The sequence below is a fragment of the Oryctolagus cuniculus genome, chromosome 1 (genome assembly GCF_051225735.1).
Source record: "Oryctolagus cuniculus isolate XC-2025 breed Fujian yellow rabbit chromosome 1, ASM5122573v1, whole genome shotgun sequence".
Lineage (NCBI taxonomy): Eukaryota > Metazoa > Chordata > Mammalia > Lagomorpha > Leporidae > Oryctolagus > Oryctolagus cuniculus.
In genome coordinates, this window is record NC_142867.1 from 3,560,264 (window position 1) to 3,621,211 (window position 60,948).

The 60,948-nt window shown below is 61.7% G+C and overlaps 1 protein-coding gene across 4 annotated transcripts; it reads left to right on the top strand.

Moving 5' to 3' along the window:
- Positions 1 to 4,019: 4,019 nt before the first annotated feature.
- Positions 4,020 to 60,308, top strand: LOC100350311 (carnitine O-palmitoyltransferase 1, liver isoform). 4 transcript variants are annotated; one of them, XM_070064757.2, is made up of 19 exons: positions 4,020 to 4,137; positions 17,411 to 17,564; positions 21,966 to 22,105; positions 26,546 to 26,717; positions 27,456 to 27,557; positions 29,212 to 29,349; positions 31,069 to 31,146; positions 33,309 to 33,416; positions 34,435 to 34,522; positions 40,464 to 40,659; positions 41,821 to 42,009; positions 42,383 to 42,488; positions 49,311 to 49,427; positions 50,448 to 50,612; positions 54,076 to 54,210; positions 56,271 to 56,423; positions 57,007 to 57,120; positions 57,331 to 57,423; positions 58,568 to 60,308. In XM_070064757.2, the coding sequence occupies exons 2-19, from the start codon at positions 17,424 to 17,426 to the stop codon at positions 58,652 to 58,654; spliced, it is 2,322 nt and encodes a 773-aa protein (XP_069920858.2). In that variant the 5' UTR covers positions 4,020 to 4,137; positions 17,411 to 17,423; the 3' UTR covers positions 58,655 to 60,308. The 4 variants fall into 4 exon arrangements, with proteins under 4 accessions (XP_069920858.2, XP_051683838.3, XP_051683836.3 ...); XM_051827878.3 differs by lacking the exon at positions 4,020 to 4,137 and adding an exon at positions 4,265 to 4,383; XM_051827876.3 differs by lacking the exon at positions 4,020 to 4,137 and adding an exon at positions 5,495 to 5,593.
- Positions 60,309 to 60,948: the final 640 nt, after the last annotated feature.

Consider the following 60,948-nt stretch of genomic DNA (forward strand, 5'->3'; position numbering starts at 1 on the left):
CCCCCAGAGGGAAAGGCGCTTTAGGAACTGGGCCCGGGGTTTCTGGGTGGCCCGTACCGGCCCGGGGGCTCACAGGCAGCCCCGGCCAGCCCTGCTGCAGAAATGCCTGCCCACGCCTGCTCCGGCCAGCACCTCTCCATGCGCGGGTCCTCTTGGGGGGGATGATCCCCCGTGATCTGTAACCCGAGCCCATTTCTGTGGGGCACCCCAGGTTCGCAGCTCACTTCCATGGCTCAGGTCGGAGTGCCGGTTCAAGTACGGCTGCTCCACTTCCGATGCAGCTCCCTGCTAATCACCTGGAAAAGCAGCCGAGGACAGCCCGAGTGCTTGGGCCCTGCACCCACGTGGGGGACCAGACGGAGCTCCTGGCTCCTGGCTTGAGCCTGGCCCAGCCCTGGCTGTTGTGGCCACTTGGGGAGTGAACCAGAGGATGGAAGATCTTTTTCTCTTTGTCTCCTGCCTCTCTCTCTTTCACTCTGTCTTTCAAATCAATAAATAACCTTTTTAAAAAAATTAGTTTCTTATTCTCATGGTTTTAACAAGTTACAAATGGGCCTCTCAATATGGTGGCTACAGAACTGGCAGGAAAATAAAACCCGAACTCCAAGGGACACCTCCTTCTCTCCGCCAGAACCCCCTGCATCCTCCCAGGTCCCGTGCGAATTCGCAGGCTCTTAGTCAAAGACACAGATTCCTGGAAAACTAGCCACTCCTTAGAGAGGCCTGTTCCCCAGACCCAGGGTGACGCTGGAACACCCGCGGTCTCCCCGCCACATTGTAGCTTTCTCTTAACCCCTGTGGGGCCGGAGCCTAGACACTGGTCCTGGAACCGCTGACTTCACGACAGATGCGTGTGCATTTTTCTAGTGAGAGGTTCGGGAGCTGTCACCAGGTTTCCAAAGGCCTAGTGACTCTGCTAAGTTTATTTCTTTTTTATTTTATTTTATTTTATTATTTTTTTTGACAGAGTGGACAGTGAGAGAGAGAGAGAGAAAGGTCTTCCTTTGCCGTTGGTTCACCCTCCAATGGCCGCCACGGCTGGCGCGCTGCAGCCAGTGCACCGCGCTGATCCAATGGCAGGAGCCAGGTACTTATCCTGGTCTCCCATGGGGTGCAGGGCCCAAGCACTTGGGCCATCCTCCACTGCACTCCCGGGCCACAGCAGAGAGCTGGCCTGGAAGAGGGGCAACCGGGACAGAATCTGGCGCCCCGACCGGGACTAGAACCCGGTGTGCCGGTGCTGCAAGGTGGAGGATTAGCCTAGTGAGCCGCAGCGCCGGCTTAAGTTTATTTCTTTTAAAAAAATTAAACATTTTATTTATTTCTCTTTTAAAAAGATTTTTACTTATTATTTGAGAAGTAGAGTTGTAGACAGTGAGAAGGAGAGACAGAGAGGTCTTCCATCCTCTGGTTCACTCCCCAAATGCCACAAAGGCTGGAGCTGCGCTGATCCAAAGCCAGGAGCCAGGAGCTTCCTCCAGGTCTCCCATGTGGGTGCAGGGCCCACAAGGATTTGGGCCATCTTTTGCTGCTTTCCCAGGCCACAGCAGAGAGCTGTATTGGAAGAGGAGCAGCTGGGACTCGAACTGGCACCCACATGGGATGCTGGCACACAGGCAGAGGATTAACCTACTACGTCACAGCACTGGCCCCCAAATTTATTTATTTCAAAGGCAAGTTACAGGGGTGGGAGGAGAGAGAGAGAGAGAAAGATGGATCTTCCATCTGCTAGTTCACTCCCCAGATGACTACTAAGGCCGGGCTGTAGCCTGCAACTCTACCCAGGTCTCCCCCGTGGGTGCAGGGCCCAGCACTTGGGCCATCTTCCACTGCTTTCCCAGGCCATCAGCAGGGAGCAGGATCAGAAGTGGAGCAGCCGGGATGTGGGATGCCAGCATCGCGGGCAGTGGTTTAAGCTGCTGCACCACGACACGTCCCTTTCCTAAGTCTGAAGACCAGCATGACTGCCAGTATGAGGGGCCCTCTCTAACTGCCCCCACCGCTGCCTCCAAAGAAGAGCCGTGTCTGGGCCGGCGCCGCGGCTCACTAGACTAATCCTCCGCCTAGCGGCGCCGGCACACCAGGTTCTAGTCCCGGTCGGGGCGCCAGATTCTGTCCTGGTTGCCCCTCTTCCAGGCCAGCTCTCTGCTGTGGCCCGGGAGTGCAGTGAAGGATGGCCCAGGTGCTTGGGCCCTGCACCCCATGGGAGACCAGGAAAAGCACCTGGCTCCTGGCTCCTGCCATCGGATCAGCGCGGTGCGCCGGCCACATCGCGCTGGCCGCGGCGGCCATTGGAGGGTGAACCAACGGCAAAGGAAGACCTTTCTCTCTGTCTCTCTCTCTCTCACTGTCCACTCTGCCTGTCAAAAAAATAAAAAAAATAAAAAAATAAAAAAAAAAAAGAAGAGCCGTGTCTGGACCAGGGTCTCCTTAGGGTGCTCACACACCTGCCCTGGCCCTGAGGTCCCCGGGTCTCAGCTGCAGGCGGGCAGGCAGGGGCAAGGCTGGCTGGCCCGGGGCACAGCACACAGGCCAATCAAGCAAAGTCACAGCCTTCCAACAGCAGCCACTAGGTCACTGCCCCGCTGGGCTCTGCTCCCTGCTCCGGCTGAATGCACACTCCACGGGGGGCTGGGCTTGGTGAGGGTACTTCCTGAGGACGAGTGAGGCCCAGGGAGGACACCAGCTCGCATGTCCGCTCCTGGCCCTGCCGCTCAGCCCTGGGTGCTTCGAGGTGTGAAGGAAACCAAGCAGAGCCTGCTCCCCACAGGGGACGAGTAAGGGCAGCCCAGAGGGCCCCGTGCTGGTAGCGGGCAGGGGATCACCAGGCCAGAGGGCAAGCCTGTTTGATTAGGAAGTCCTGGCACATCTGTGGCCGTGTCCAGCCTGCTTTCACCACATCACCTTGTTTGTCCTCGTCAACCCCCTGTGACGCTGGCTGAGCAAACACTCTGTCCTGACGTGGCACCGTCCCTGCCAGGGGCTCAGGGGTCAAGGTCAGAGAGCCACAGGCTTCGGCGAGCAGAAAGCCGTCCGGGATGTGGAGATCACAACAGCATTTCCTAGGGGACTGTTGCGCACTTTTGGATCGGAACTTACTGGAAACGAAGTGGGCGGCCAGAGGAGGACCGCACGGTGCTCCTGGTGGCCGGGGGCTTTCTGCCCCTTACCTCTCTCTGGAGGGTGGGGGGGACAACATCATTGTGCATGTGTGTGTGTGTGTGTGTGTGTGTATTTTAAGATGTATTTATTTGAGGGGCAGAGTTACAGAAAGAGGGAGAGATAGAAGTCTTCTATCCAGTGGTTCACTCCCCAAATGGCCACAATGTCTGGCTAATCGGAAGCCAGGAGCCAGGAGCTTCTTCCGGGTCTCCCATGTGGGTGCGGGGCCCAAGCACTTGGGTCATCTTCCACTGCTGTCCGGGGCCATAGCAGAGAGCTGGCTGGCAAGTGGAGCAGCCGGGACTCAAACTGGCGCCCAAGGCAGAGGCTTAACCTGCTGTGCCGCAGTGCTGGTCCCAGCGGTTGTATTTTTCAGAGAATCCATCTCTTTTACAGATACGCACTCAAGAATCTGTGGACAAAATGGTAGGGTTTCTGGATTTCCTTTGAAATAATCAGTAGGGGTGGGAGAAGAGGGAGAAAGACAAAGTCATACCCCTTGGCCCTTGGTTGAACCTGAGTTTTGTTTGTATAGGCCTTTAAGACACTATTCTTGTTAATTTTTAAAGGTTTGGTCTTTTTCATAAAGAGGTATTTTTAGAATAAAAATTCTGATAGTGATAAAAACATTATCTGCTTTTAAAGTCTTCTTATCTTTTTTTAAATAAAATGTTTCCTTGTTTTTAAAAACGTTGCCTGGGTGGCAGCTGCTACAGGATCTCCGATTAAAACTGGGAATGAATTTCGGCAAAACAAAACGAAACCAAAAACCGCAGCAACAGATCTGAGAAAGGTCGTTCCCGCCTCTGAGGCAGCCCAGGGAACTCCGGATGGGCCCGGTTCTCTCTCTCTCTCTCTCTTTTTTTTTTTTTTTTTTTAACAGCCGCCCGGAAACCCAGGGCACCGCAGTGCGGGGGCGGAGGCGCGGTGCGGACGCGCGGCTGCGGTCCCTCCCGCCGGTGCACCGGGGCACAGGTGAGCCTGGCGCCCGCGCGCTCCCCCGGCCGCGCTCCGCCCCTGCTCGCGCCCGCCCGGTCCGCAGGTGGCTCCGAGGCGGCCGCCGGGCCGACGCGCGCGGTCAAGGCCGCAGAGCCCCGGGGACGGGCGGGGCGCGGAGCCAATCCCAGCGTGGGGCGCCGCAGGGCACGGCGTGAGGGAGGAAGCGACCTTGGGCGGGGACTGCGGGGGCCTGGGGCTCCGGGCGGAGGAAGGGCATCTAAGGTGAGCGTGAGCGGCAGGTGCAGCGCAGGGGCGCGTCCTGCGGCCGAGCCCTGGCGCGGGGGCCGGGGGCCGGGGACTGCTGGGCGGCCAGGCAAGAACCCGCGGGGGGACGGGTGGGGGGACTAAAACCCCAACTTCTGAATTTACTAAAGGAAAAGCGACGCAGCCTCCCGCCCCGCCCCCGCCCGGGCACTGGCCGGGAGGAAAAGCATCCCTCTGCTGGGCGTTGGGTCCGCCTGGGCCGGCCAGGGTGGACGCCAGCCGGCACTTCCGGACAGCTGGGCAAGTGTCACCCAGAGCTCCCACGCGCCCGGTGGCCTCGCTTCTGGGAGAGGCGCCCGGGCGCCGCTGGCTCTCAGTTACACCTGCAGTGGCCAGCACTGCGGCCCTCGACGTCCACTGCGGGCCGGCTCCGGGGTCGGGGGCGTCGTCCGGGGCGGGAGGCTGCGCGGCGCCGGCCACCGCTGCCCGCTGGACAGCTGCGCCCACGAGCTCAGCGGGCCGCGCGCGGACGCGCCCCCATCCCGCCCCGGAAAGCTGGGGCCGCCCGCGCGCGGGGGCGGGATCCAGGGGTCACTTTCGTTTTCTCTTCTGAGGTCGTCCGCGCGGACGTGGAGGAAGACGGGGGCGAGCGCGAGTCCTCGGCGGCCGGCCGAGGACCCCCGGCGTCGACTCCCCGGGGGGGTCCCCTGCGCTGCCCCGCCCCCCGCCCCCTCTGCCAACTCTCTCTCTGGCCTGTTACGTCCCTGACGCGGGATTAATTATTTTGCTAAGGAAAGCATCTGCACGCGTGAGCCCCGCCGCCTCCCAAGGAACTGGTCGGGGGTCCGGGCCGTGCGGCGCCGGGCGCTTCGTCACCCCAGGGGTGGGAGATGAGTAGCCTCCGCCTACGGGCTGCCGCGTCGCGTGCGCTCTATTGGGCAATGCCTATAAAACGGCGGCCCGTGCGTTGGCCCATTTCACGGATGAGACGGCCAAGGCCCGCAGGCGCCGCCGCGCCCAGGCCGAGGGTAGCGCCCCGCGCCGCCGGCCTCAGTTTCCTCGCCCCGCCCCCCGCCGGCGCCCCGCCCACGGCGCCCCGCCCCCGCCGGCCTCAGCCAATCGGCGGGCGCCGGCGTCGGTGCGCTCGGCCTCGCCCGCGGCCCTCCCGCCCCGGCGCCCGCCGCCGCCCGCTCAGTCCGCCGCCGCCGCGCCGCCGTCCGCAGACTCGGTAAGGCCGTCCGTGCCGCGCGCCCCGGAGTCCCGTCTCGCCCGCGGACGGCGGGGTTCCAGGGGGGAGCCCGGGCCCGGAGCGTGGCGAGGGCCGCGACCGCCGGTGCTGGACCGGGTCGGGGCCGCTGGTGTCGGCCGCCGGACGGATGCTCGGCCCTCGGCCGGACGCCGGTTCTCCCCCGCCCCGGCCCGACAGTCACTGGGTCTGGGGTCCCTCTCCCCTTGGCGAGTGTCCGGCGACCGCGGGCGACGAGGATGCTCGGCCCCGGGGACTTGGCCGCACGCCCCTGGCCCGGGGCCAGGGAGGGTTGCCGGCCTCTTTCCCGCCGCGTCCTGCGCCCACCCCGCGAGTGGAGCGCGGCCGGGGCCGCCGGGGGTCGGCGGCAGGGGCGCCCCCACGATGGGCAGGCCGCCGCCAGCCCCGCTCCGCGCCCCGCACTGCAGCCTGCGGGACACGCCCTTGGCGCGGGGCGCAGCCGGTGCGCCCCTCGCTCGCTCTCCCGCGGGCACTGCGGGGCGGGGGCGTCACGCGTGGGGGCCTCGGCGGTCGCGGCCGGCTGCGTTCCCCGAGTGCCTGGCTTCTTTAAAGACGATGAAAGCCGATCTTCCCCTCTCTTCCCCCCAATAAAAGTTAAAAAATGCCAAGCACCTGTGTGGTCAGGCGCAGCGGCCGGCTCCCCTCGGAGGTCGCCTGCGGGGTTGCAGCAGGAAGCCGGGACCCCCGTGAGCTGCCCAGGACGTGGGAGTCAGTGTCACCTGCCCGGACGCGCGTGTCGTTCCACGGGCATTCCAGATGCGCCAGCCCGCCCGAGCCCTCGCGAGCCCCGCAGACGCGGCCGGCAGCCCCTCGCCAGCTGCTGGGGGCGCGGCTCGCGCCCTGTGGCCTTGACCCTGCACTTGAACTCCAGCCAGCACCTGCTGGAACCAGCTTGACCGGCAGGTCTGGGGCTGCACGTGCAGTACATCCGAGGGCCAGAGGCCGGCATCCGGCCCAGGCCGCCGGGCGCGGGGCTGCGGGGACTCGGCGCGGCCTGCCTGGCCCGCGTGCCCACTCAGGACCGCTCCGGCCTTCCTCCTCCTCCTCCTCCTCGAGCTGCGCTCCCGGGTGGGGGAGGGGGGCTGGGGGGCGCGGCGCCTGGCCCCTCCCTGCCCGGGTGGCCGCGGGGACCCCCGCAGGGGCAGCTCGGCCCTCGCGGGGACAGGGGCGTCGCGCGGGCGCGGCCGGCGGAACAGGATCCCGGCGCCCGGGGCGCGCCGGCCGGGGGCGGGGCCGCCGCCGACCTTTCCCCTACTTTCCTCCGCCGTCACGTGACGCCCGCTCGGGGGCGGGGCCGGGGCCGCCGTTGGCCGCGGGGCCCTCGCGAGCGCGCGCGCGGGGTGGGGGCGGCGGCGGGCGCCGAGGGCCGGCGCGGCCCGGGCGTCTGCGGGCTTCGGGAGCTGAGGGCGGCCGTGCCGACTGCGGCGTGGGGCGGCGGGCGGCGTCCGGCGGCGCGATGGCCGCCCGCGGGCCCGCGCGGTTCTCCTCGGGACGCGGTGCCCAAAATGCGCGGGGCCTGCGGAGGGCGCGGCGTGGGGTCCTCCTCGGTGGGCTCCCTCCGCGGACGGCGCCGCCGCTGACCGCTCCCCGGGTAATTCACGCGGAACCTGGGCCGCACCGAGTGTCTGGCAGAGCGAGCTGCGGCGGGCGGGGCGCTCCGCAGGCGCCCCCTCCGCGGCCGGCCCGGTGGAGGCCGGGGTCTCCCTGCGGCCCGGGCCACGGCCTCCTCGCCGCGCCCAGCGCCTGTCCCCCCCCCCCCCCCCCACCGGGGCATGTTTTGTTTTGTCTTTAACAACCTGTTACCTAACACAGGGAGATGTTCTGCCTGGTGATTTCAAATATTTGCTGCCTTCTGTAACCTTCAACCTTGACCCTGTGCAGATATATTCTTAGGTGGCTGTTGGGCCTCTGGGGCGCTGGGCCGTGGCCGCCTGCACTGTTTGGGTCACGTGGCGGCCTCGGTTAGGAGACCTGGTCACCTTTGCCTCTCTTGTCTTGCGTCCAGGAATGTCCTTGGAACTTAATAACGCAAGAAATGGTCCTGACGTCCTGTCCAGGGGACGGGGCAGGACAGTGCCACCCCTGGGCATAGGTGGCTCCCGCTCTTCCTCCTGGAGACACTGAGCTGGGGGGGGGGGGAGGTTCCGGGCTCTGACCGCGTGGTCTGGGGCACCCGGCCCAGGCACCTGGGGCTCGGCCTCGGACCGTCCCGTCCCTAATGATGCCTGCGTTGCTTGTGCAGCCAACCTTGCTCTTTTATTTTTTTAAGATTTATTTATTTATTTGAATGTCAGAGGAGGAGAGAGAGAGAGAGAGAGAGAGAGAGAGAGAGGTCTTCCATCTGCTGGTTCACTCCCCAAGTGGCAGCAACGGCTGGAGCTGAGCCGATCTGAAGCCAGGAGCTTCCTCCAGGTCTCCTACGCGGGTGCAGGGGCCCAAGCACTTGGGCCATCTTCCACTGCCTTCCCAGGCCACAGCAGAGAGCTGGATGGGAAGTGGAGCAGCCAGGACGCGAACCAGCATGGGATGCCGGTAGTGTGGGTGCCCGCTGCGCCACAGCGCCGCCCCGACTTGCTCCGAACCCCGCCTCCCTCGCTGTTTCCTGACCAGAGCAGGTGTCCAGGAAGGGCAGGATGGGCGGGGCACTCGGGGTCCTTTGGGGACGCCATCAGGTCTGTTTTCGACTTAGGGATTTCACGCGAGCGACACGAGAGCGGAGGAAGCCGTGGGGTCTCTGCCCGGTGTCCTTCCCTTCACGGGGTGCGGTGGCTCGGGGACTTGGGGGCGTGAGACGAGCACCCTCATCCCTCCCTCACGGGGAGGCCCCTCTGCCGGTCCTGTCCCCTGGGGGCCTCCCCGTGGGGGTGCTGATGGGTGCAGCTCTGCTGAGAACAGGGACCTTGGGCTGACCCTCTCCCCTGCCCCGCGTTTCTTAAGTGGTGTGTGTGTGTTTAGAGCAGGGTCCGTGTTGTGGTGCCGTGGGTGCGGCCACAGCGGGGTGCTGACTCGAGTCCTGGCTACCCTGCCTCTGACCCAGCTTCCTGTAGATGCACCAGGGGGGTAGGGGGTGATGGCTCCAAGTGCCGGAGCTCCTGGCCCCCTCGGAGGCCTGGACGGGGACCGAGCGCTGACTGTTGCAGCCGTCCGGGGGTGACCCAGCTAGCCAGGTCTCTGCCTCTGTCGGCCACTCTTTCAAATCAGCCAGTCAGTTAATCTTAAAAAGCACATTGAAGCCCGATGATCCTACTTCCGGGAAGTCGTGGCGCACTGTGTCTTGGGTTTGACCTGTGGGCACGGTGGATCAAAGCGTTTCCCGTCGGCGCCCGCAGCGCCGGGAGAAGGCCCTGCCACGCGGCGGATGCGTTTCTGTGCGCCCTGCCAGACGCCCTGTTCCGCAGCGCGAGGTCCCGTAAGGTGAAGATGAAGCAGCAAGCTCCACAAGTTGGAAAGGTGGGCTGAGGTCGTAGTCGCACTCAGACTTGGTGGGGGCGGGGGCAGCGTCCAGAGAGGAAGGCCAGAGGCCAGCAGATCCGCGTCCTGGGAGGATTCGGCTGGGGAGAGGGGCAGGAGCCTGTCCTGCGCGGAGGACCCCTCTCACCTTCAGTCTGCCGCGGGGGTGAGTGTCAGCATGCTGGTTTTCCTTTTATTTGAAAGACAGTTACAGAGAGGGAGTCAGACGGGTCTTCCATCTGCCGGTTCAATCCCCAGATGGCCACAACAGCCCAGGCTGGGCCTGGCAAAAGTCAGAAGCCAGGAGCTTCATCCGGGTCTCTGGCGCAGGTGCAGGGGCCCAAGGACTTGGGCCATCCTCTGCTGCTTTCCCAGGCACGTTATCAGGGAGCTGGTTTGGAAATGGAGTAGCCGGGACTTGAGCCAGTGCCTGTATGGGATGCCCGCATTGCAGGCAGCGGCTTGACCACTGTGCCAAAACTCCAGTCCCTGCGATAGCACACTTTGTGTGCCAGCAGCGTGGGCGGGAGGCCGTGGTGTTTGCTTAAGGGCCTGCGTTCAAGTGGTGGAGCTGGGATTTGAACCCAGGTCTCGATTCTCCCTCCCCTTTCCAGGCTGCTTTGCCGACTGCCGGGCAGCCAGACGGTTTTGGAGGAGCCCCCTCCCCGCACACGCGCGCCCACCCATGCATGCCTCAGACTGAGTGTGCCACGAAGCCTGTGTCCGCTTCTGTGTGGTGGTGGCCCTGACACCTGCCGCTCCGGGTCACCGGGTCTTACAGGGCCCCAGTGAGAGGTCAGCTGGGAAAGTAGCCTGGTGTGTGTGGGATGCAGACGGGCCCAGGCTCAGGAGGTCTTGGCTTTGCAAGGCGGCGTAAGCAGGGGTGCCTTTCATGGAAAGCAAACTTGGAGTTTGGATCAATCTGCTCCCGGCCCAGCGCCGCGTGGGCTGATTCTCTCCTGTGACGGGGGCAGCGGCGGCGGCGAGCCCAGCTCCCAGCCCGCCCCGCAGTCGCAGGGAGCGTCTTGGATCCGAGTATTTTTGAGTTCTGCTCCCTGCTCCCTGCTCTGTGAGGCAGGGCTCCTGTTAGGTGCCTGTGTGCGGCTGCGGGCCGGCGGTTCTGAGCACCTCTGGATGCTGGGGTGGGGCGGTTAGGTGGTGACTCCTGCCGTGAGCCTCTGTAAATACAGGCTCTAGCCGGCGGTGTCCCAGCGCAGGCCATTGTGCGGTCTCCAGACCGAAACCTGTGTTTTGGCTGGTTCCGTGCTGCCCTGGGCGCAGAGGTGGAGGCCGTCCCCGTGGCGTTCGGAACACCTGTGGGGACAGCACCCGGCCACGAGGAGAGGCTTGGGCAGCTCCTGTGCTCCCGGGAGGCCGGAGGAACGCGCCAGCTCCTGAATTTGTGGGGAGCCTGAACTAGAAGAGCCTGGTTGGCCGGCGCCGCGGCTCACTAGGCTAATCCTCCACCTGCAGCGCCGGCACACCAGGTTCTAGTCCCTGTTGGGGCGCCGGATTCTGTCCCTGTTGCCCCTCTTCCAGTCCAGCTCTCTGCTGTGGCCCGGGAGTGCAGTGGAGGATGGCCCGAGTGCTTGGGCCCTGCACCCCATGGGAGACCAGGAGAAGCACCTGGCTCCTGCCATCGGATCAGCGCAGCGCCGGCTGTGGCGGCCATTAGGGGAGTGAACCAACTGAAGGAAGACCTTTGTCCCTCTCTCTCACAGTCTAACTACCTGTCAAATTAAAAATAAAAAAATAAAAAAGGGCGTGGTCGGCCGCTGGCCTGGCACTCCCCTGGGTGATCCCCGGCAGCTTTCCCTAATCCTGGTTTTGTTTTTTCCCTCAAACGCTATTTACCTGCTTACGCCTCTCCTGCTGAGCTGGGGAGACGCGTAGAGGCCTCGATTTGAGTTACCTGGGGAGGGGCCCGATTCCGCGTGGGTTTCGGGAAATTCACTGTGTGGCCGATTTAAATAATGCAAATGTTCAGTGCCCGGTCACAATCCAGATCCAGCCTTTCGCCCTGGGAGTGGCTTGCTGGGGTTTGGGGCTGGCTTGTCCTTGAGATTTGGTTTCCAAATGTCTTAAAGGTGGGCCTTTAAGAGGGGTGCTTTCTTTGGATTAGTTCTCAGGAGAAGGGGTTCAGTCCCTTTGGCCTCTCCCCGCCTCCCTCACAGGTTTTCCCACCTGTTCGCTGCTTGGGACTCTCCAAGGCGCCCCCACCGCGTCCTGCCAGCCGCCGTGTCGCGAGGGCGCGGGTGCCTGGCTCAGAACGCCCTGCCCCTCCAGCAGCGGGCCCGAGACCCTCCCGAGACCCTCTCAGGGGTGGCGCGTGCTCAGCTGGTGCTGCAGCCACAGAAAGTGCACACGTTCCTTCACCTTCCTCACCCGTGAACCCTCACAGACAGACCCGGAGGGCTTATTTGAAAGGCAGAGTTACACAGAGGGAAAGAGAGAGAGAGAGGGAGGGAGGGAGAGAGAGAGAGAGACAGACAGACCGAGATCTTCCTACAGCTATTTCACTCCCCAGGTGCCACAGCAGCCCAGGGCTGGGCCAGCCCGAAACCAGGAGCTTCATCCAGGTCTCCTACGGGGGTGCAGGGGCCCAAGCACTTGGGCCATCTTCTACTGCTTTTCCCAGGCCATTTGGTGGGGAGCTGGATGGGAAGTGGAGCAGCGGGACTTGAACCGGCGTCCATCTGGGTTGCAGGCGTCGCAGGCGGCACCTTTACCCAGTATGCCACAACGCTGGCCCCGTGACAGGAGTTGCTTCCCAGGTGTTTCCGTCCGATTCCTGGGAAGCACGGGGCCTAACTGCGGAGAAGCGTGTGAGTGAGTCACGGCCGGCTTGTGGCACCAGAGCCCGTGTGCTGACACGCGTCCACTGGAGAGCTGGCTTCTCTTTACTTCCCATCGTTGCCACCTTTGACCTACACCTGACTTCAGCTGCATGTGCGTGCTGCTTTGGGGGAGACCCCCGCGCCGGGGGTGCCTTCTAGAATGTTCCCGACCCTTTCCGCGAGGTTCTTGGGGCAGCGAGGAAGCCAGCCTGGGTTGCCATCCTGGACATCCCACATGGCAGGGCCGGCCCTGGAGGCTGGGACTGGCTTTGGCTGAGCAGAGTCCTCCCAGGCGTGGGTCCCTGGGGCGCCCCAGGCCGTGCCGTAGGTAGGTGGTAAGGTATCCGCCCTGCCTCTCACCAGGACCACCCGGGGCGTCTGCCCGGGTTTCTGCAGGTGCAGAGGCTTGGCTCATCCAGCACAGACTCGCTCCTTGCCCGGGGACCCGGGCTGTGTCCCCCGAGACCCTGCTTGGTGTTGGTGTTGAGCTGAGCTGCCCTCCTGTGGGCAGCCTTTCCTCGAAAGACTTCCGGCACAGTTGTTGACCGTGAGACGAGCTGTGGGCCGGCGCTGGATTTTAATAGAAGGCAGGCTCGCTCCTGTGTGCCTGTGAATTGTGCAATCCCGGCCGGAAGGCTGCAGCATCCAAACAGTTTTCGAGTTGGCCCCCGTCCCGCTCGTCGTTGCTGTAGTCTTGCTGCTGGCGGCTGTCACATCATTCTGGTGATGACAGTGACCTAATTTTCTATCTGTGTTGTAACGTTAGGAGTGTTAAGTAGGACTCCCAGTGTAGTTCCCGCTACTTAACCTTGGTAGGTGAGAGCGCGAGTTTTGGAGGTGCGCCTGGGCTTGATTTCACAGCCCAGCTGTTTTCTGGCCATGACCTTGGGCGAGTTTCTTGACTTCTGAGCTTTGACTCTCTCTCTAAGAAGTGGGGTTGCGCTGGGTGTTTAGCCCATGTTAGGATGCCTGTGCCCACAGGGGGAAGCCTGGGCTTGAGCCCTGGCTCTGGCTGCTGCCTCCAGCTTCCTGCTAGTGTCCACGCCGAGGGGCAGCAGTGGCCCTCAGATGGTTGGGTTCTGGCCACTCGCGTGTGGGACGTGTTGTTTTCCAGGTGCCCGCTGTTGGCCCTGCCCAGCCTTGGCCACGACAGGCATTTGGGGAGTAAACCAGAGGACAGGAGCTGTCTGTCTGTCTGTCTCTCTGCCTCTCGGTAAAGTAAAAAAAGCAGAGTTAGCAGTAGTGCCATTTCTGCAGGTTCTAGTGGGAATTTGGCGAGCTGACTCAGGTCAGGTACATTAATAAAACATGGTTCATCTTGTGCCGAGGCGTTTGATACAGGAGTGTTCTGTGGCTGTTTCAGTTCAAAGTCCATGTGTACCTGGCATCTCCCCGTCTCCTGCCTGCCTCCCGCCTCTGTCCCCACGTCTGTGGCCTGCAAGGCTGTGTCAGACACCTGCCAATACCACACTTATTACACCATGCAGTCGCCTGTTTTCTTGGAAGCCTGTTGTCGCACAGCAAGTTTTACTGTTTTATGTGACAGGTGATTTCCCCATCCTGCCTCTCCCTGGGCGTGTTGTAAATTCTGGCAGTGTGCTGGGCCTCACGCCGACCTTTCACCTACTTTCCTCAGCCTGCTGCCGCCCGTCTGAGCCCTGCAGGCCCGGGGCCGCCCAAGGAGGGCCGTGGGACCTGCCTGAGGCCAGCTGCTGGGGTCCAGGGCCAGCGTCGGGATTCACAGGCCCCGTCCTGCGGTGTAGAGGCGCTGAGGGGGGCCAAGGAAGCGCTAACAGTCCAACAGCAGGGGGCAGGGCCGTGCTGAGCCAGGCTATTACAACTTGTTCAGTGTGGGGTCCCCGTGAGGTGACTCAGAGAAGGGAACGGGGACCTGGGTCCTGGAGGCAAAAGCGGTCCCCTGGCAGTGAAGCCAGGCGCGCCCGCCGGTGCAGGAGGAGCTCGTACTCTGGGGGGGCTGCGTTTCGGGGTGTGGAACTGCAGATCCAGGGGCTCACCTGAGCCGGTGAAGAGGAGGGGGGCCGAGTGTGAAGGAAGGAGAGACGGACAAGGGCGGGAGACCCTCCACGGCCGTGCTGAGGTGCGGGGGCCCTGCCCTAGGGGAACTCCCCCGGAGCTGAGCAGTTCAGCTGTGGTCTCGGCTGCGCCCTCGCGTCCCGCGTCTCGCTGACGTTGAGAGCGAATCCCCCTGAGGTGCTTACGTGTGCTGGTGTGGACCTTGGCGACCAGCCTCTCCTTCATGGCCCGCAGGCCTTGTGACGGGGCGCAGTGCAGGGTTCGTGGGTGATCCGTCCGTGACCCAGCCACTCAGGGCTCACTGCACTGGGGTCAGAGGTGAGAGCTGGCTCCCGGCCACGGTTTCTGGATTGGCATTCGGCGCAGCGGCTGAGACAGGACTAGGGACCCCTGCAGCCCTCAGGGGAGTTTGTGGGTTCTAGTCCTGGCTCTGCGTCCGACTCGCTTCCTGCCGATGCCCACCCTGGGAAGCAGCGGGTGATGTCTCAGGCGACTGGGTCCCTGGGTTGAGTCACAGTGACCCCCTCTGGTCTTCCCAAGCGGCCTTGCCTGAGGGACGTCCCCAGGGGTCCGTTCTGTCACCTGCCCAGAACTGCTTGTAGGGGAGGAGCAGCCGGGCTGCTGACCGGAGGTGAGCCCTCTGCAGCCAGTTCGCTCTGCGCAGAGCTGCGGTCCAGAGGTCGGGGGCCGGGGCAGGGACCGAGTGAGTGACAGGGAGAGGGTGAGCCCCCTGTCCACCCACGTCTGCTTGCTCGTTCTCAGCTCTCTTCCTCTTCCCTCGGCCGCGTCTCTGGTGCAGCATTTGCGTCCTCTGCTCCAGGCATCCTGGGCCTGGGCGCGGGTGCACACTCTGCCGTGCAGGGTCCCAGCCCCGAGCCCCTGCGGTGCCTTGTGCCGCCCTGCTCGCGGCGGCCTCTGGAAGGCTGAGGGTAGGGAGAGGCCGCCCAGCACGAGGTGGCCGGGATCCAGACCCGGGCCCGGCCTGCCAGCTGGAGCCCACACAGCTGGCCCGCGGGCCCTTCCTCCCCCAGCCACCGGGACTCCCAGCTGTGCCGCGCCAGCGCACGGGAGCAGTGCTGGGGGACGCCAGGAGTCCTGCCAAGCGGGAGGGTTGGAGTCAGAACACGCAGGTGCCCGTGGCCTCCCGCCCTCACCGAGAGGTGGCCGGAGGAGAGAGGAGGGGCAGGTGCCTCCAGGCAGGCTGGGCCTGTCTCAGGCCTTGCTGTGGCAGAAAACGGGCAGGTTCTAACACAGCGGGAAGGACTGGCACGAGCAGCCGCCTTCTTGGAGCCCCTGGGCCTGCGCTGTTGGCTGCTGGGGCGAGCCGAGTGGAGACGGGCGGTGAGCAGCTGACCAGGCCTTTGCGAGGGCACGGCGGGCCCACGGAGCAGACCCTCAGCGCCAGGCGGGGAGGGACACTGGCCCTGCGGCGGACTCGTGCTGAGGACCCCGTTGTTTAATGGCCGTCACGTCCAGCGTCCCAGGTTCACCGCCACACTCTGGTGTGTGACAGTGAGGCGTGCAGACAGGGCACGCACGAGGGGCCGGCTGCCGGCTGCTGTGCACACGGGGCTGTGTGGGCGACAAGCCCAGCATTCCGGGAAGGCGTGAGGAGGGGGTGTCTGGTGTTCGGTGCTTAACGGGTGGTCTTGGGGAAGGCGCTGTCCCCCGCGGGTGCAGGGAAGCGCTCCGGGTGTCTTTCCCATAGTGGGAGCGGAGCTGCTGTTCCCATACTGCCCCCGAAGTTACCGGGTTCCCGGATTGAGAGCGTCTTGCTGTAGGACAGCCTGACGTGCCTGGGGGCCTCGCCCCTCCCCCCACAGCGGATCTCACTCTGCCCTGGGGGTCCTGGGCTTGTCTCCCCTGCTGTGTTTCTTTGCCAGGAGGTGAGGTGAGCCTGGGCACCTCTTTCCCTGCGTGGACAGGGCTGGCCCAGCAGGACCCGTGTCTCCCAGTGGTTTTCACACTCAGGCCTGGGGGGGTCACCGTGGTTTCCTTTCCTGTGTGTCCACGGAGGAAATGATTCCTTGGTTCCTCAGTCTGGAGACTCTAGGAGCCCTGGCTGTGTCAGCCGTGAGGGAGGGGCCTGGCCGGGCAGCTGGGGTTGCCCGTCCGGCTGCGGCCAGCTCGGTGAAGCCGCGGGGACAGTGTCCTCTCAGTCGCTCTGGACGCTGTTTCCGGGTGATCAGGAAGGCCTGGCGCAGGCCAGGCTGCATCCACTCGGCGCTGGGGGAAAGTCGGGGAGCTGGGGAGGTGGGTGGGGTCCCTGGGGGGGTACCTCCTTCACCTCCATTGTGGTTTCCGGTAGTGTTTCCTTTGATCTCGTGTTCTCATCAGTGCTTTTTGGGAAACACTTCAGAGGGAGAAGGTGGGGGTGCAGAGTCAGACGGGCAGCAGGGCAGCCTCTGAGGGGGAGGGGAGGCCTCGGGGGGCCTGCGTGGTGCTTCCGGGCGGGTCCGCGGGGCCTGCGTCCACTGTGGATCTGGGGAGCGCTCTTCTCTGCTGGACAGGGCTGAGGTCGGCCCTCGGGCGGCTGAGGCAGGTTTGACCGCAGACTGAGCCCTCCTGGGAGCTCTCAGCCTGTGCGTGGGGGCCCTGGATCCATACGCTGCAGTGCACGCCTGCGGCCGCTGTGCACACCTGGAGGTCAGGGCCTCCGCCGGTGTGAACTCACTGGCAGATGTTCTGGGGTCCCCTCTGCCGGCCTCCAGGGGCTGTTGTGAAGACTGGGACTTGTCTCAGGCCCGCTAGTCGCTTCCTGGGTCAGCTGGTGAGGCCTGGGGTGCCGGCTGGGCGGGTCCTGGGTCAGCTGGGTGTGGCCTGGGGTGCCGGCTGGGCGGGTCCTGGGTCAGCTGGTGTGGCCTGGGGTGCCGGCTGGGTGGGTCCTGGGTCAGCTGGGTGTGGCCTGGGGTGCCGGCTGGGCGGGCCCTGGGTCAGCTGGGTGTGGCCTGGGGTGCCGTCTGGGCGGGTCCTGGGTCAGCTGGGTGTGGCCTGGGGTGCTGTCTGGGCGGGTCCTGGGTCAGCTGGGTGTGGCCTGGGGTGCCGGCTGGGCGGGTCCTGGGTCAGCTGGTGTGGCCTGGGGTGCCGGCTGGGTGGGTCCTGGGTCAGCTGGGTGTGGCCTGGGGTGCCGGCTGGGCGGGCCCTGGGTCAGCTGGGTGTGGCCTGGGGTGCTGTCTGGGCGGGTCCTGGGTCAGCTGGGTGTGGCCTGGGGTGCTGTCTGGGCGGGTCCTGGGTCAGCTGGGTGTGGCCTGGGGTGCTGGCTGGGCGGGTCCTGGGTCAGCTGGGTGTGGCCTGGGGTGCTGGCTGGGCGGGCTGGCCCCTACTGTTCATCCCCAGCCTCTGAGCAGAGGCAGCGGCTGGTGAGGTCAGAACTGAGGTTCCGAGGGAACTGCGCTTCCTTAGGGGACTTCTGGTGTCTGGGCGATGCGCCACATATCGCGTGTTTCCGCCTCCCCAGGTAACCCCTGAAGATGGCAGAGGCTCACCAGGCCGTGGCCTTCCAGTTCACGGTCACCCCGGACGGCATCGACCTTCGCCTGAGCCATGAGGCCCTGAAGCAAATCTGCCTGTCCGGGCTACATTCCTGGAAGAAGAAGTTCATCCGATTCAAGGTTCTCCAGCGTGTGACCCGATCTGTGTCCCCTGGGTAGTGGGTCTGCCCGCTGAAGTCAGTGCGGTGATTGGCACCGACTGTATACTTCCCTGGTACTTAGGCTGATGGAACACCCTCCCCTGTACTGTGACACAGACAGGGCCGAGGCCCGAGCATGTGGGTCATCCATCGGCTGCTGCTTTTCCCAGGCCGCTAGCAGGGAGCTGGACCGGAAGTGGAGCAGCCAGGACTTGAACTGGCACTCATGGGATACTGGCATCGCAGGTGGTGGCTGAAGCCACTGTGCCACAGCGCTGGCCCCTGTAACCTTTTGAACTGTTGAATAGATGCCTTGCTGGTGAAGTAACCAGACGTGGAGACTCTCCCTGGACATTCCCGTCCAGCTCCGTGCACGTCTCCACAGACCTGCGTACCTGGAAAGGGAGCCATTCGTCCTCTTTTAAGGAGGTGTCTTGTTTGTAGTTGACGTTAGCTGATTTGAAAGCTGGAGGAAATCCATCCAGAGCGGGGCAAGTTCCTCAGGTCCCCGTGGACGCCCCCGCCCCGGGCCCCCCAGCTCCCCTGTCCCGGGGTGGCCGAGAGGGCTGCCGGCAGTGTTCCGGGTGCTGCTGCGGGTGCCAGCAGGGACAGTGCAGGGACGACGGGCGAGTCCCTGGGAGCCAGCTCTGTGCACAGGGACCTGGGGCTCCACTGGGGGCTCCTCACTCAGCAGAAACGCGGCTGGGGTTGTAGCGCAGTCCTGGAGGCGCCGTCTGCGCCAGGAGAAGCCACGCTCGAGCGGCGTGAGCCCGTGCCGGCTCTTCCTTCAGATCCCGGAGGGCAGGGCTGGCGTCTGCTGCGAGGTTAAGACACCGCCTGTGACTTCTCCTTCCCTGTCCGCCCGTCTGGGTCCGAGTCTCCGATCCACTCAGGTTTCCAGCTTCCTGCTGACGTGCACCCTGACAGGCAGAAGTTCCCGGGTCCCTGCTACCACGTGGGGGACACCGCCTGAGTCCCAGGCTTGTCCCTGTGGCCTGGCCCGGCCCCCGCTGTCGTGGGCCTTTGGGGAGCGAACCAGCGGACAGGAGTATCTTCCCATCTGATTCCCTGTCTTTCTAACTTTTCAGTAAATAAAATAAATAGAAATTTAAAAAAAAATCTAAGAAAGTAAGTAGAATCTTGGGTGCGCGGGCTTGGCCGCCACCTTCCACCAGTGGAGGTGCTGGTCTCTGATTCTCAAGGCCTGTGGGGAAACGCCAGGGTCGCCCGACTGGGCCGCCGCTGAGAGCTGGCAGGGCTGATGGCCCTGCGGTTTGCTAGGGGACAGCGTGGTCGCCGGGGGAGCCTGCCGCACAGGTGTGCAGCCTCGAGGCCGCGGGAACAGGAGGCGTTTTGTCCAGCTCCTTCCTCCCCAGCTGTTGCTTGCTTTTTTTTTTTTTTTTTTTTTTTATGATTGAATTCGTTTCTCACATTTGAGAACATCCTTCCCCATTGGAAGCCGTGTGGGGCGCCAAGTGTCTTCTAAGCGTGTTCAGAGAAGCCCTGCTGGCCTACCTAGGCAGACGGCATCTGTGGAAACGGCCGCAGGGGGTCAGACAGAGTGAGAGCGCAGCTGGGAGGGTCTTGTCCTCGTGCGAGGAAGACCCCCGGCGTGAGGCAGTCGTGGTGGGCGAGGCGGCCGAGAGCATGAGGAGAGGTGCACCTGCCTCAGGCCCGCATTGAGAGTGGACAGGAGCGTGGGCCCCCTTTCTCTCCCCGCCCGCGTCTTCTGGAGCCTTACTGGGGTGGGGGTGGGGGTTCTGGGTGTGGAGTTCCTGTAAATCCTGCAGGGCTCATCAGCGCAGTGTTAGGCCCAGCCCCGTGGTGCAGGGCGGGGGGATTCCCCGAGCTGCCCGGGGGTGCGGGCTGTGGCCGCCTGGCAGGGTTGTGGGACAGGAGCAGTGGCGCGGGTGTCCTTGCTGTCCTGCCTCAGGGCCTGTTTCCTCGTCCCACTGCACAGCAGTCTTCTTTTTTTTTTTTTTTTGACAGGCAGAGTGGACAGTGAGAGAGAGAGACAGAGAGAAAGGTCTTCCTTTGCCGTTGGTTCACCCTCCAATGGCTGCTGCGGCCGGCGCACCGCGCTGATCCGAAACCAGGAGCCAGGTGCTTCTCCTGGTCTCCCATGGGGTGCAGGGCCCAAGCACTTGGGCCATCCTCCACTGTACTCCCGGGCCACAGCAGAGAGCTGGCCTGGGAGAGGGGCAACCGGGACAGAATCCGGCGCCCCGACCGGGACTAGAACCCGGTGTGCCGGCGCCGCAGGCGGGGGATTAGCCTAGTGAGCCGCGGCGCCGGCCAGCAGTCTATCTTTAAAAATTCTCATTTTCGTCGGCTCCTCTTAGACACGCTGGCTCGTGTGTGCTTGGCTGCGTGAGCCCCACGTGTGCTGCCCGCTCGGCGCTGCCAACGCCCCGCCCGTCTTCTTCCCTAGAGACCGTCTCTTCCTCCTTCCCTCTTCTTTGGGGAGAGAGCTGCGTGATTTCCGTAAACTCTTTTGTGGAGGAATTACAATTCTTTCCATTTACTCATTTTTCATTTATTTGAAAGGCACAGAGAGGGAGGAGGAGAGAGCTCTTTCACCCAGTGGTTCACCCCCTCCCCAGATGCCTGCAGCAGCCAGGGCTGGGCCAGGCACAACAGGAACCTGGAAGTCACTGGGCTCCTGCAGTGGCTGGGACAGACCCCACTCTGCGAGCCAGCGTGCCCGGAGCGGAGCTGGACTTGACCCCAGGCTCTCCGTGATGAGGTGTGGGTGTTCCAAGGGGCACGTTTTTATCTTCGTAGGATGTATTTTATGCATTTGAAAGACAGAGTGACAGAGAAAGAAAGAAAAGGAGACCTTCGCCTGCCGTTCGCTCCCCGGATGCCCACAGCAGCGGGGCTGGGCCAGGCTAAGCCGGGGGCCGGGGGCTCCATCGGGTCTCCCACCTGGGCAACAGGGGCTCAAGTACCCCAGCCGCCATCTGCTGCTTTCGCAGGAGCTTGACAGGGAGCTGGGCTGGAGGGGGCGCAGCCGGGGCTCCAGCCAGTGCGTCACGGGCAGCGGCCCAGCCCTCTGCCACAGCACCAGCTCCCCAAGCAGCGCCTCAGCCCTGTGCCAAACGCTGCCTCTAGGGGAAGTGATTTGTTAAATTCTTTGTTTTGTTTTGAAAGGCAGAGTTATAGAGAAGGGAGGGAGGGAGGGAGGGAGAGAGAGAGGGAGAGAGAGAGAGAGAGAAAATGAATCCAGGAGCCAGGAGCTTCTTTTGGGTCTCCCACGGGGGTGCAAGGGCCCAAACATTCGGGCCACCTGTTGCTGCCTGTGCAGGCCTTTAGCAGGGAGCTGGATCTGAGGTGGAGCAGCTTGGTCTCAACCCAGTGCCCACGTGGGCTTCCGGCATCGTGGGCGGCAGCTTTACGTGCTACGCCACAGCACCGGCCTTCTGAGAATGTTTTTTTTAGTTCATGAAAGATGCTGCTTTTTTTTGTTTTTAATTTATTTACTTGAAGTCAGAGTTACACAAAGAGAGATGGAGAGGCAGAGAGAGAGAGAGAGATGGTCTTCCATCCGCTGGTTCACTCCCCAGATGACCATAACGGCTGGAACTGTACCGTTCAGGAGCCAGGAGCTTCTTCCGGGTCTCCCAACGCGGGTTCAGGGACCCAAGGACTTGGGCCATCCTCCACTGCTTTCCCAGGCTGTAGGGGAGAGCTGGATTGGAAGTGGAGCAGCCGGGACTCGAACCGGCACCCATATTAAATGCCAGCACTGCAGGCAGTGGCTTTACCTGCTACGCCACAGTGCTGGCCCCTTGCCCTGAGGATTTTTAAAAAATTATTTATTTGAGAGGAAGAGATAGAAAACAAGAAGGGGAGAGAGGGCGTGCCCTTCTCCTAGTCCACTCTCCAGTTGCCTGCGGCGCCCATCGCCTGCCTCCTCCCAGGGTCTGCGTTAGCAGGGAGCTGGAGTCGGGAGCCCCGCGGGATAAAATGCCCGTCCCTGCAACACGTCCTCGGTGTGGAGCAGTCTCCTGGGGGCGCGTCAGGGTCTTGATCAGGAGTGAAGGGAGAGGCAGGGTGGGAGCCGAGGTCTCAGGGCGCCCTCCATGGAGCAGGCTGGGGAGAGGACTCCGCCGTGTCAGTCTGGGGGGAGCTCGGGAGTCTGTTAAACCAGTGCAGGGGGTGATCCGATGTCGGGGAGCTGTCTCGGGGGGCCTTGGCTTAGAGGAGGAAGGGAAGAGGCTGCCTGTGGTTGGCACCGCTGCAGGATTCCCAGTGGTGACAGCGAGGTCCCCTAGTTCCCCGCTGCCCGGTGCCCCAGCCGCTCAGTCCCCAGGGCCGCGGGGGCGGTCACGGCGTGGGTTGTGGGGGACATGGCCGACAGTGCTCTCGTCTGTTTCAGAATGGTATCATCACAGGGGTGTTCCCAGCGAGCCCCTCCAGTTGGCTCATCGTGGTGGTGGGCGTCATGTCGTCCATGTACGGCAAAATGGACCCCTCCTTGGGAATCATTGCCAGAATCAGTCGGACCCTGGACAGCACGTGAGTAACCCTGATGGATTTCCGGACATCTAGGCAGTTAGGAAGTTGTCATTGTTGGTGTTTTCATGTGTCTGCAAACAGAGTGACTTCGCTGTTCCGGATTCAGTTAGACCATTTGCTGTTCTCGTGCCAGACTTCTCCCCATTTCCTGTCCCTGGTGTTAAGGTCCCCTGGGAGTGGCAGTCCCCTGTGGCCTTTCCAAGGCTGTGAGGGTGAGGAGGGGCCAGAGGCCTGGGGCACCTGCTGACACCAGGCGGTGACCAGCAGTGGCAGGACACTGGGCCTGGGCGCAGGGTTCTCCGAGGACCAGGGCGGCTCCTGACGTGCCTTTATTTGCCCTGCCCTGGGACCCCTGAACCCTGCTGTGGAGGAGATGCAGGCTCCTTAGCTCCCCCCAAAATGGTTTAAGATCCTCCCTTCCCCAAAGGGCCCCTAATACTCCTCCTCTTGCATTGTAGATTTTTCTAGGAGCTTGCATGTGGGCTGTGTTACCAAGAGATATGGACGGCTTGGGTCAGGGGCCTTTGGGGTGATTCGTTTCTCAAAGAAGGGACTTGGGGCCTAGGCTCTCTCGCGCGCGCGCTCTCTCTCTCTCTTTAAAGATTTATTTATTTATTTGAATGTCAAAGTTACAGAGAGAGGCAGAGAGAGGTCTTCCATCTACTGGTTCATTCCCCAGATGGCCACAATGGCTGGGGCTGGGCTAGGCCGGAGCCAGGAGCTTCCTCCAGGTCTCCCATGTAGATGCAGGGGTCCAAGGACGTGGGTCATCTTCCACTGCTTTCCCAGGCCATTTGCAGGGAGCTGGATCACAAGTGGCACAGCTGGGACACAAACCGGTGCCCCGTGCAGTGCCGGCATTGCAGGCGGCGGCTTTCACCTGCTCCTCCACAGCGCTGACCCCTGGGGTCCCGGGCTGTGCTGGGCTCCTGGCGGACGCACTCCCGAGAGCAGCTGGGCAACGCCCGGCACGCGTTTCCCGAGTGCCTCTGGTGTCCCTTATTCCCTGCCCTCCAAATGTTGGCCCTGACTCTCACCTTGGACCTGGGGGTCAGACCCTGTGCTGCGGTGACGCCATTGAGGTCTTGCCAGCGAGGAAGCTCCAGGGAGGGGAGGCGCAGGTGCCTGGCGGGGTCACAGGAGGAGGGGGTGGGGTCATAGGAGGAGGGGGCGGGGTCACAGGAGGAAGGGGCAGGTCTCAGGAGGAGGGGCGGGGTCACAGGAGGAGGGGGTGGGGTCACAGGAGGAGGGGCGTGGTCACAGGAGGGGCGGGGTCACAGGAGGAGGGGCAGGGTCACAGGAGGAGGAGGGGGGTCACAGGAGGAGGGGCGAGGTCACAGGAGGAGGGGCGGGGTCACAGGAGGAGGGGCGGGGTCACAGGGGGAGGGGTGGGGTCACAGGAGGGGCGGGGTCACAGGAGGAGGGGGTCACAGGAGGGCGGGGTCACAGGGGGAGGGGTGGGGTCACAGGAGGAGGGGGAGGGGTCACAGGAGGCGGGGGAGGGGTCACAGGAGGAGGGGCGGGGTCACGGGAGGAGGGGGGTCTCAGGAGGGGGGTCACAGGAGGCGGGGTCACAGGAGGAGGGGCGAGGTCACAGGAGGAGGGGGAGGGGTCACAGGAGGAGGGGCGGGGTCACAGGAGGAGGAGGCGGGGTCACAGGAGGCAGGGTCACAGGAGGGGCGAGGTCACAGGAGGAGGGGCGGGGTCACAGGAGGCGGGGTCACAGGAGGAGGGGGGGGGAAGCTGGGGCTCCAGCAGCTCCAGCAGCTCCAGCTCTGGGGTCTGTGCTTGTCCAGTGCGCGCAGAGCCTCCCTGTAGGGCCCTGCCTGGGACACGGGCAGCGTGTGAGCAGACGGTGGGACCCGGGCGCCCAGGGACCTCGTGCGGCCGCCGCCTCGGGCTTCCCCGCACGCTCGGCTCCTGGTCGAACGCGCCGCGGTGTCTCGCAATGGCCGAGCTGTCCCATGCCAGATACTCAGTCCCAGTTTCGTGTGCTGTTTTCACTGACGAACATTTTGGGACCCAGACAATGGGACAAGTACCCCCCCCCCCCCCCGTGCTGGTCCCAGAATCGTGCCTTGTGTTTCAGGCCAGGAGCTCCACGTGCAAGGGGCAGTGCGGGATCAGGGCTAAGCTACAAGTGAAGTGGTGCATCCCTGTAACCCTTCCTGCTTGTTCCGTGCTAAAGGAGTGAGAAATAAATTAGCTGGAGTGTAACAAATGAAAACCTCCTCATCGCTCAGGACCGGAAGTGAACCGCTGGGGCAGATTGCCCTTGGCTGTGAACACTCTTCCCACAGCCCGCGTGGGGCCCTTCCTCCTGGACCTGTCTTTCCGAAGGGTCCCCCGAGGCGTCCCCCACGCCCTCCTCCTCCTTCAGCCCCCTTCGTGGGCTCCCACCCTCATGCGTGGCCCCATGCGCACATGCCTGGGAGACAGAGTCAGAGCTCCCTGTCATTTGGCGGAAGCCCGCCCGGCCCGGCCGCCTGGGACTGCCGTCCCTCTGCTCATCAGAAAGCTGCCGGCAGCAGGTGCCGTGGCCTGGCGGCCTCCGTCTCCCTGAGGGTGGCGGCTGCAGCCCTGCGAGGTCTCGGCGTCGTGAGCTCGTCCTGTGCGCGTCCGGAAGGTGTTGCTTCATTAACACCGAGGCCGTCCCTAAACTGGATCACGGCTGGGCCTGTCGGCTATTTAAAGCCCCGTGTAATCTTCGTCCTTCTGCAAACTGGGCCACCCGGGGGACAGATTTAGCAAGGTCAGGTTAAGGGTCCGCGCCTTCCAGGTCAAGGCAGGGCCCTCGCCGTCTTCCTGGAGAGGAGCTGTGGGAAGCGTCGTTGTCTGTGAGTCTGGGTCTCTGCCCGTCCCCTGCAGCTTTTTGCTAAGGCGTCTACTCCAGCTGCCCGTGTGTAAGCAATCCTCGGTGAGTCTGCCACGTTCGGCCGAGGATGCCGATGGGCTTGATGAGCTGAGCGACTGCCAGGGTCTTCCCCCTCGTGATAGACACCTGATCTCCAACGTGGGGGCCCGGAGGCGGCCTCCGAGGGCCTCCAACGCGGCTCTGCCGTGCTTGCGGATGAGGGGCGGAGAGGGTGCGGGTGGAAAGCAGAGACCGGGGTTAACCCTGAGTGTGGCCTTCTGGACACGGGAAGCGTAGACTGGGAGCCGGTCATCGTGGCTCGAGATGATTTGCTTCTGCGGCACTGCTTCAAAAACCTGGGGAGATGGAGTGTGAAGATCAATTTATCTTGATGCCAAAAGTACAGGTTTTTTGATACGCATGTCCAGGAATTTTTACAGACTGTATGCCTGGATTTCAAAATATTCGCACAAAAATAGACTTCCCCTTCTGTTTTCTGTGAGGTCTCTGAGAGCCCTGGTGTGTGTGAAATTTGTGGTTTCCAGATGAGGGGGAGGCCTTTGACTCGCTTGTGTTGGGTATTTGAATCATTTGAAGAACACTTAAGTAGTTTTTATTTTTTCAGTATTGTGGGGTTTCCAAAACAACTGCAAATTAAAAGCAAAAGCAGAAAATAGCTTTATTCTGCCCCATTTTAAAGTCGCTCTTTACCATAAACCACGCGCACCTTCTGCTCTGAATTTTAGCACCGCCCATCCTCTAGGATCAGCTTATCACTCTTTTTTTTTTTTTTTTAAGATTTATTTATTTATTTGAAAGGCAGAGAGGCAAAGCGAGAGAGAGATGGAGACAGAGACAGAGACAGAGAGGTCTTCCATCTGCTGGTTCACTCCCCAGATGGCTGCCACAGCTGAAGCCAGGAGCTTCTTCCGGGTCTCCCACGTGGGTGCAGGGGCCCAAGGACTCGGGCCTTCCCCCACTGCTTTCCCAGGCCACAGCAGAGAGCTGGATGGGAAGTGGAGCAGCTGGGACTCGAACTAGCACTCATGGGATGCGGCACTGCAGGCAGCGGCTTTATCCGCTACGCCACAGCGCCGGCCCCGGCTTATCTCTTGTGCACTCAGCATCCAGGATCGGTTGATTACCATCACTGTCACGCTGACAAGCGTCCACGTGTGGCTCACAGACGCCCTGATGTAGAGAGTGCAGGAGTGCCTGTGTGAGTGAGCTGACTTTGAGGCCTGGCAGAGTCACGGAGAGATCTGAGCAGGAGCAGGGCCCAGAGTCGCTGGGGGCACCTGCACTGGGTGCCTGCCGTGGGCTCTCAGCTGCACCCCAGCCGCGGAGGGCTTGTGTGTTTGTCCAGATGCCGCCGTCTGCCCTGTCCCGAGGCCCCTGGAGCAGACGGGCCGGTGCAGGGCGGGCGCCTGGGAGAGGCGCGGAGCCTCTGGTGGGAGACTCCTGCGAGTGTCTCTCGGATGAAGCCCAAGCCGGTCAGGGCTGCTTCGTCTCACGTGTGTCCGTGCAGCGGCCCCGGGCTCCCTTCCCTGCTGAGGAGTGTGCGTGGGTCTCACTCGTCTCCCCAGGGGCCGCATGTCCAGCCAGACGAAGACCGCGGTCAGCGGCGTGCTCTTCGGCACGGGCCTCTGGGTGGCCCTCATCATCACCATGCGCTGCTCCCTGAAGGTGCTCCTCTCCTACCACGGCTGGATGTTCGCCGAGCACGGCAAAATGGGTCGCGCCACCAGGATCTGGATGGTGAGGCGCCGCCCTCGGGGTGGGGCTGGGCGGGCGCGGTCTGCTGTCTCAGCATATCAGGGGGCTTCAGACAGCTCGGGCATGGCGGGCGGGGTGCTGTCGCGAAGCTCTGGCCTAGAAGTCAGGACTCCAGTGGGATGCTCTCATCCCACACCACGCGCCCGGCTCCCAGTCCCGCTTCCTGCCCGGCGCCCTGGGAGGCAGCAGTGGTGGCTCAAGTCGCTGACCCCGCCACACACGTGGCAGCCCCCAGTGGAGTTCCCCGCTCCTGGTTTCGGTGTTGGCCTAGCCCTGGCTGCTGTGGACGCCGGGGGAGTGAACCTGCCGGGGAGGGCTCTGTCTCTTTCTCCTCGTGTGCCTCTCTAAGTTAATTAAATATTTTGGGGGCTGGTGTTGTTGCGCTGCCATTAGGATAACAGCATCCCATATCAGAGTGCTGGTTCGAGCCCCAGCTGCTCCACTTCCGATCCAGTTTAGTGCTGATGGCCTGGGAAGGTGGTGGAAAATGGCCCCAGTGCCTGGGCCCCTGCCACCCCAGGGGAGAGCTGCATGAAGCTCCTGGCTCCTGGCCTGTGGATGTCACCAGGCGGCAGCCTCTCCGCGCCCCCGTCACGTTTGCCTTTTCTTCACCCTGGGGGTGGCGGCGAGGGTGGGGGCTGGCGTGGCAGAGAGGGGAGAGAGCGGAAGTGGCAGGTGTTGGCAGCTGGGCCCTGAACGTCCTCACCCTTTCTCCTTCAGGGCATGGTCAAGATCTTCTCAGGCCGGAAGCCCATGCTGTACAGTTTCCAGACCTGCCTGCCGCGCCTGCCCGTGCCGGCCGTGAAGGACACCGTGCACAGGGTAGGTGTGACTTCAGCCCCCCGTTTCGAGCGCGGCTTCCCCTCCCCAAGACCGTTACTCCGAGGCCGCCCGCCCGCCCGCAGGTGGCTGCAGCAGTTCTTAGCAGGGAACCCTCGAGGGTGAGTGTGTTCCCTGTTGTCTCTGCGATGTCGCGTTTGAGAGAGAAGCAGCGTGGGGATTGGCTTCGTTCTCTCGCAGATTTGCCGAGATAAGAGCTGCACAAGTCACTCATTGTTGTGTTGCATTACTGATTTCTGAAATGACAGAGGGGCCCTGTCTCAGGGATTAACGTGGTCCTCCTGGGGCCCCAGGCGTCCTTTCGGCCCGGGTCGCCCCGCCAGCACGTGGTCACCCTGGAGGGCCCCGGCAGAGTCGCACTGGGGTCGGTGCCAGGCCCTGAGCCGCCACAGGCATGAGCCACGGGAATCTGTTTTCTCACAAGTTCGCCAGCCTCGAGTGTTCGTGGCAGCTGCAGCAAACAGACCGATACCGTCTTAGCCAGAAGCTGTGACCCTTGGCCCGGAACGCCTCCCCTCGGGGGCCAGGGAACACACTCCTTTCTGTGTCTGTGAGTGCCCGTCCTGACGGCGTTGGCCCCCTCGTGTGGACGGCTTCCTCCGCCGAGCGGAGGGTGCGCGTGGCCTGGGTCAGGGCCCCTTCCTGCTCGTGCACGCGTAGGCCCCCCTTTGTTGTGGCCCTCCCTCGCTGATGAGGGGATGGTTTTGATCCGGTGGTCAGGCCGCCAGGCAGCCGGCGACCCGGGACTGACGAAGCTGCCGTTCCTAGTCCCTCCTCCGGCCCTGGCAGCCCCGCCTCCTCGCCGTCCGTCCTGGGCGTCGTCTGTACCTGGCGTTGTGCGGCAGGCCGCCTGCTGTGCCTGGCTGTGTAGCTGAGCTCCACGCGAAGTTTGTGTGGCGGCATTGAGGCACTTCTCCCTTTTATCGTGGAGTAGTGCTCCGCCGTGTGTGTGGACACCCCGCGGCTTACCTGTCACTATTCTGCCGCGTGGACACACCGCCGTTTATCCGTCTGTCCGTCCGCGAGTGCCTCCCGTTGGGCTGCTGCGAGCGCCCGCCTGCCAGGTTTCCCGTGAGCACCTGCTGTCAGCGCCGGCACGCACTGCCCTCGCTGCAGGAGTCACCCGTCAGAGGGGAACTCTGTTTAAGAACCGCCATTTTACATTCCCGCCAGCAGGGGGCAGGAGCGCCGGTCTTTCCACAGCCTGAGGCCCCATTTTGTAATTTAAACATCTTTAAAATTTATTTTCTTCATCTAAATTTTCACTTATTTTTATTGTATATGAAAGACAGACAGACACATAAACAGAGACAGAGAGAGAGAGAGAGAGAGAGAGATCTTTGATCTCCTGGGTCACTCCACAGTGCCCACGGCAGCCAGGGCTGGGCCAAAGCCAGGAGTCTGGAACTCCATGCTGGTCTCCCACATGGGTAGCAGGGGTCCAAGTCCCCGGGCCACCACCTGCTGCCTTGAGCTGCCTTCCCAGCCGGGAGCCAGAAGCTGGATCAGAAGAGGAACAGCCGAGACTGGAACTAAGGCTCTGCACGGGACGCCGGCGACACAGGCCGCGTGACCCACTGCGCCCCGACGAGGACTGCAGACTCCAGGCTTTGACAGGTGTTTTCTGTTCACTCAGTACCTGGAGTCCGTGCGGCCGCTTATGAAGGAAGGGGACTTTGAACGGATGACGGCGCTGGCCCAAGACTTTGCTGTCAGTCTGGGGCCAAAGCTGCAGTGGTATCTGAAGCTCAAGTCCTGGTGGGCTACAAATTACGTGAGTACGAGTCTGCGACGGCTCTTCTTGATGGCACCTCTCGGGACGAAAGTGCTACATGGAGGCCAGGGTAACGGCTGAGATGACAGATTGGGCTGGGCACGGTCACCCGGGAGGACCCGCGAGCGGGAGAGGGGACGGTGCTGCCCACGCAGGGCGCTCGTGCTCGGGAGTGAGGTGCGGCGTGGTGACAGCTGTACCCAGCACAGGGGTCCTGCGCCAGGCACGTGCTGAGGGTGTGTGTGTGGGGGGGTCCTCTGCATCTTGCTCCAGAGCCTTGTAGACCGCGGCTTCCCTCCGTCCGGTCGTGAACGTGCCGCCCCGCCCCTGCTCCTTCCTCTGGCTGCTTCCTTTGTGTCAGGGAATGGTTTCTGGGCTCGCCGGTCAGGGACGTGGTGCGGTCAGTCGTATGGGCGGGGGCGGTGCCCGTGGCCTCCGTGGAGCTGGATTCGGCTCAGGCTCTCATCAGCGTCAGCTCCTGGGAGACGAGTTAGCTGGTGCGGGCGGGGCCGGGACCTGGCTGAGCTTCCACCTTCAGAGAGGGCAGAGCAGGGGGCTGGGTCCTGAGGAGAGAGCGTGTTCAGCGTGTCCCCGTGAAGCCAGCAGGCGGCGCTGGACGTGGGCATCCCGGTTGGGGGCAGTGCCCGAGGGAGCGTGCGAGGCCTCGGGCTGGCCCTGTTCTGTTTGTGGTCGGGTGCTGGTGACGCGGGCGTGCTGAGTTTGTCCAGAGTGACTTGCCGCACCCTTAGCCCCTCCCCACACACGGTTCTGGACGCCTGTGTGTCCAACACAGAGCTCCCAAGGTTCCCAGGACAGCGGCAGGTGGCGTGGTGAGGAAGAGCTGGCTGTGGGCAGGGCGAGGTCGGGCCGTCCGTGCTGGGGAGGGAAGCTGACCGTGCTGCCCTCCGGGCCAGTGCCGTGGCTCCAACCGCAGAAGTCGAGTGAGACGGTGCTTTCTCAGGGCGCTGGGAAGTGGGCAGTGGAGAGCCCGTCTGGAGCAGCGTGGATGGCGGTGGATCTTAAAATGTCTATGAATTGGAGCATTTCCTTTTGGCATTTTGTTCATTTATAGCTTTTCATGTTGTTTTACTCATTTATATTTATATTCATTTTATTTGAAAGAGACAGACAAGGCGCAGAGATGGATCTTCCGTCTGCTGGCTCATTCCCCAAATGCCCACAGCCGGCAGGGCTGAGGCTGGCTGGGACCAGGAGCCCAGAGCTCACGTAGGACTTGCGTGTGGGTTGCAGGGTCCCGACATCGGGAGCCACCACTTGCTTCCTCCTGAGTGTGCGTTAGGGTGAGGCCAGAATCAGAGGTGGATCAGGGCTGACCCTAGGGACTCCGTAGGGGACGCAGTGGACACAGGCCTGCCCAGCAGTGTCTTCACTGCCTTGCCAAATGCCTGCCCCAGAAGCTCACGTGGTGCCCGGGCCAGTTCTGTCCCCAGGGGACAAGCGTCCAGTCAAGACAGTCGTAGGCCTTGCAAGAAGCGACTTAACCCGTGCACCAAACACACAGTGTTAGAAATAAAAAAAGTGTATAAAATGAAATGAAGCGACTTCCCTTGTAACTGTATGTCAGATACAAACGCTGCTTTCCCGCTGCCCACAGTCTCCCTCGTCAGGGCGGCCATCTTCTGCACTGGCCCTGTTAGGTGCCGAACGTCTGCCCCATAGCACTCACGGTGCCCCTGGGGCTCTCGTCTGCCCCACTAGGTGAGTGACTGGTGGGAGGAATACGTCTACCTGCGCGGACGCGGGCCACTGATGGTGAACAGCAACTACTATGCGATGGTGAGTCCTCCAGCCGCGTGCGTCTGATGGGGACCGTGTGGGGCGTGGCGACCGTGGGAAAGCTCTGGGGAGCGGGGACCCCTGTTCCTCTTGGCCCTGCCTCTGCTGCCCAAGCCCGCACAGCCCTGTGAGGGCCCAGGCTCCCCAGAGGACCGCGGGTCGTCCTTCCGTGCTCCCTGGGTGCTCACGGGTGCAGAGCTGGTGCAGAGAAGTCTGGATGGCAGAGACAGCTCTGTGGCTAATGGGAGCTGCTCGCCGGCTGCACCCCTGCCCTGCTGTTTCCTGACTTAGTGCCGTGACTCAGTGCTCCCAGCCGAACGAGGCCCCAGCCCCTGGAGCAAGGGCACGTGGGCCAGCCACAAATGTGCCCTGTGCGCTCGGCCCCTCACGTACGGGCTCAGACGCGAGGGTCGTGCGTGGTCGCTGCCCTGGGTCTCGGCCTTTCTTTGTCATCTGAACAGGGTGGTTAGGAAGCGTCGTGGCCCTGTGTGGTGACTGGCCAGTCCGATCCTGGCCATCTGCTCTCTTCTCTCCACCTCCCTGTGTCCTCAGTAGCATCAGCTGCTTTTTCCTGCAGTCTTACTCCACTTCAGGCTCCTCCTTGTCAAGGTCCTTTTTCCACGTAAAACAGTTGCAGCCTGGGAGACAGTCAGCTGGGGCTCGGGACTGATTCCCTGCGCCGGCCGAGAGCCGCGCCCGAGACCCTTCCCCCCGGGGACGCGTGTGTGCAGCCACAGACCCACAGAGAGGCCCTTCCCTCCCTCGCCAGGCACTCGCCGTGCACACGGGCTGTTTTGGTTTTTTTTTGGAAAGGCCAAGAGCCAGAACTAGACAGAGACCCTGCATCCCCTGTCCGCTCCCCAAGTGCCCACAGCAGGTGTGATGGGTCAGGCTAAAGCAAGCAGCCCGCATCGATCCCGGTCCCCCGGTGCTGGCAGGGACCCAGCACTCGAGCCGCCTGCTGACTTCTGTGCTCGGCAGTAGCAGGAAGCTGGACTCAGAGCGGAGCGAGACCTGAGCCCAGTGTCTCCGAGACGTGGGCACGGAGGTTCCAGGCAGCACCCCGCCGTGAGCTAGACTCCGGCCACGGGCACTTTCTTTTCTTGCTTCCCTTTTTTTTTTTTTTTTTTTTTTAAGATGTATTTATTTGAAAGGCAGACTTAGCAAGAGACAGGTCTTCCATCCGCTGGTTCATTCCCCAAATGGCTGCAACAGCTGGGCTGATCCGAAGCCAAGATCCAGGAGCTTCATCCAGGTCACCCACGTGGGTGCAGGGCCCCAGCACTTGTCTGCTGCTCTCGCAGGCCATAGCAGGCGGCTGGAGTGGAAGTGGAGCAGCAGGACCCAAACCAGCGCCCATGTGGGATGCCGGTATCACAGGCAGTGGCTTTACCTACAACACCACAGCGCCAGCCCCAACACGTAGACTCTTTCAAAATGTAATTTAGATGTGTGTTGGCTTCTTCACAGTTACAGAAAAATAAATTTAGAAGTGAGTCTCAAAATGTAGAAAATTACACGCACAGGTGTATTAATAAAACATTGTTCTAACTTTTGCTTACCTCTCGTTCTGAAAACTTCCTGAACTACCCTGTCTTACGCTTCTGCTCTCCTTTCTGTCCATCACACGAAAGCACTGGGGGTGACGTGCTGTGCTCTTCAAGAATACCTGAGATTATTTTTATAACCCAGCAAGAAAACAAAATTGACAAAGTGTAAGAATCAAGTTGTCTTCTATCCCAGCGGATGTGATTGAGCACAACTGTCTATAGAGAGATTTTAACAGTGTGGGGGACGTGCTCTGTAATGCATTGAAAAGTGTTTTACTTTTTTATTTATTTTCATTTGTATTTGAAAGGCAGAGAGGCGGAAGTAGACAGCAGACAGAGACCTCACACCCTCTGGTTCACTCCCGCACACACCTGCCGCAGCCGGCGCTGGGCGAGCCAGAGCGGGGGCAGGGACCGCTATCTGGATCTCCCTCGTGGATGGCCTGGACCCAAGTACTGAGCCACTCCTGCTGCCTCCCAGGCTGTGCGTTAGCAGGGGGCTGGGTCAGAGTGCAGGACCCGGCCTTGAACCAGGCGCGCTGGTGCAGGGTGGGGAGGGGAGCTTGTCTTTTCCAGAGTAGCATTCCCCCCGCTCTCGTTCCTGCCTTTCAGGACCTGCTGTACGTCATCCCGACGCACATTCAGGCGGCGCGAGCCGGCAACGCCATCCACGCCATCCTGCTGTACCGGCGCAAGGTGGACCGCGAGGAGATCACACCGGTACGCCGCCCGCTTTTGTCACGCGTCCTGGCCGTCGGCTCCGGGAGCTGTAGTGGGCGTACTGCACCCTCGGCACTCACCATTCGCCATTCTGATGCATTTCTACCCCGCACCCTGAAACCAAACCCACTCAGGCCCGTGAGGCCGTCCCTCGCCCAGGGGTCCCCTCGCCCCTTCCCGGCCCCCCGCCCGGCCCCGCTGCCCTCTGCTTTCCTGGGCTCCAGATTCCTGGGCCGGTTCACAGCCTCACATGAATGTCCGCACAGGGTGGGCACGGTTGGGCTTGGTTTTGTTTGTTCCTGTCCCGTGGCGTGATGAGGTGGAGACTGATCGAAGTGAGTGCTAATGGACGTACACCTGTTGTGCTTCCATTCTGCCCTGTCCTTCCCGGAAACCCTTGTTTGTCTCTGAAGGAGAGGGGTATGCTAACGAGCAACTCAGAGGGACAGGCGTTTCCTCCTGGAATACCCTGCGCCCTCAGTGTCACTTTATACATGCCCAGTGAGGCCGTGTGACTCAGGAGGGAGTAAACGGGCAGGAAGCCATACCCTGGCCCAGCCCAGCCACCCCTCGGGATCCACCATGGGGCGACTGGAAAAGATTAAGTCAGACCACGCAGCGTGAGGAGAAACAAGTGCAGTGTTTCTTTTCTTCTTTTCTTTTTATAAAAAATACATTTATTTATTTGAAAAGCAGAGTTAAAGAGGATCTTCTGTCCCCTGGTCCACTTCCCAGAAGGCCACAGTGGCCGGGGCCGGGCCAGGCTGATGCCGTGAGCCTGGAACTCCATCCGGTCTCCCGTGTCGTGGCAGGGGCCCCGGTACTGGGCCGTCCTCCGCCGCGTCCCCAGAACATCAGCAGAGAGCTGGATCAGAGATGAGCAGGCAGGACTCAGGACGGGCACCCCTGTGGGAGGCTGGCTGACCTCGGCACCGCGGCACCAGCCCCTGAAGGCAGTTTTCAGTGTGTGCTCCCCTGTTGAGTTTTGTTTGTCATTTGGAACGTGTTTTTATTGCAGATTCGTCTTTTGGGATCCACCGTCCCGCTGTGCTCCGCCCAGTGGGAGCGGCTGTTCAACACCTGTCGCATCCCAGGCGAGGAGACAGGTGCGTGGGGCTTCAGCACTGTCCGTCCTTGGCCGGGAATTAGCAGACGGCAAAGTGAGGTCAGAGGGACCCCGGCCATGTGCCAGCGAGGCGGGGGTCGTCCCTGCGGGGGAGCTGCCTTTGTGTCCACTGCGCGCCACGCAGGGCCGCTGACGGCCTTCCGTTCTCTCCTGGGGGCCGTCTCCCAGGGTGCCGTGCTGCGTGTCCGCTGTCTCCCTCGGGTTGTCAGGGACGGTTTGCCGTGGCTGGCGTGCGGAGTTCCCTATGGAGTGTGCCGTGCATCCTGCTCGAGAACCGGGGCTGGTGGTCCCGCTGCTCACTTCCCGGCTGCCTGACCAGGGAGGGTGGCCACAGACTCTGCCATCCACACAGCAGCAGCAGGGCAATGCCGGGAGCACGGCGGGCACTGGCGGGACTGTCCGGGCCCCCAGGCTCTGGCCGTGCCCTGAGCCCGCACGGGCAGGGGATACCCAGACACTGGCCCTGTCTAAGACCGTAGCCAGCCTGTGTCAGGCACCAGCCCTGCGGGTGTTTCTGCAGCAGATCCAGCCCTCCAAACTTAGCCCCAGTACGAGCCTGGATCAGACCCGCCTCTGGGCCGCCTCTTACGCACGGCGTCCCCTCCTGGTCCTGCCCTCGCCGTCTCGGAAGCTCTCCGTGTTCTCCCCGCGCTCTGTGCTGGGGGCTTCGGGCTGAGCCCCTTTCCTCTTCGAGGCCCTTCAAAGTGCCCTGCGCGGGCTCCAGCAGGGGCAAGACCAGCCCTGTGCCGGGAGGACCTGCCCAGGGCCCTGGGGAGGCCGGAGCTGCCGAGGGGCGGGTTCAGGGGGTGGGGCAGTGTCCGCCCTGTGTGGGAAATGCCGGCCTCGGCCACTGGAGGCTCATGGTTCCCGGGCAGTGGACTTGGGCGAGGCCTCGCCAGCAGAGAGCGCAGGGGCTCGGGGTGTGTGGGACGGCCTCTCTGAGCGCCACGTCCGCGTCGGTGCACGGGGGCTGCCCCAACACTGACCACGAATCAGGAGTGGGTCCTCTGAGGTCGGGGTGTCAGCAGGGCCGGGTCCCCTGCCGCCTCACCTTCCCCTCACAGAAGGCAGCAGCCGGTGGATCAAGGACCCGCCGCATGGCCTGCTCCTCGTGTGGCAGCTGCGGCACCAAAGGGTCCATTTCTAAATAAGCAGTAAGGCCCCGTCCAAGGCACTGGGGCTAGGGCTTGGACTGGCACCATCTTTTTCAGGAATACAGCTCAACCCATTACAACGCCTAAAAACCCAAGCACTGGCGGTACAAAGATTTAAGTTTTCTGTGTTTACAAAATAGATCAGTAATTTACAAGGCAGCTGTCGGGGTGGGCGTCCGTGCAGCAGATAAGGCCCGCTTGGGTTGCCCCTGTCCTGTGTCCCGGCTTCCTGGGGGCGTGCACCCCGGGAGGCAGCAGGCAGGGGCCCACGTAGCTGGGTCCCTGCCCGCCCCGTGGGAGGCCCGGACGGAGTTCCAGGCTCTGACTCGTCCTGATCCAGCCCTGGCTGTAGTGGGCGTTGGGGAATGAACTAGAGGAGAGATCTCTGTCTCTGTCTTGCTAACTTTCTGACAAAATGTAAATGAACAGACAAGCACTTCTTTTCCAAAGCGCACAACAAGTTGGGGGGACACTCTTGCAAGGGAGAAGAGGGTTAGGGGTTGGTATGTAAAGAGTTCTCACAGACCTGGGGAAGACATCAGGATCTGTGTTGGAAAGGCGGCCAAGGGCATGGTCTAGGAGCTCACAGAGGGAAACGTGTTAATGAGTTACGGAAAGCATCTGGCTTCAATACTGACCAAACAAACAGAACCGGAAGTGACGTGGTGCTGTTTGTCGGCGTGCCCCGGGCAAGTGGCCACGTGCACCTTTGTCTCTCCTGAACCATCCTGCCCATCACCCCCGCAGCCCTCACCAGCGAGACCCCGCCTGTGCTTAAACTGAGGCAGCAGGTCGGCCTCCGACTCTGTGGGTCCACAGCTCTGGATTCAGCCCACTGAGGACCAAACACACCGGGAGGAAAAGCTTGGTCCGCACTGACCCTGGGCAGCTCCCCACGCAATGCAGCGTAGCAGCTGTTAGCATAGCATCTCCGTCCTATCAGGGCGCAGGCCGTCGGGCGTGGTCACGGTGAATGGGGGCCTGGCTTGTGTGCCCGTCGACTGAGCACCTGCGGGGTTTGGTGTCCACAGGGCTCCTGCTCCAGCTCCTCCCTGGTCAGTGGTTTTGTTGCTATTTAATGGAATTGCCACCAAAGTTTAGAAAGTTGCCAAGGAAGAGAAAGTGTTCATCTCAGTGCCCTCAGGGTCACATTTCTGGCTCCTCTGCCTGTGGTGTGGCAGCAGGGCTGTGTGTGCAGGGCTGGTGTGTGTGCTGTTGGCACGTGCAGGGCTGTGTGTGCAGGGCTGGTGTGTGGTGTTGGCACGTGCAGGGCTGTGTGTGCAGGGCTGGTGTGTGTGGTATTGGCACGTGCAGGGCTGTGTGTGCAGGGCTGGTGTGTGTGGTGTTGGCATGTGCAGGGCTGTGTGTGCAGGGCTGGTGTGTGTGGTGTTGGCATGTGCAGGGCTGTGTGTGCAGGGCTGGTTCGTGCAGGGCTGTGTGTGCAGGGCTGGTGTGCGTGGTGTTGGCACGTGCAGGGCTGGTGTGTGCAGGGCTGGTGTGTGGTGTTGGCACGTGCAGGGCTGTGTGTGCAGGGCTGGTGTGTGTGGTGTTGGCATGTGCAGGGCTGTGTGTGCAGGGCTGGTGTGTGTGGTGTTGGCATGTGCAGGGCTGTGTGTGCAGGGCTGGTGTACGTGGTGTTGGCGTGTGCAGGGCTGTGTGTGCAGGGCTGGTGTGTGCAGGGCTGGTTCGTGCAGGGCTGTGTGTGCAGGGCTGGTGTGTGTGGTGTTGGCATGTGCAGGGCTGTGTGTGCAGGGCTGGTGTGTGTGGTGTTGGCATGTGCAGGGCTGTGTGTGCAGGGCTGGTGTACGTGGTGTTGGCGTGTGCAGGGCTGTGTGTGCAGGGCTGGTGTGTGCAGGGCTGGTTCGTGCAGGGCTGTGTGTGCAGGGCTGGTGTGTGTGGTGTTGGCACGTGCAGGGCTGTGTGTGCAGGGCTGGTGTGTGTGGTGTTGGCATTGCAGGGCTGGTTCATGCAGGGCTGGTGTGTGGTGTTGGCATGTGCAGGGCTGGTTCGTGCAGGGCTGTGTGTGCAGGGCCTCCTGTCTGCCATCTTTTCCTGCCCACGAGGTGCCGCAGTGAGGGCCGTGTGTTGTCCTGGGAGCAGGGGTGAAACCTGGCCACGCAGCCCTGGAAACGCACTTGCTGGATTGCACAGGGAGCCTTTTCTGTTTTATTGACATCGACAAATCGCCCTTAAAGTAATTTCCAACTTACAAGCACCAAGCAATCTGTTAAAGACCCCCTCCCCCCCCCCTTTTTTTTTTTAAAAAAAAAAAGAGATTAATTTACTTGAAAGGCAAAGTTACACAGAGGCAGAGTTACACAGAGGCAGAGAGAGAGAGAGAGAGAGAGAGAGAGAGAGATCTTCCATCCTCTGGTTCACTCTCCAAGTGGCTGCAACGGCTGGAGCTGGCCAGTCCCAAGCCAGGACCCTATAGCTTCCTCTGGGTCTCGCACATCGGTGCAGGGCCCAAGCACCTGTGCCACCTTCCCAGGCGCATTAGCAGGGAGCCGGATGGGAAGAGGAGCAGCTGGGACAAGAATTGGCGCCCACATGGGGTGCCGGCGCTGCAGACCACGGCTGTAACTGCTGAGCCACAGCACCAGCCCCTTCCCTTCATTACTGCCAGCTCCAGCCTCACCAGGACCTACGGCCTTTTGCTTAATATCTGCTTTTGAGTGACGTGTGATAATATTACATATTTGTATGAAGTAGTGTGATGTTTCTTTTTTTTTTTTAAATTTTTTTTGACAGGCAGAGTGGAGTGAGAAAGACAGAGAGAAAGGTCTTCCTTTTCCGCTGGTTCACCCCACAATGGCTGTTGTGGCCGGCACACCGCGCTGATCCAAAGCCAGGAGCCAGGTGCTTCTCCTGGTCTCCCATGGGGTGCAGGGCCCAAGCACTGCCCTCCCAGGCCAGAGCAGAGCTGGACTGGAAGAGGAGCGACTGGGACAGAATCCGGCGCCCCGACCGGGACTAGAACCCGGTGTGCCTGCACCGCAGGTGGAGGATTAGCCTAGTGAGCCGCGGCGCCAGCTCAGTATGATGTTTCAATCCGCATATGCAACTTCTAACGATCAGATCAGGGTAGTTGCCACACCCCCTATTGCACACATTCACTGTCTTTCTATTGGAAGCATTCGGCATCTTCTGTGCGAGCTATGTACAGGTAGACAGTTAGCTGTCGTGGGCCACGCTGACACTCCGGGGCTGCAGAACCTCCGAAGTTACTCCTGTTACCCACCTGCAGCTGCCGACCCCTCTCCCGCCTCCCACCCCCACCCTTTCCAGCCTCTAGTCCCCGCCTTTCTGCCCTTGACCTCTGTGAGATCCACGTGCTTATCTCCCGTGGATGAGTGAGAACACGCTCATGTCTGTGCCTTACGTCATGAAACAGTGTTCCACAGGCTGGTCCGTGTTTCCCCAAACGAGAGCAATGTTACTGCTTCGAATGGCTGAAGGACGTTTCCCGTGGCTGTAGACCCCATGTTCTTCAGCCGTTCACGCGCTGACAGACGCTGGTTGGTTCCGTACCGTGGCTGCTGCAGCACACGTGCAGATGCAGGCATCTCTCGGACCGAGTCTGGTCCTGGGCAGGGCGCCCAGCAGTGGCACAGCTGCGTCACACAGCCCTGTTTCTGGTTGGTTGAGGAACCTCCTTGCTGTTTCCGTGGTGGCTGCGCTCATTTGCATCCCCACCAGAGCGTGAATCCCCCCGTCTGCACATCCTCACGCGCCTGTCGATGGTGTCCACCCCAGCTGGGCTGAGCAGCTGTCTCGTGGGTTTGCCGCGCGCCCCCGATGACTCAGGCTGAGCAGTTTGGCATCCGCTGCGCGTCGTCCGTGTGTCTCCTGCTGGGAAGTCAGCGCTCACGTCATTTGCCTATTTATGAATCGCGTTGCGTGGTTCCTTGCTGTTGGGTTCTTTGAGCTCCGTGTGGATTCTGGATGCGAATCCCACGTGGGATAATGTTGACAAGCATTTTCTCGCATTGTGCAAATGACCGTGTTGATGGTTCCCTTCCGTATCCTTACCCTCTGTGTTTCCCTGTTCTGCTGCCCCAGCCGGGATCTCGGGTGTGATGTCCCACGCAAGTGGCCGTGGTGTGAATGCTTGTCTTATTTCTGGTTTGTCAAAAACACATATTTATTTATTGGAAAATTCGCGTTACAGAGAGAGAGGGAAAGAGATCTTCCATTCCCTGGTCCACTCTCCAGATGACGGCAATGGCCAGTGCTGGGCTAGGCCAAAGCCAGGTGTCAGGAGCTTCATCCAGATCTCGAACATGGGTGCAAGGGCCCAAACATTTGGGCCGTGTTCTGCTGCCTTCCCAGACGCGTTAGCAGGGAATGGGATTGGAAGTGGAGCAGCCGGGGCTTGAACAGGCACTGTATGGGATGCTGGCATCACGGGCGGTGGCTTTACCCACTAGACACACCGCCGGCCCCTGGATATTATTTTAATGCTAGTACAACCACACCAGGGATGTGAGTATTATCTCCATTTTATAGATGGGAAAATTGGGGCTTAGTCAGGGTTGAGTGGCTGCCCAGATCCTGCACCCACTGAGCGGCCAGGCTGAGGGGAGGAGCCAGACCTGTGAGATGGCGAAGTGCTCGACTGCTGTGTGCTCGGTGCTTGAAGGAGGCTCGGGCGTGGGCGCATTACACCGAGGGTAACGCGGAGTCAGGACTCGCGGCCGTTCACAGCCCGGGGTGCCGCCGTGGCCGTGACCCTGGACTGTGTCTCCCCCCCACCCCGTGCCCCAGACACCCTGCAGCACATCCAGGACAGCAGGCACATCGTCGTGTACCACAGGGGGCGCTACTTCAAGGTCTGGCTGTACCACGACGGGAGGCTGCTGCGGCCCCGCGAGATGGAGCAGCAGATGCAGCGGATCCTGGACGACCCCTCGGAGCCCCAGGCCGGGGAGGAGAAGCTGGCGGCCCTCACCGCAGCCGACAGGTGCCCGGGGGCCCCCAGCCCTCCCTTCCCCGGGGTCCGGCCCCGTCGGGACCTGCGGGAACACCCGAGCAGGACGGGTACCCGTGCGGTGCCTGGTTCTGTGGCAGCAGGTCCCGCCCCAGGCCTGGGGGGTCGCAAGAACAGCCGGGATGCAGGGGGTGCTTTGGCCGTCTCTGCGTGTGACCGGCCGATACGTGCAGGCAGTGACCTCACAGCGAAGAGCAGAGTCAGGCTTTGCGCAGGTGGTGGGTCAATTTGATAGGAGCCAGAACCGCCAGCCGAGGCCCCTGTGTGAGGGTCGGTGTCCTTGCCTCTGAACGAGAGTCACAGAGGTTCTGATGACGCGAGGATGTGGCCCTGCGAGCCCCGCGGCCTTTCTTGCCCTGGGCGCTGTATACAATGGGGCCACCTAATTGTGGCTGGGTGGGGCAGGTGGTGAGCCGTGTTCCTAGCCTGTACCCGGATGCCAGTGGTGACCTGGTTGTGACCACTGGAAGAGTCTGCAGACCCTGCCCCGTGTCTGCAGGGCAGCGGCGTTCAGGGCCAAGCGCTCCCGGGCTCCCGCAGCGTGATCACTGTTAGGTCCTGAGAGGAGCCTGGCGGGGGACGCAGGGGTGTCAGGAAAGGGGCCTGGGGGGCCTGGCCTGGATGCCTCCTCCCCACAGAATAGCTGTGACTTCAGTTCCCTGATCGGAACGATGGGCGTGGCAGCGTTGGGAAGACTGCGGGGTCACCTGGCACCGGCGAAGCGCTCTCCCGTTTGCTGTGACTTCTGCCGGCGCCCACTCGGGACGCTTCCCGTGCAGCTGTGGGCTTGGCGGGGCTGGGGGGTGAGGGGCACCCACTGGGCCCTGGCTCTGCCGCTCCCCAGCAGGTGCACCCTCAGTGCAGTCTGCGTGCTGGCCGTCCCTTCATTCAGCACTGACTGAACAAGAAGCACGGCCACGCTCTGGGCTCTGTCGGGAGCAGCAGAACAGGAGGCCTCTTGGAGCAGCCGTGAGACAGCGTCAGATAAGAAAGTCACGGATAAGACGTTCGCCTGCAGGGAATGGCTGGAAATGTGTAGCGGCTGCGCTGTGCCATCCAGACGTCACCTGCAGGCAGCTGTCACCGCGTAGCCGCAGGGCCGGCCGGGTGACCTGCATTTAACTCTCTCTGCAGAGTGCCCTGGGCCAGGTGCCGCAAGGCCTATTTTGGACGTGGGAAGAACAAGCAGTCTCTGGATGCCATCGAGAGAGCGGCGTTCTTCGTGACGTTAGATGACACCGAGCAAGGGTACAGAAAGGAAGACCCAGAGACCTCCATGGACAGCTACGCCAAGTCTCTCCTGCACGGCAGGTGTTTCGACAGGTGAGGCCCTGACCTTCGCAGGACGGTGGCTGTCCTGGAGCCTCCTCTTCCTCATCTGCCAAGGGAGGGCTGCCCCCTGCAGGGTCCGACGGGGTCTGCTGAGGACGGGGGTGCCCGTGTTCTGGTCGTCTGTCCTGCGCCCTCGCTCAGGACGGGCCAGCTTGGGTCCTGTGCCACTCTTGTCCCCTCCTGCGGAGGTTTAGCCACAGGGCCGGCTGGCGGGGTGGGTGCGGGCCCACGTGTTCGTGTGTCGGCTCCCCCGTGGCGCTAGATACGCCACGTGCTCGCCTGCCGGCTCCCCCATGGCGCTAGATACGCCACGTGCTCGCGTGCCGGTTCCCCCATGGCTCTCCTGTGGCGTCTTATCCCGTAGGTGGTTTGACAAGTCCTTCACGTTCGTCGTGTTCAAGAACGGCAAGATGGGCATAAACGCCGAGCACTCCTGGGCCGACGCGCCCATCGTCGGCCACCTCTGGGAGGTGAGGCCCTGCGGCTTCCCGTGGGTGTCAGGTCCGCAGCCCGACGGGCTTTGGGAGGCGTGGCAGCCTGCCTGCCCGTTAGAGCTCTCCGGTGGTTTACTTTGCTGGTCTGAGAGGCAGACGCGGTGTTCCCGTCCGCGGGTTCTCCCCAGGAGGCTTTCCCAGGAAACTGGGTGCATGAAGGGAGGAGCTGTGAATGCAGTCCTGTCCCGTGGGTGGGGGGCAACCCATCACCTGAGCCGGCGCTGCTGCCTCGCGGCGTCCACACCGGCGGGGGGGCGGAGTCAGGTGTGGGATGCAGGCGCCCCAGGGTGGCATTGTAACCCTCGGGCTACACGCCCCTCTCCAAGGTGTGAGTGTTGGAACGTACTGAACCCGCGTGACGCCCTTCAGTAGAGCGAGCGTGTCCATGGCCCGTCCCCTGTACCCTAGGGTCCCTGCACAGCTGTGAGTTTCCGCCCTTTGTGGACCGGGGGCAGGGAAGGGGCCGCTGGCCCTCGGGACAGGGAGGCCAGGGCAGAGTCGAAGCTCGGTTCTTACGGACTGGTCAGCTGCTCCCCATGCTCTCATTTCCTGCCTGCCAAGGTTTAGGCCAAATACAAACAGGCATGTTAAAATCTTGGCTTCTATTAATTCTGTAATTATCACACAGTTATTCTTAAGTGTTGAAAATTAACCGAAATGTGATCCCTGTTAAACATAAGAGTGGGAATAAGAGAGGGAAGAGATGTATAATTTGGGACATGCTCGGGCTGACTTGCCCCAATTGGTAGAGTTGGAAACATACCAGGGGATTCCAATTCAATCCCATCAAGGTGGCATGTGCCAATGCCATCTCACTACTCCAAGTGATCAATTTCAGTTCACAATTGATCATAATGAAAGGACTAAGAGTCAAAGGGAGCACATAAACAAGTCTAGTATCTGCTAACACCAACCGATAGAATAAATAAAGGGGAGAGTGATCCAACGTGGGAAGTGAGATACTCAGCAGACTCATAGAATGGCGGATGTCCTAAATAGCACTCTGGCCTCAGAATCAGCCCTAAAGGCACTCGGATCTGGCTGAAAAGCCCATGAGAGTATTTCAGGCATGGAAAGCCAAGACACTCTGGCAAAAAGATCTCTGTGAGTGAGATCCCAGTGGAAAGAACAGGTCTTCAAAGAGGGAGGTGCCTTTCTCTGAAGGGAGGAGAGAACCTCCACTTTGACTATGACCTTGTCTAAACAAGATAAGAGTCGGAGAACTCAAGGGGCTTCCATAGCCTTGGAAACTCATAACTGGTGCATAGGGAGATTACTGATGCCATAAACAGGAGTGTCAATTGGTAAAGTCAACAACAGGAGTCACTGTGCACTTACTCCTCATGTAGGATCTCGGTCCTTAACGTGCTGTACACTGAGGCTTAATGCTATAACGAGTACTCAAACAGTATATTTCACTTTGTGTTTCTATGGGGGTGCAAACGACTGAAATCTTTACTTAATGTACACTAAACTGATCTTCTGTAAAAAAAAAAAAAAAAAAAAAAAAAAAAAGAAAGAAATTTTCAATTCCCAACTTGACTCTCACTTGGATTAAACATGACAATAGGTCTGATCTGATTTCATCATCATTTAAAAAAAATCATCTATTATTTTTCACTTTATGTTTCTGTGTGGGAGCAAACTGTTGAAATCCTTACTTAATGTATACTAAGCTGATCTTCTGTATATTAAGATAATCGAAAATGAATCCTGATGTGAATGGAAGGGGAGAGGGAGTGGGAAAGGGGAGGGTTGTTGGTGGGAGGGACGGTATGGGGGGGGAAGCCATTGTAACCCATGAGTCGTACTTTGGAAATTTATATTCATTAAATAAAAGATAAAAAAAAAAAAAAAAAAATCTTGGCTTCTAAAAAGGCAGCCTGGGGGCCGGCACTGCGGCGGAGCAGGTGAAACCTCTGCCTGCAATGCCGGCTTCCCTTCTGGGTGCTGGTTAAGTCCCGGCTGCTCCACTTCCCATCCAGCTCCTTGCTAATGCACCTGGGAAAGCAGCGGAGGATGCCCCAAGTCCTTGGGCCCCTGCACCCACGTGGGAGACCTGGAGGAGGCTCCTGGCTCCTGGCTTGGCTTAGCCCAGGGTGTTGGCGGCCATTTTCAACGAAACCAGTGGATGGGAAATATTTCTCTCTCTCCCTATTTCTGCCTTTCAAATAAATAAACAAAAAAAATTTTTTAAAAGGCAACATGGGGGCTGGCATCATGGCCTAGCAGGTACAGCTGCCACCTGCCACACTGGCATCCCCAACTGGGTGCTGGTTCAAGTCCTGGCTGCTCCACTTCTAATCCAACTCCCTACTAATGGCCTGGGACAAGCAGAGGAAGATGGCCCAGGTGCTGGGGCACCTGCCAACCACGTGGGAGACCTGGAAGAATCTCTTGGCTCCTGGCTTTGGCCTGGCCCAGCACTGGCTGTTGCAGCCATCTGGGGAGTGAACCAGCAGAGGAAGATCTCTGTCTCTCTATCACCCTCTCTCTCTCTGACTTTTTTTTTTTTTAATTTATTTTTTTATTTATTTGAAAGAGTTACAGAGGAAGAAAGAGACAGATTTTCCATCTGTTGGTTCACTCCCCAGCTGGCTGCAAAGGCTGGGTCTGGGCCAGGAAAAAGCTAGGAACCAGAGCTGCTTCCCAGTCTCCCACGCGGGTGCAGGGGTCCCGGCACTCGGGCCCTCCTACACTGCTCTCCCAGGCACACAAGCAGGGAGCTGAACTGGAAGTGAGGCAGCCAGGTCTTGAACCAGCACCTACATGGGATGCTGGCATTGCAGGCGGAAGCTTAACCTGGTATGCACAATGCTGGCCCCTAAAGCATCATTTTCATTCTTTTTTTTTTTTTTTTGACAGGCAGAGTGGACAGTGAGAGAGAAGGTCTTCCTTTGCTGTTGGTTCACCCTCCAATGGCCGCCGCGGCCGGCGCACCGCGCTGATCGATGGCAGGAGCCAGGAGCCAGGTGCTTTTCCTGGTCTCCCATGGGGTGCAGGGCCCAAGCACCTGGGCCATCCTCCACTGCACTCCCTGGCCACGGCAGAGAGCTGGCCTGGAAGAGGGGCAACCGGGACAGAATCCGTTGCCCTGACCGGGACTAGAACCCGGTGTGCCAGCGCTGCGAGGTGGAGGATTAGCCTAGTGAGCCGCGGCACCAGCCTCGGATATTTGTCTTCTAACTTGAATATTCTTTCTTCTGTCTCACTGAGTCTGTTGGTAAGACTTTCCACTGCATTTTTTATTTGTTGAGTTCTTCATTTCTAATATTTCATTTTGATTTCTCTTTAAAATCTCAACTTTATGTGAAAATTTTGCATTCCTGTCATGTACAGATTTCCTTGGCTCATGAATTTGTTTCTGACTACTTCTAAGTAATCCTGCAGTCCGTTTTTTAAGTTCTGTTTCTGGGATTTCATCAGTCTCTTCATCTTCACATCCTAGCACTGAAGTGTTGTGTTCTTTTGGGGCGTCATGTTGTCTTCCTTATTCTTGTCTCTGGAATTGCTGTTTATTATTAGGCATTTGTGGGGAGACTCGTTGGTGTTTGTCCCCCTGTGGTGGCTTTTGTCTTTGGACTAAGCCTCTGACTTAGTGGAACGCCCGCTCTTTGAGTGAATGACCAGAGGTGTGCTGGGTGCGGCTAAGGGGCTCTGCTCAGTGCCACAGGGTGAGGGGCGTGTCCGAAGTGACCTCCAAGTCGGATGTGGTGAATCTCTCTTTTTTTTATCGGTGGGGAGGTATGTTCTCTTCTGTCGGCGTATTCTCATGCTAACCTCCTCTCCTCAAAGGAGACCAGTGCCTGGGCACCAGCCCCAGTGGGTGCAGTATTCGCCCACGCTGCCACAGGAGCCACACACAGGATCCCACAGCAGTGACCCTCATTAGGGAATCAGGGAGCCCTGAGCGTGGGGAGCCGCCCACAGTGACTGCCCAGAGGCCCGGCCACACCCTGGGTCCTCCCACGCAGCCACAGTGTTTCCACAGAGCCGGCACACAGGCCTCCCGCAGTCCTGAGCACCCAGCCCCCGTCAGTTCTCCCAGCCAGTCCTCTCGGCTGGGGCTGGGCACACAGACATGAGCTGGCTCGGCTGTTACCTGTGTGCACACTGCCACGCAGCCGCTCTGGGCCAGTCGCAGGACGCTGGTGCCGGATGGTGGGAGAGAGCAACATGCCCCCTTTCGTTCCCTTAGGTTGGCAGGCACGCTGCCCCCACAGGGCTCCACGCTGGACTCAGCCAGGCTCTTCCCGCAGCTGCGCCGCCAGTGGCGTGGGCTGCTGCCGTCTGGTCACGCCTCACTCCAGAGCCAGCGCTGAGGCTCTCGCCCCGCGGTCCTGAGTTGCGGGCGTCCACGCCCTCCACGTAGCTCCACGTGTCCTCTAGTCTGCGTGCAGTGTCCGCTGCCGTCTTCTCCCCAACACCTCCCGAGACTGCACTCTGCCCTAGACCAGAGCAGTCGGCTCCCTCCCAGCCGCGCGGCACCTGACCTGCTCCCTGCGTGTGCAGGACTTCTTTATTTATTTGAAAAGCAGAGTGACAGAGAAAGGGGGCGACGGTGAGAGCTGCGACCTGCTGGTTCACTCCCTAAGTGCCCACCCAGCTCAGGCGAAGGCAGGTCCCCCCCCTGGGGGCAGGCGCCCCTACCTGGGCCATCACTGCTGCTGCCAAGCACATTAGCAGGGAGCCGGATCAGAGGCGGAGCAGCTCAGACCGGCACCTGGGTGTGAGATTTGAGATCTGAAAGTCCACAGGCAGCTTGCCAGCTCCTGCCTCTTGTCTTGATTCTTCACTGCCCTAGATGGAATGGAAACTTCTAGAGCTCAAGGATGCCAGTTTTTAAGAAACCTTGTTTTTAAAAAACGAGTGATAATCCAAGTGCCGTAGCATCACCCTCACACGGGTGCAGGTGCTCTGGTGGGCAGTGTTCTCCCCTGGTGGTGTGAACGCACCCGAGAGAGCACCCGCATCCCTTTGTGCCCAGCCCCGCCTGCGCTCGTCTGCTCTCTCTCTGGCCCAGCCTGGCGTGGGCTTTTCCCAGAAACGGGGTTGTGCAACACGGAGCCTCTGGGGTTGAGCTAAACTTGGCATGATGTTCGCAAGGTTCGCCCGTCTTGCAACACATGCCGTGACCGGGGTGCGCCGTGTGCATTTAGGTTGCGTTCTCATGAGGGTTTCGGTGAGAAGACAGCAGAAATGGACTTCCCGGGTCATTCAGGTGTGCAGTGGGCAGGCTCTCTGGCTTTGGGCAAATACCGTCACCCCACGTCCGTGGGGGATGGGCCCCAGGATTGCCCTCAGATCCGCAGCTGCGTCATCCCTCGTGCGACCTGGCGCAGGCTGCGAGGCTGCCCGGCGCGCTCGTAGCCTGGATCAGAGTGCCTGGGCGAAGTCCCAGCCCTGCTTCCAGTCCTGCGCCGGTCAGTTGCTCCCGGGGACGCAGTAGGTGATGGTTCGGCTGAGTCTCTGCCGCCCGCGTGGGACACCTGGATGGTGTTCCCAGCCTCGTTTCTTCCCGGCACAGCCCCAGCTGCTGATGTGTGTTTGGGGCATGAACCAGCAGATAGGAGATGGTCTCCGTCTCTGCCTTTCAAGTAAGACTTTTTAAATGTTAATATCTTTTTTTTGAAAAGATTTACGTATTTATTTGAAAGGGAGAGTTACAGAAAGAGAGAGACAGAGGTCCATCCATCCTCTGGTTCCCTCCCCAGATGGCTGCGATGGCCAGGGGCTGGGCCAGGCTGAAGCTGGGAGCCCGGAGCCTGTTCTGGGTCTCCCACGTGGGTGCAGGGGCCCAAGCTCTTGGGCCGTCTTTCACTGCCTTCCCAGACACATTAGCAGAGAGCTGGGTTGGAAATAGAGCAGCTGGGTCTCAAACCGGTGCCCATATGGGGTGCTGGCGTTGTAGGCAGTGGCTTCAACTGCTACGCCACTGCACCAGCCCCGCATCTGTTGATCTCTTAACTATTTTTTCTTTTAAAGAAATACAATAGAGATATCTTCTGTCTGCTGGGTTACTCCCCAAATGACCACAATAGCCAGGGCTGTGCCAGACCCAAGCCAGGAACCAGGAGCTCCATCCAGGTCTCCTGTGGGAGTGGCGGGAGCCCAGGCACTGCCTCCCAGTGTGCACACAGCAGGAAGCGGGAGTCAGAGCAGAGCCAGGACTTGAGCGCGGCTCTGCCTCCGGTGTGGGGTCTCCAGTGCTGTCTGCACTGCTGGGCCAGGCGCCGGCCCTGGACAAGCGTCCTGAGTGTCCCGAGACTTCAGAATCCACAAGGGCCTGCATAGGGCCGAGGGCGGGCTGCGTGTCCCGCCCTCTCACGGCGCTGCTCAGGTGCCCCGGGAGCCCTGTCCTAGGAGTCGGCTTAGGTTTCCGCCAGTGGAGGAGAGCCCCTGCTCTGTCTGGGCCTGCGTCCCCGTGGCCATTGTCTGCTGTCCCCACGTGGGCGTGGCAGTTAGTACCACACAGGTGACACAGGAAAGTCAAGGGCGTGGCAGCACCAGGGACCCTGGCCTGGAGCCGGGCCCCGGGGCTTCCTGTTGTGAGTTTGCGGCTAACACTTTGAGCGTGCATCCTGGCTGTGCGTCTCGCGAGTCGTGTGGTCTTCAGCCAGGTGCTGACCCTCCCGTGTCATCTCTCTCCTCCGGAGCGGAGCTGAGTCCCACCTCGTCAGGGTCTGCAGAGGACAGAAGTGCCGTGTGCGCTGGCTCCCTGGGGACGTCAGCTTGTTTCCAGCTACGTCGTTAGCTGTGTTGTCTGGCTTCCGGGCTCATTGTTCTTGTTTCTGACAGTACGTCATGGCCACCGACTGCTTCCAGCTGGGCTACGCGGAGGATGGACACTGCAAGGGGGACACCAACCCCGGCATTGCGTACCCCACCAGGCTGCAGTGGGACATCCCGGAGGAGGTGAGTCCAGGGCATGGAGCCGTGGTGGTGTGCCTGTGCTGGGAGACGGAGTCGGCTCTCACAGCTGGGTCTTCCGAGTGTTGTCCCTGGGGCCGGGGACGCGGACTGGGCCACGCTGCTGCCATGGCTCCGGCAGCCTCGGTAACGGACGCTCCTGCCACATAGAAGCACCTGGACAGTACTGGCGCAGTGCCCCTTGCGCTGGGCGGGGCGCGACAGAGAAGTCAAACACCTGCAGCTTAGAGTTGAAATGCGGGAAGTGAAGTTCTGGGGTGAGGACAGCTCACTTCCTGCCACAGCTCAGCCCCCTCCTCAGGATCCCTCTGGGGAAGAGGGTTCGCGCTGCAAGTCCCAGTGCCAGCTCGTGCCAGCGCAGCCCGGCGGCCCGCGAGGAAGTTTTCCGGGCAGTGCGGTAGTCCCGCCTCTCTTGCCTGTCTTGCCTGGTTCCGCCTGCTCCTCCTGCGACCCCAGGGCAGGTGTGTGCTCAGATCTGGTCTGCGGAGAGCTAACCTGTGCAGGAGCACTCACCCTTAGGGCCGGGTAGCGAGCCAGGCTGCGTTTCCTGGAGCAGTTTCAGGTTTACCGTAAGGAGGGGTGCAAGGTACAGAGGCTGCCCGCACCCCTGTTCCCGCAGCCCCCCCCCCCCCACTGTCAGCGTGCCCTGCGGGAGGGGGGAGGGGCTGTGGGAGCCCACTCTCGGAGGTGAATGCTGCTCCGTCATGCCGTCGCCCCTTTGTTTGGTTTTTAACCGGGATCCCTGGGGTGTTGCCACGGTGAGCTCCAGAAAGCAAAGCCTTCTGGGATCTCACTGGAAACCAGCGGCCGGCCGCGGAGCCTCTGCTGGTGTCCCCACTGCGCCAGGGCGGGGCTCTGTGCCGGTGACTTCCTGGGGCTTCTGGATGACCTCCCTGGGGGCACCCAGCGCAGGCCTGAGGTTTGCAGGGGCGACTTGGTGGCTGCGGTCGTCTTCCTCTCCCGTCAGTCGCTCCTCCCCCGAGTGACGCCTGTCTCTCCTCTCAGTGTCAAGAGGTGATAGAGACGTCCTTGAGCAGCGCGGCGCTCCTGGCACACGACGTGGACCTCCACTCCTTCCCGTTCGACAGCTTCGGCAAAGGGCTGATCAAGAAGTGCCGGACAAGCCCGGACGCCTTCGTACAGCTTGCGCTCCAGCTCGCTCACTACAGGGTGAGGCCACGAGCCGGCTCTGGGCAGCGAGCACTCTGGCGGCCCCGCGCACACGCCCAAGGCTGGCTGTCCAGTGGGCGTGGAAGGCCCGACCCCGGGCTCCCACAGCACAGCGCTCCTGGCTCTGTGCGGGCGTGTAGGGCGAACGGGGTCTGCTTTGCCCCGGCGGCTAGGACAGCAGCAGCCCTGAGGGGTGGTGGTCCGGCGTGGCACAGGAGGGGGGGGTCCGGAGCTGGAAGCAGGGTGGGGAGGGACCTCGAGACAGGCCCCTGGCGCTCAGGGCAGATGACGTGACGGCTCTGACCTCTGCCGTCCTCGTCCACAAGTGGGGACACCGCCAGCTTGTCGGGTGCCCTGGCTGGACCCGGGCCCTGTCTCCCCGGAATTCTTCCCGTGTCCTTTCTCTGTGCACTGGCCGCTCTGGGCTTGCATGTGACAGCCCTGTCACAGTAGCGGCCTGCGCCTAGGACGTCAGTGAGACTTCCTGTTTCGGGGAACCGAAGTCTGTGTGGCGTTGGCTCAGGATGTGCCCCATTTCTCCACGGGAAGCCTGATTTTGGAACCTCAGTGCTGTGCACCTGTGGCGCACGTGGTGTCCCCGTGGCCATGCGTGTGGTGTCCCCGTGGCCACAGCTGGGCTGTGCTTGTTTTGTTTTTTGTTTTTTTTTTTAAAGATTTATTTATTTATTTGGAAGTCAGAGTTACACAGAGAGAGAAGGAGAGGCAGAGAGAGAGAGAGAGAGAGAGAGGGAGAGAGGTCTTCCATCTACTGGTTCACTCCCCAATTGGCCACAGTGGCCGAAGCTGCACCGATCTGAAGCCAGGAGCCAGGAGCTTCTTCTGGGTCTCCCACGTGGGTGCAGGGGCCCAAGGACTTGGGTCATCCTCTACTGCTTTCCCAGGCCATAGCAGAGAGCTGGATCAGAAGTGGAGCAGCCGGGACTTGAACCAGTGCCCATATGGGATGCCGGCACTGCAGGCAGTGGCTTTACCCGCTATGCCACAGTGCCGGCCCCTTGTTCTGTTGTGTGCCTTCTGCTGCTCTGTGTGGCTCACACCCCTCTTGCTTCAGTCTCTCGCCTGGGAGTGTTCGATCCCATTTCACAGGTGTGGAAAGTGAGGTGCAGAGAGGTGGGGTGAATTGCAGAAGTGCCGAGGTGAAGCACAGAAAATAGGCTCTGCAGACAAGTGAAAGGTGACTTGCATGAACTGTCCAGTAAGCTGGGATGCGTTTAGAATCGGTGGTCACAGCCAAGTCCAGGTTGGAACCAGGAAGGCAGTTCCAGAATCTGCAGCGACACCTGGAAAAGAAAGACTGTTTAACTCGTGCGTGTAGGTGCGTGGACCCCACGTAAATCCCTGACAGCTGGAACCCAGCTTCCTGCAGTCGGACCCCGTGTGTGCCGTCAGACCCCGTGTGTGCCGTCAGACCCCGTGTGTGCCATCGGACCCTGTGTGTGCCGTTGGACCCCGTGTGTACCATCAGGGCTGGGACAACGGTTCGGTGTCAGGAGAGCAGAGCCCCTAAGTCACACCTCCAGGACAGAGACACACAGCAGGCGTGCAGACGAGCGCCCAGGCACTGGGCTGTTTCCTTACATCGTGAGGACGGGCCACCTGCCGCTGTTAGCAGCTCTGCTTACCGGGGATGTCACTGTAGGGACACGAGAGCACCCCCTGCAGCCCACGGCTTCACGGGGCAGGGGGACAGCCGCGTTCATTCAGGAGACGAACACGCGGACTCAGCCCCGACTGGGCAGCGCACTCGACTGGGCAGCGCACTCGGGCCGGGGCTGCGGGGCAGAGGGTGGAGCCCCAGTTCGCGATGGGTGCACCCCTGTTGGAGCGCCAGTTTGAGTCCCGGCTGCCCCACGTCTGATCCAGCTCCCGGCTGATGGCGTCTGTGAAGGCAGCGGAAGGTGGCCTGGGCCTGGCTCTGGCGGGCATTTGGGGAGTGAACCAGGGGAGGGGCGCTCGCCCTCTCCCTCCCTCCCTCCCTCCCTCCCTCCCTCCCTCCCTCCCTCCCTCCTTCCTTCCTTCCCCTTCTCTCTGCTGCTCGCTGCCTTCAATGAAATCTTGAGAGACAAGCATCCATAAGACGACAGGTCCATGCAAGGTGTGTTTGCGCTGCTTGCTTAGCCGCGAAGCAGTGTGAGTCACATGGAGGAATACTGTGCGGCTGCCGTGCGGTGCCGGTGGTGCGTCGTGGGAGACGTTCAGCCGTAAAGCAGTGTGTGCACGTCAGTGCCTTAGGGGTGGCGTGCAGACGGTGACCGTGGGCCTGCTCTGGCTCTGGTTCTGCACGGCCCTGCAGCTCAAGTCTAAGACTGGGCGGCCTCAGGACGGCGGCCGACAGCCGTGGTGGAGCCTGTGGGGAGGCCAGGAGGGGACGTGACTTGGACAGTTATAGCGACCCTGTGTGGAGAAGCACTTTCCGAGGGCATGCCCCCACCCGGGACCTCAGCCCCTCGCCCTGGGCCCGCCTCCCAGACGCCGGCGTGTTCGTCTCTGACACGGGGTTCACAGTCCTGTGGGACGCACAGGAGGCTCCCTCTGTGGACGGACGGACGGCACAGCAGGAAACGCACGAGGCGATGTGGCTGTCCGGCTAAAGTGCTCCTGTCGCCATCCTGACCCCAGCGCAGGCCGTTGGTGCAGGGGTTGGTGGTGAGCTCCAGGCACCCTCCTGTCTGAGAGCCCGGGCTGGGCCAGGCCTAAGCCAGGAGCACAGAACTCGGTCCAGGTCCCCACACGTGCGGGAGCAGAGCTGTGCCGCTTGAGCCGTCATCATCTGTCGCCTTCCCGGGCGCAAGATAGCAGGAGCTGGATTGGAAAGCAGGGAGCAGACACTCCCACTAGTGTGCGTGTGCCGAGTGACCTCTTGGCTGCCACGCCACGTGCCGGCCTCGCTTTTTCTCGTAAGCTGGGAGAGGCCACGCTAATGGTGGGAGGCGTCCCGTGATCGGTAAAAACTGGAATGCACGGTTTGTTATCCTGAGCCGGGTTAAGAACAGCCTGTGGTCGAGTGCGCTGACCGTTACAGGCCCGGCAGTGGCGCGGTGAGCCCGTGTCGTGCCGCCTTGTCACGGTGGCCGCAGTGTCACCAGGCAGGAGGAACTTTTCAGCGCGATGGTCTCTGAGGTCCGCCGCGGGCCGAGAGGTCACCGTGCAAGCAGGACTGCCCCCAGGGAGAGAGTTTGCTCCGGGGACAGGGCTGCGACCCGTCCTCCTGACAGGGTAGTGACAGCGATTCGAGCTGGGTCGGCCAGGTGCTGACCCCCACCCAGCCTGTCTGGACGCAGATGTCACCCCGTGTGCTGCCCCGTGACAGCCGTGGGTCAGAACGGACGACAACAAAAGCCCACGGTGCAGTTCCCAGCCCCTCGCCAGCCCAGCCAGTCACCCTCTGCCTCAGCCCTGTCCGCCTGCCTGGCCCTGTACTGACGTCCTCTTCCTTCCCCAGGACATGGGCAAGTTCTGCCTCACCTACGAGGCCTCCATGACCCGGCTCTTCCGGGAGGGGAGGACGGAGACCGTGCGCTCCTGCACCACCGAGTCCTGCAACTTCGTGCTGGCCATGGCGGACCCCACCCAGACGGTAACACACAGGCCTCCCTGCCTCTCCTGAGGGCTGTGGGGGAGCGGTGCGGCCCCTGTGCCTTCATCATGACCCCTCCTCCCCCCGCATCAACTTCCCTCCACCCTTGACAGCGAATAGCACGGACAGGACAGAGATCAGTGTAACACAGGAGGGACAGGACAGAGATCAGTGTAACACAGGGGGACAGGGCAGACATCAGTGTAACACAGGGGGACAGGACAGACGTCAGTGTAACACAGGGGGGACAGGACAGAGATCAGTGTAACACAGGGGGACAGGACAGAGATCAGTGTAACACAGGAGGACAGGACAGAGGTCAGTGTAACACAGGGGGACAGGACAGAGATCAGTGTAACACAGGGGGACAGGACAGAGGTCAGTGTAACACAGGGGGACAGGACAGAGATCAGTGTAACACAGGGGGACAGGACAGAGGTCAGTGTAACACAGGGGGACAGGACAGACGTCAGTGTAACACAGGGGGACAGGACAGAGATCAGTGTAACACAGGGGGACAGGACAGAGGTCAGTGTAACACAGGGGGACAGGACAGACATCAGTGTAACACAGGGGGACAGGACAGAGATCAGTGTAACACAGGAGGGACAGGACAGAGATCAGTGTAACAGACAGGGACATGGCACACAGAGCAGTGTTTTTTTTTGTTGTTGTTTGTTTGTTTGTTTGTTTGTTTTTGACAGAGTGGATAGAGAGAGAGAGACAGAGAGAAAGGTCTTCCTTTGCTGTTGGTTCACCCTCCAATGGCTGCCACGGCCAGTGCGCTGCAGCCGGCGCACCGTGCCTGTCCGAAGGCAGGAGCCAGGTGCTTCTCCTGGTCTCCCATGGGGTGCAGGGCCCAAGCACTTGGGCCATCCTCCACTGCACTCCCTGGCCACAGCAGAGAGCTGGACTGGAAGAGGGGCAACCGGGACAGAATCCAGTGCCCCGACCAGGACTAGAACCCGGGGTGCCGGCGCCGCAGGCGGAGGATTAGCCTAGTGATTCGCAGCGCTGGCGCAGAGCAGTGTTTTGAACTGGGTTTCTGGAAATCAGCTTGTCCTTGCTACAAGTCTTTAAATAGAACCGGACAGGACACACGGGACAGAGCGACAGCAGGGAGAGGCTGCAGAGCAGTGGAGCGGTCGGCGTGAGGGTGAGGAAGAGTGGCCCACGCAGCAGCCTTCCTCCTGGCCTCGGCAGGCTGTTGCCACCGCGGGGCCGTGGGTGCCAGGCTCAGGCGAGGGGCTTCTGCATGCTGCCTGTTGAAATCCCAGCGCCAGCCTGTGATGTGTTAGCACCTCCCGTTCATGGAGGAAGAAACAGACTCAGAGGAAGGCCGGCGGACTGCTGGCCACGCCCCTAGTACGTGGCAGAGGTCCGCTCGTGCCTGGGCCCCCGACCCCCCCCCCCCCCCGGGCAGGGTCTCTTCCGTGGGGCACTCTGGTCAGGAGAGGCTCCCTGTTCCGCTGGAAGAGGTCAGCAGTGTCGTGGCTGGCGGCTCTGGTGTGGCTTTCCAAAGACAGCCTTGAGGAGCAGGTGGGCACAGGGGCCAGGCGGCCACAGACCGCCCCTGAGGGCACCGCGCACCCTGGTGCGATTCCAGCACCGAGCCCGGAGAACCTGGAGCAGCCACTCAGGGCGATTTCAGAGGCCCGGAAGCCCAGCTCTAGGAGCCTCCTGGGCCAGACCTCTCCGCAGGGGCGGTCACGGCCCAGGGTGACGCGGTCGTGAGCGAGAGGACAGAACTCCGCGTGCAGACCGGGAGCCGGGGCAGCGTGCGCTCTGCCACCCGCTGTGTGACCGCGTGTGTGTCGGATGAACTGACGCAGGGCCGGCAGGCACACAGCGGCCCTGGCGTGCTTCCCCAGAGACCTGCCCCTCTGTGTGGAGACCCCCCCCTCCATTGCAGGCGCCAGTCTGGGCAGGGGCAGCCGCCCCCTGTGTGACGTCAGGAGGCCCCAGGTGCCTGCACCCCTGCCCAGCAAGCGGCTGCCCCCTTCCCCGGGAACGTCGGCCACGTGGCCTGGCTGACCGTGCGGGCCCCCTTTGCCGCGCAGGTGGAACAGAGGCTCCGCCTGTTCAGGCTGGCGTCTGAGAAGCACCAGCACCTGTACCGCCTCGCCATGACCGGCGCCGGGATCGACCGGCACCTCTTCTGCCTCTACGTGGTGTCCAAGTACCTCGCGGTCGAGTCCCCGTTCCTGAAGGAGGTGAGGCTGCTTCCCGGGGCGGCTCCCTCGTCCACTGGTGGGCTTAGCACGAGTGCAGGCCTGCCGCCTGGCGCCTGGAAACGGGGGTGTGGGCTGCGGGGCGGGACGTGCGTCTGCAGCGCGGGCGCCGCTTGTCGTCAGCCCCTGGAGGTGTCTGCTGGCAGGCTCAGCCCCTGATTCATGGCCGCACCCCAGGCACTTCCCCGCATTGCGCCACCCCGTGTGTCAGAGCCGGAGGCTGGCGTCGCCTCAGGCGTGCGGCTGTCCTGCTGCTTCTCCAGCAGTTACCGTGATTCTGCACACTCTGAAGCCGTCAGACATCCGTGACAAGGACTGGATGTCCGTGTTTCCCCCTCATGCTGTTTCAGTTAATAGAATCCCGCATGGTGCGGACGTGAGCTTTAGTTGCCCTGGGGAGCCACATGCTGAGTGCCTCCGTCTGCTGTGACAGCCGTCAGCACCTCTAACGTGTGAAGCCGGCAGCAGGCCAGCAGCCCTGCCTCGCTCCCCAGGGCTCCGCAGGCCCCCAGGAGGCGGGATTCGGACGCGCGTCGCCGGAACGCACCCCCGTTTCTCGCTGCAGGTGTTGGCTGAGCCCTGGAGGTTGTCCACAAGCCAGACCCCGCAGCAGCAGGTGGAGCTCTTCGACTTTGACAAGAACCCGGACCACCTGTCCAGCGGAGGGGGCTTCGGGCCGGTGAGTGCAGCAGGTGTGGGCGGCAGGAGGCGGGACAAGGCCTGCCCCACCCCCACCCTCTGCAGCCCGCCTGGGTTCCGGGCGCCCCGGCTTCCTACGTGGGCACGGTTGTCAGGGAATGGGCATGTTCCGTATGCGCGTGCTGAGGGCGGGCTCCCGTCCTCACGTCGGCCGCTCCCCTGCGGCGCACTCGAGCACTGTGTCCCGTAGGTTGCGGATGACGGCTATGGTGTGTCATACATTATCGTGGGAGAGAACTTCATCAATTTCCACATTTCCTCCAAGTTCTCCAGCCCCGAGACGGTAAGAGCTGGTCTCCTGAAGAGGAGCTCTTTCTCCCTCTTCCTCCTGGGGTGGGCATCTATGGTCGAGAGAATGTGCCAGTCCAGTTACCTGCTGTTCTGTGCTTACATTGCAAATGCGTGAACTTCAAAGTTCTCACTGCGCAGTTTTAAAGAAACCTGGTTTGACGCAGGTCCCGTCGCTGGGGCCACTGGTTTGCAGTCTGAGTGGGGGCGGGTGGAAGGGGCGCCCAGGGGGCTGGACTCGGAGGCCACACACGGGCAGGCCCTTGTCAGGACACCTGAGTCCCGTACTGGAGGCCCCAGCTCTGCTCCTGAGCCTCTGGTCCAGCTCCCGGCTTCCACCTGGCCCAGCCCCAGCCGGCGTGGGCATCGGGGGAACGAACTAGCGGATGGGAGCTCCCTCTCTCCCTCTGCCTCGCGAATAAATAAAACCTTTTTTTTTTTTTTGAAAACAAAACATGCCCGCATGGTGCAGCGGGGCCGTGTGGATCTCAGGCGCAGTGAGCGCTCCAGGCCCGGCACCCTCATCCTGCCAGGCACCGCCAGGGACGCTGGAGCCGGCAGAACGGGCGCTCCTTTGCCGACAGTGTTGACGCAGTGTTTAGCCTCAGGTGGGAACAGTCACGCGTCCAGGGACTGTGACGCTTCCCTAGAACATGGCTAGGATAATGCCGAAGCCACAAGATCAAAGCTTAGAGTTGGCACAAAGACTTTTTTTTTTGACAGAGTGGACAGAGAGAGAGAGAGACAGAGAGAAAGGTCTTCCCTTGCCGTTGGTTCACCCTCCAATGGCCGCCGCGGCCGGCGCGCTGCGGCCGGCGCACCACGCTGATCCGATGGCAGGAGCCAGGTGCTTCTCCTGGTCTCCCATGGGGTGCAGGGCCCAAGCACCTGGGCCATCCTCCACTGCACTCCCGGGCCACAGCAGAGGGCTGGCCTGGAAGAGGGGCAACCGGGACAGAATCCGGCGCCCCGACCGGGACTAGAACCCGGTGTGCCGGCGCCACAAGGCGGAGGATTAGCCTAGTGAGCCGCGGCGCCGGCCTCAAAGACGTTTTTAATTGAACTCCTTGTCAGATTCCATGTACAAGGACTGGAAACGCTGGGGGCCCGCGTTTCACGAGTCTCGTTTTCTGTCGCAGGATTCTCACCGCTTTGGGAGGCACGTGAAGCAGGCAATGATGGACATCATCGCCTTGTTCGGGCTCAGGTCCAACTCCAGGAAGTAGCCGAGTCCCTGAGCGGGGAGGCAGCGCGGGCCCTGTGGTACGGCCAAGCGAAACTTAGGTCTCGACCCTGCCCCCGTCCAGGACGGCTCAGTGCTCCTAGAAAACCCCGTCTCCTCCAGAGAGGAGCTGTCGCTTGTTTCCCTAGACGGCAGGCGCCACCGCGTGGCTGCAGCCCTGCTCCCAGGCAGGGAGGCGGCAGCCTGTGGCATCCCGGCACTGCACGCACACTGGACATGGGGACGGCGCTCCGCAGCGGGCACTGCTTTTGTCAAAGGAAAGGGTGTTCAGGTCGCAGGGGGGAGCTCACGCTAACACACGGACGCACGAACCGGACACGCCGCACTCTGGAGCCAGGCGGTTGTCACCAGAGCTGCTGCCCTGGTCTGTTCCAGGCTGTGTCCCCCCCAGGCTGCGGCTCTAGTGCCCTTGACCTCGCTCGCTTGTCCTCCAAACGCAGTGCCTTAGAATGAACTGCCCTGCATGGAAGGGCCGCTGGGTGACTTCCCTGGGGAGGCCTCGGGCTGGCATCGGGGGTGGGTCGCTCCCCTCGACTTTGAGTGTGGGTCACTCTGCGAAGCGTTTGCCACGACCTCCCCACGCCTAGAAAGAGCAGAGCCCTCCGGGCCGGCGCTGCTGGGGCCACTGGACGGGCTTCCCGTGCTCCCCGAGCCGCAGGGGGGACAGGCAGGGATGTGATGGCCGCTGAGCTGTCTGGAGAAGCCACTGACGGGTCAATACGACGGTGCTCACGGTCACTGCCTCTCCACACCACGGTCAAGAGGACAAGACGCTGGCCACGAGGCTGGGCCAGGGAAGGGCAACCACACCGTGGCCAGTGGTTCACTTCCTCATCCCACCTGGTCGGAGGGAAGCCCCCTCTCCTTTCCAAGGAGCAGGAGCAGTGGACACAGGGCGCTGGGCCGTGCTGTGGCAGAGCCGCGTGTGGCCGTGACGGGTGCGGGGCTGACGCGGCGCGTCCTCCAGGCACCAGCCCTCCACAAGAGCGTCTGCCTGTGCGCGAGCTGCGCGCCCTGAGTCACCTCCCTGCGGTGCAGGTGCAGCCCCGAGGCCTCCAGGCGCGCAGTATTTCTGTGCCCCTCTGCCAGGGCCGAGCTGTCGGAGCCATTGAAGGAAGACGCTCGCGGGAGAAGGCAGGCAGGCCCGTTGATGTTCGCTGTGTGACGGGAACTGCCTCCTCCCTGGGCGCAGGTCTTGTCCTCCTACCAGCAGGAGCTGAGAAGAGCAGCCCCAGAGGGCAGCTAAGCAGAAGCAGCAGAGCGGGAAGCCCTGATGGGGCGGAGCGGCAGCCATGAGAGCCAGGAGCCCCGTGAAGGAGGCGCCTCCCCGGCCCCGCGTGTCACCCTCGGCCCCGCGTGCACTGGGGTGTAGACGTGCTAGTGCTTCCCTCTCGGTTCTCCGTGTTTCCAGTGTGACGTTCATCTGTGCGGTCGTCCGTGCCGTGTTCTGCTCCGTCAGAGGCAGCAGAACGCGTTCCTGTTGTACAGCTGGAGGGTGTAAGGACGCAGCCGCAGCCTTAACGCAGCCGTGACTGGAATCCTGCCCCGGTCTGTCCGTGGCCTGTACATACCATTTACATCTGAGATGCACAGTGCGGACGTGGGTCACCATTAGTAAAGCAGTCCCGCCCACCACAGCCTTCGTCTGTCTCGTTATCCTCCTACGGGGTCGCGCGGCCAGGTGCTGCTGGGGCACTTGGACAGCCTGAGAGACCCAGACGGGCAAGGTGTCGGGGCAGGCGGCGTGCTGTCGCTAGGCTCCTGCATTGACTGCCGTGGACTTCCGCATTCCTGGGACGGCGCCTGGCACAGGGTCGGCGCTCGGTCGACGTGCTGAACGAGAGCAGGAGCCCCACGTCTTCCCCCTCGTCCAGGCGCTGGCCATGCAGCAGAGTCCCAGTCCTGGCGGTGGCAGCGGGACAGGCCTCCCAGGAGGAGTTTGTCCTAGTGGTCTGGGGGACCGTGGGCGGGGGTGGGGAGGAGTCGCTGGCCCCGGACGGAGGCTGATCTACAGAGGGTTTGAGCTCGGTGACCAGGCTGAGCCACGTTGGCCCCCGGTGCAGCGCCAGAGCGCCAAGGGACAGCGGGTACAGGGCTCCAGGCTTGATGCTGACCGGCCTGGCGATCACAGATGGATGTGCGCGGGGGCCTGGTGCCTCCCCGAAGCCGATGCGAGATCTCTGCTCCTCCGACAGCCAGTCAGTCAGTCAGTCAGTCTTTTTCTTCAAAAGAAAGCAGTGGCTGATGGGGAATGAAGGACGCTCCAGCCCCGCGGGC

Bases quoted from the DNA above. Each gene is read 5' to 3' on its own strand.
- LOC100350311 (XM_070064757.2), top strand. From the start codon at position 17,424: ATGGCAGAGGCTCACCAGGCCGTGGCCTTCCAGTTCACGGTCACCCCG. The intron at 22,106-26,545 runs GTGAGTAACCCT...TCGTCTCCCCAG, and splicing joins AGTCGGACCCTGGACAGCAC to GGGCCGCATGTCCAGCCAGA. The intron at 57,424-58,567 runs GTAAGAGCTGGT...TTTCTGTCGCAG, and splicing joins AGTTCTCCAGCCCCGAGACG to GATTCTCACCGCTTTGGGAG.